The following is a 60,059-nucleotide window of genomic DNA, read 5'->3' as shown; positions in this document are numbered from 1 at the left end:
ATGAACAAGACAATCTCATAATTACTCTTTAAAATGTAGCAAACCCATAAAAATTAAAGAGACACTCCTTTAAATGAAATATTTTTTTCCAATCCCAGTTACATAAGTTATCATGGAAGCAGTAACTTTGTTCCACTCAATCAAAACTTGTGACCCTTTATGAATTGTACACAGCTGCCATCATCAGGAATCTATTTTGAAAGATATTAGTTCGGAATCAGCAGTGTTATAGCGAAATCCTTGAGAATAGGGATTATGCACTAAATTTTATACTTAAGACCTCTTGTATTACAACTAAACTAATGCTAAGATGTAAGTGATGAAATTAATTTTGAAGTATATAAAAGTTTCTTCTCTATTATTCACCTGGACCTTTAACTCCCATCCGTAGGCCTTTAGCTAGGATTTGTTTCCCAGTACTCTATTCTCTGTAATGTTTTAGATGCACTAATGAGATGTTGGTTATCTTCCTGTCTCAGTCGGTGCCATTTTGGATGCACGTAACAATCAAAAAGAAAAGAGAGTTTATTTTATGGCTGTAGAAGTATCTCATGGAAACTGAAGAACCCAAAATCCATCAGGAGATAATTTCTCCATCTTTTCCTATGTCTGAGGCTACCTAGTCTTCCATTTTTTGCTTCTCTCTGCACAATGCTCCATTCTTATCTATGTACAGTAGACCTTTCTCTCCTTTTCTATACGTGGGGAGGACTAGGACTAACTTATATTTATCCCCGTTTCTAGGAACCAACAAAGATTTAATTTCTGAATCTCAATTCCAACTTCCTGGGAGAGAGACTATGAAGCCCAATTTGAGTCAGGTGTTTACCTCTGGTCCAAATCAGTGATAGTCGGGGTACAGTGACATTAAACAAGTGAAAAGAAACCGGCGAAATTAGTTCATAATATATTTTATTTAACCAAATATGTCTAAAATATTATCACTTAAACATATAATCAATGTTGAAAATCATCACATAGTCTACATCACTTTGCCATAACAATTCGGAAATCCAGTATACAATGACGAACTAACCACATTTCAAGGGACTAGTAGCTACCAGTTCTAGAATATGCCATTGATAAAATAATGAATCATCTAAGCACAGTTCTAGAATATGCCATTGGTAAGATAATGAATCATATGTCTGGCAGTAAAAAAGACTTCATAAATGCACAAAAAAATGGTTTCTAAAATTCAGCTTCCGTGGCATATTGGAGGAATGGAGGTGATGGGAAAATACTTCTGTTTAAGTGGTGTACATTCACGCTTCCTTGGGTTACCTCTCATAATGTCCCTGCTTCCTCTCCAAAACCTAATATTAAGGAACTTAAATAACTTTGCAAACCACTAAGTTTTCTTATCAACTTCTAATAGACTCCACCTGTCCAAAAGTAGCATAGTAAATAACAACCCTCTAGTACTTTTATGTTAATCCTATTATATTTAATTCTTTTATTTTATTCTTTTATTCCAGGAGCAACTGCAATTACTAATATTGAAGCTTTTACTGTTTACTCTTACCACCAGGAGAGTTAAGTACTCTCAGGGAAGCTGCCTTGCAGTATTTCCAGTAATACATTATCTCTGTGCATCTTATACAAAGGGGAAACGAAAAAGGAAAGTCATAAAGATAAGCTGGCCTACCTCTACAATTGTAAAATTTACCCAAGGCTCAGACAAAATAAGGATGTTTTTTAACACCTCTCCAAGGAAATCCTATTATTTGTTTATAGTATTCAGGGATTTGATAGATAAACTATATGTAATAAGCAAAATTAAAACTATAATGGGACAGATTTTTCACAGTTAACCCATTGTAGGAATCCATGAACATATCAAAAACTCTATTTGCATCTTCACTGTAAGTGTGTGGGGACAGAGCCCCAGAGAGCAGTTTCCAGGCTCTCAGCCTCATATGGAGGGGTGCTGGCTCCGGTGGTAGATGGCCATCAGCTGTGGCTAGTTGGCCGTCAGCTGTAACCATTGAGCCATTGGCCACTAGTATAACTGCTGCGGCTATGAAGGAAAGAAGAGCAGAGTGGAGGAGAGAGGAGGAGAGTCGTCGGTCGGTTGGCAGAAAAGCGGACAGCAGGTCGCACGTCGTGTGAACCCAGCCTCCAGTGAGACCACAGTGGTATGACTTCCCTACCTATGGCTCCATGGGTGTTCCTTTTGGGCCTGGCCACATCCTGCGTTCTTATGCGGGGAGCGGGAGTAGAGACCCCACAGGCCGCCCCACACGACACCTGTGTTCTTGTGCAGGGAGCTGGAGCAGAGACCCCGCATGACACCCTGCACGACAGTGTGTTTGCTAGATTGGGTTCTCAAGAAGAAAAGTGTTCTGTAAATTCCACACACTGATGAAGAATAGGAAAAGCGATTTGAAGAATGACAAAATCACCACTCCCAAATTCCACACCAGAGTTTTAGGAGTAATTAGATCTGTCATATTGAAGAAGTCAAATCATTTAAGGGCAACTGCTGCTTACGGTCACTGTCATAGCCTCCTGGGACTATTGCTGAGCCATAATATTAAAGTAGAGACTTGCCCTTATGTTTGTGAATCTGTATGATTCTAACCAGGGTTCCTGCTCTGTCCTAACTCCTGATCCATGCAGGCAAGTAAATAAAGAAAATATCAGGTGAGCATGTATATTTACATAAGCCACAAGGCTGTGCAAACAAACTCTTAACTGGTTAAAGGGCATTTTACAAATGGCTCTTATTTCTTATCATTTTTAATGGGCTTTACACATCTAAAATCTCTTCCATATTCTTTGAAAGTCCTTATTCTCCCTAATGCTTTCCGCCAGTGTTTCTCCCCATGTATAATACACCTAGGTCTCTATTGTTTAACTCCTATATCCTTTTTAGCACTAAGTATATAGCTTTTAAAATAATGTGTGTAGGTTTTAAAATAATGAATGTAAATTTTTCCCAGCGTCCATAAACTGCCAATTAACTAACGATTTCTATTATTTCCATTAAGGGGTTAAAATGGATCCTCTTTGGAAATGTATTTTGTGAATATATTTTTCTTTCACTTCGAGGGCTCCACCGTGTATATGATAAGTTGCAATGTTTTTTTAGGCCACATAAGCTTTTCTACTTACAGTTTTGCAGAGATTAATGAAACATGGACTCAATCATTGACTAGAAATTGAATTTCAGTAAGGGAGAAAAAGGTGCTTATTATTAAGCAAGTTAACAAAGAACATCCTCATCATACACTTTTAAAATGCAGTGTTAGCTTGAAAACAAGCCAAGGAAGAAAAACAAACAGAAAATGCTAAACATTAAAAACCAGTACATCTCCTTCTTGAGAATGTTGTTTTTTAATGATAGTTACTAGTCAATTTTGACTTCTTATAAAGGCGTGGAACTTCAGGAAGGCAGGGAAACCAGTTATTGCCAATAATCCACTGCAAAAAAACTGACGACTACATTCACTATAACTGAAGGTCACTGACTATTTTTCTATTTTCTTTGTTCCTAGTTTTCAAATACTGGATGATTGGTGTTGACCTTTAGCTCCTCATGTTCTCTATGTCAGGGCCAAGAACAATTCACAGGTATTATTTGTTTAGCTAACTTCATCATGAAAGTTGCCAAAGAGGATCCAGGATGGAACCCCAATGTAGGGTTGCAGGTCCATAAAAAGGATGAAGTTAAACAGTGTACAGAAATGACCTCATGTGTTTTCACAGCCTCCATGTAAGTAAATAAAAGGACTATACTAGTTCCACTTTTTAGATAAGGAAACTGAAGGAATAGGAAACAAATAAGTATATTCAATGTTTATTGCGCATGGGTAACAGGACAGGCAGAGTGCTGCGTTTCTGAGCATACATATAATTAATGTCAGTCCCCTCCAAGTGTTCACAACCTAGTGGACATGGCTGACTGAAAAAAAACAATACAGACACATAATACAATGGAAGAACAAAGGAGAGGATGACTGCTAATGACTGGAAGGGTTTTTTGGAGATGGAATCTGAGACAAGGGGTAGTGTGTGTTCTACAGACAAAGATGGTAGGATAGATGAGAGGATGGTAAGAGCAACGGCATAGAAAGAATGTAACATGAAAACCTGTTAGATGTTGCATCAGATCTGAGGGCAGGCTAGTGATAGAAGGGGGAGGATGTGTTCAGAGGGTTTGTAGATACCCTTGAAGGTCACCTCTGGAAGCAATGTAGAGAAAAGTACAATGGCAGGGAATTAATTTAGGAGGCTATTGCAATGGTTCGGGAAATAGGTAATGGAGGCTGGAACTGAGCAGAAGTAGGAATGGAAAGAAAGGTAGTGATGGCAGTAGACGCTATGTAATTTGGAAACTGATTGGGCATGCACCCTAAAGGAGGAGGCTGAGATGAAAATGATTCTGACGCATTAATTTGAACCACTGAACACATGACATTTGAGCTACCTTTGGGCCAGATAGAAGGGGATTTCTACCAGGGAGGTGGAAATGTGTGTCTAGAGATCTGGACAGATACTGATTTAGAAATCAACCAGAGGGAAATGATGGTTGGATCCATTTGAGTGGAAGAAATCACCAAGGAATAGAGTATAAAGAGAAAAAAGACAAAAAGAAACCCTTAAAATGCAGGGAAGAGGGGGAGTAAGGGAGGAATCATTGGTGTCAATTGAATGGTCAGTCGGAAAGGGCAGTGCATGATGCAAGGTGATAGAAATCAAGAAAGATAAGTTTCCAGAAAGAGAGCTGGTGCTGCTGAGGGGATGAGTAAGCAATTCCCTGTGGTCATAGAGGTCTCATCCAAGCTTCTACACTCAGCACCTACCTACTGAACTATCAGACAAGAAAAACAATGTGGTGTTTCAAGAGGAACCCACACCTCCTTTTCCCAGTGGTTAACCTGGGACTCAGTCATCAAAACAAATTGCAAGTTCCAATCTCCTTCATTAAACTTTCTCTGCAACTCACACCACTCTCCTGACAGTGAGCATTTTAGATCACTATTATTAATCAAGCACGAGGCCTCCGGCTCCTTCCTTCATCCTCCTACTATGCGGTGGTTACATGCAAGGGCTTTCGAGTCCCAGAGACCGGTTGGATTCTAACGCAGCAGCGTGGCCAGGGCTTTGTTAGCCAACTTCTCTAGCTTCACTTCCCTCGTTTGCAAAAACGGGGGTGGTGATACTTATCTACCAGGGTTGGGAGAATGCAACTAAAACTCTCAGCACACTGCCGTCCAAGGCTCAATTCCTGTTTGCTGTTCTTGTCTTGTAATCTCCCCGAGGGCAGAGGATTCCTCCGACACTCTTCCCCAGGGCGTGTGGCACCAACCCGGGGACGTGTCAGCCTCATCCCGCCTGCTTCCAGGGAGACGTCACCCGCGGCAGGAGGGATGAACAGCCGACCCACGGAGGAAGGGCTGGCCGCAGGGGGGCGGGGAGCGCGGGATCCCAGGCACCGCCCCTGCCCCTCGGAAGACCACACGTCCCAGCGAGCAGCGCGGGACAGTCCGCCGGGCGGAGTCGGCTTGCGGGACCCCCGGGGAGGAAGCGGTGCACTTTGGGACCCGTAGTCTTCAGGTCGCAAGTTCACGGGTCGGAGGGCGGCCGAAGAGAGAAGTCCCTCCCGAGTCCCGCCTATTGTCCACGTCTCACTTCTCCCGGCCAATGCTCTCCCCTGTCTCCGGAGCCTGCCCCTCTCCGTTTCGGTCCCCATTGGTCTTGAGGCCCGCGTCCCGCGCCCTACCCGGAAGTAGCGTCGGGGGCGGTGGTTTCCTAGACTACGACACCGGAAAGCCGGGGGCGGCGCTCCCGGCTGCTGCGGGCGGAGGGCGGTGGCAGCGCTGGCGCTGGGGACCGGCTCGGTGGCTTCGGGAAACAGTTGGGCGACGGCGGCCGCTCGCTTTGCTCCGTCTCCCGCCCTGGGCACGGCTCGCGGCCCTCTTGCCACCGGCGTCCGGCGATGTGTCCCACGGGCCGGGCGTAGCAGCTGCGCGTGCGCGGAACCGCGGGGCCATGAGCACAGCCGGCGGCGGCCGGGGCTGCGGGTCCTCGGTCCCCCCGCGAGCGCCATGGAGCCTGGTGGCAGCGACGGCCGCGCTCTGCCTGGTGTCGGCCACGTCCGTGGGGACGGCGGGGGCGGCGCCCATGAGTCGGGAGGAGAAACAGAAGCTTGGGTAAGGGTGCCTGGCAGTCCAGGGTGGGTTTCCTCGTGAGGCTGACCGCAGGCGAGGTGCCTGTCATTGCGACCTAGGCGTGCAGTGGCCTCTCGTCGCGATGGGACGGCTGTCGCGACGAGCCTGGCGGGGGGGACAGAATCTGGGAAGGTGGGGGCCGCCGCCCGCGTCGCGACCTCGGGGGACTGTCGGGGTGTCGCCCGGCCGTCGGTGACATGTGCAGGCTCCTTGAGGCCAACCGGGGTGTGTCAACACGGCTGCCATGTCAGTGGCCCGTGAAGGGGGCGACAGTCCGTGTCGCTGCGCGGGAGAGCCCTGGGGTTGTCTTTCCTCAGACATATGGTTGGATTTCTCGCACTAGGGAGCTCCCGGCTGGGAAGATGTTACTGATCTTAACAGTAGTTAAGGAAATAATGTTTACACCTGTTACGGAAAAGGGGGTCGTTCATTGGAACTTAAACTTTAAGCGTTTCATCACTTCCTTGCGGTATTTTCTTGCACTGCATTTTCGTAACAGAACAGTAGTAGTTGATGGTGTTTTTTAATGTCTCAATTAAGTATCCACTTTACTCAAAGTCGTGTTACCAGTCCTGAAAGTGTCATAAAATTATCACTTGTATTTGCAATATTTAATTCAGAGTCAATATTCCTATACACTAGGTCCCACAAGTGAGTAAGAAAAAAGAGCGAGTAGAAAATTGGCAGAGGGCATGAAGAGTTAATTCACACAAGAGGAAATGCAAATAGGCAGTAAGCATGAAAAGTAACTCAACCTCATAAATGTGAGAGATGCAGATTAAAGCAGTGAGACAGCTGTTTTTTTTGTTGTTGTTTTTTGCCATCAGATTAATAAATACAAAACATGGATAGAGCACTGACTAATTGAGGTGTGAGAAAAAACTCTGGTGGGAGTAACACTTGCTGTAACTGCTAAAATGGAAATTGTATGTACTCTTTGATTCATCAGTCCCATCTCCAGGAATCTATCCTACAGAAATAAAAGCACTATTAATGTAGAGAGTGGTGGATAAAGAAATGCATTTTGAAAGAATGAAACCGATCCTTGGAGCATCCATATTATGGAATGATATCCAGACATTAAGGAGGATGCAGGTCATTGAAAGGCTATCCAGGATATACAACACAAAAACGCAAGTTGTAGAATGTATAGTACTATCCCATGTTGTTGTTTTTTTAAAGAAACAAAACAGAAAAGAAATTGTCTAAGCTCAGAAAAACGTAGACAGATGATTACTTCCTGGGGTTAGGATGGAAGTTAGGTGGAACCATCAGGTTTTATTTTATGTACTTCCTTATTGCTTAAATTGTTGGCAAGAGTCTTGTATTCGTTTTTAAATAAAATAGCAATAAATGACACTTGATGGAAAAAAGATAAGTTATCAGCTATCAAAACAAAATTACCAGTAAACTCTAGTAAGTGTCTTAACTTTTTGTGAATTGAATGTATCACTGGTAACAGTTTTACTGAATAGCCTACTCTGTGCCAGGCATTTTACATATGTTATCTCTGTAATGCTCCCTGTTTCTTATTGAGGTGGATGTGATCCCCGTTTTGCAGATGAGGAAATTGAGACTCAAGGTTGACTTGTTCAGAGTCACAGAGCTGGTAAATGGTGGAGCCAGTATTCAAACCCAGGTCTGTGTGGCCTCAGAGCCCATGCTCTCTCCACTGTCTTGCCACTTCCCTTAAGACTTGGAAAGAGAAGCTTCAAGTCTGTTAAGGATAGCAAGTATCTTATTTTACCACCACACTCCCCTTTTTCCCTTTCTTATTACAAATTTTTATTTGAAGAAAAGTCATTGGATAACTCGTTTTGGACCAAAGTTAATTTTTAACTGGAAAAGTCCAAACAATTACAATGAAATATTGAGATCACTTACGAAAGCGAGTTTACAGTTATTTAGGCTTGTTAATTTAGATTGACGTACTCTAGTATAAGTGTAGAATGAGAGTCTGCAGCTGTAAACTACGAATACACAATCGCCTGACTGCTTTTGCCTCTGGGAATTTTCAGGAAACTGAACTCTTGATTCATTAGGTTTACCTGTATGACTAAAAAAATAAATAAATAATCATTTATGATTAAAAGAAAATGCCCCACCCTTTTTCTAACCCCCTCCCCCAAAATCAAACTGATCATAAAGGCTGGAATTGTCAGGAATAGTAAGCAGTTACTGAGTTGCTTACAATTTATAGTTTATGGATTTATTTAACAGGTCATATGTAGTCTTCTCCTTCCTGGAGTATGTTTGTGTGTATGTGTGTTGTGTTGTTTTTAAATGTTACAGCAGTTAATGTTATGTTTTCATTAAAAAAAAAAGTGTAAAACAATTCAATTTCCATAGCACATTGGCAGACAATGTAACTTTAGGAGAGCTGACTTAGAGAAATTAGTTTAAAATGAAGAAAGAGATACATAATCGTAAAAGCTATTAAAAAATCATTAAAATATTTTTTCCCTTGCTAATTATTGAGGGATTTGGCCTTATCTAGCAATACCATTTACTTCTGTAGTTTTTCCTATGGCCCTCAAGCCCCCAAATTTGAGTGTTTAATTGAAAGACTCATTACTTGCTCACAACCTTACAGATTTTGACTTAGTAAGTCTGGTGTGGGGATCAGAAATCTCCATTTTAAACAGTTGTCTTGGGAATTTTGAGAAACAAAGTTAGCTAAAACACACAACTCTCTTTCTGAGGATTAGTTTTCTCATTTTAGGGGTGAATGTTATTTATTTAACTTTTGACAGTTTCTGAAAGGAGTTGAAAGTACATCATAAAATCATCAAATGTATCCTCTGAAAATGTAACAATAAATATATTAAACTAGACATTAGTGATTTTCAGTTTAACGGGAAAGGCAGAGGCTTGGTAGAGTATTGTTATTTCATATCAATATACACACCCACCCTCTTTTTTGGTAGAATATATAATATAAGCAATAAATGGTAACCATAGTTATGTCTTTTGGGGCTCTCCAGCCATTATTTCTTCCAAGACAGATATGTTAAATTTTGTTAAGAGGTCATTGTTTTTTAGCATCAGATTTCCTTCTCTCTGCATGGCATGCATCATTCATTAGTTTTCTTAGGAAAAATTATAAGATGAATTTTACATGAGTTGCTAGGAATAGTAAAAGTTTGGCTCAGCTGTGTGGTTCATGAAAGCTTCTCTACTAGCACTGGTGTATTTCCTGAATATGTTTATGTGCCTTTCTAACTAAATTTCGTATTGTTTTGTATTGGTGCATGTTTATGAAAGAGCATTACATTTTTGAAAGACAATAAATAGAATATACTTAACTTTTTTCCATTTCTGCTCTTTTAAAATTAGGAATCAAGTACTGGAAATGTTTGATCATGCTTATGGTAACTACATGGTAAGTAGAAAGCTTATCTTTATATACCATTTATGCATGTGAACTGATTATTATGTAGCGTACTTAACTGGGAATTTTGAATCCTGAGTTAATAGCACTTGTTTTTTAAAGAACTTTTTAAAAAACAGTGCAAACATAGTCTACAGAGTATTCCTGGTAGTGCTTAGAGAACCAGTTTATTAAATAGGTGAGAATAAGTTGAATTAGGTTATGAAGCTTTGTACTTAAACAATTTCCTTTGATGTTATCAACCATGTTTAGTGAGTGCATTATATGGCTTGTTATTGTGGATATAAACATGAATAAGATGTTATCTCTGGCTTTAAGGGGCATTATTTTCTTAAGTAAAAAAGAAAACAAACAAAAATAAAACTATTTACAATAATACTTTATATACCCTATGAAGAAAACCATTGCTGAAAAGAGACAAACTATCACCTAGTCTCTCTCAAAATTGTCCTCACACAGTGGGCTTTGATTTGAATGTATTCTGCTTTCTGACATGCTAACCCGTACTGTTTCAAAATGTCTTCGTGCTCACTTGCGGTGAAATAGCAGTTAACACTTTTTCAAGATGAAAAAGTCGTGGAGCTCTGTTGCACAACATTGAATATACTTAACACTGCTGAACTTAACACTTAAAAATGGTAAAAATGGTAAATTTTGTGTGACGTGTTTTTTTTAACCACAATTACTAAAATCTGATCCCCTCATAGCACAGGTAGCCTCTTGGGAGGCAGCGGTGGAGACGAAGGTCTGTTTCCCGTGGGGGGTTGGGGAGGCTGTAGCTGCCCCCATCTCTCCCTGCTTCTTTTCCTTCAATAAAATGATCTTAAACTGCCAAAAAAATTTTAATTAAAAAAAAAAAAATGAAGTAGCAAGCAAATTTTAGAGTGCAAAAGAAAAATTTATGTAATTTTGTAGAGTTTATAATCAAATCATCCTGATAATTCTTATGACCTTATTTCTACATTTTAAGATGTCAGCGGATTTTCTTTATGATTAATGTCTGTAAATATAGTTGGAAAAAGTTTGACAGAACTCACTTTAGTTGATTCTGCTTTAAAGATATTTCAGCTGATTCTATGAATGCATTTTTCATTATATATTACCCAAATATCTTCATATGTTAACATTATCTTTATAACATAGAAGTATATATACTTTATGCATTTTTGTATTTTTAAACGTGTTTTATATTTAATAATCTTTGTTCCCGTGTATGTTGTACATTTTTAAAGAATTCACATTGAATTCTTAATAAATGCTTTTAGAATATGATGATGATAAAGTTTTGGGGTATTTTTAACCATATTGAAAGCACAGTTTTAAACTCATTTCTTAAGGCCTTAATCATTCCTTTAATATTTCTTTCAAAGTCATTTTCCCCTGGTTATTCAGTTTGGGCAAAGTGTAATATAACAAATCTAGGCTAATGGTTTTGAGGTGGCCAAGTGGACCCAAGCTACACCCTCAGACCTTAGCCATCTCATAAGAGAATGCTTTTGGATCCAAAGTTGAATAAAATGGTTTAATAGCTGCATTAGTTCAATACATGTCACTGTGGGGAGGATCTTCTCTCTGTAAAGCACAGTATCTTTAATAGCTGGTCCCTTATTAGGCAAACAGCAGAAAGTTTTATCAATACACTTTTCCTATTATAGAATGCACTTAATAAATGGGTTTGTGACAGAGCAGGTATTGAGGGCAACCCTCAAAGGACTCCCAATTCCAGTTCCTACATATTGGACCCTAACTGGGTAACTTTCTGTTACAGCTACCCACTTATAAGTCTGAAGGAGAGGGATTTCAGCTCCCAAAACTCGGGACTCCTGGAATTAACACCCCCTTCCCTTTGTTCAGTGGAGCCACACCCATCTGCAGTCGGTGCAGTGTAGATTTTAAGATGCTCAACTGTTTTAAAACATGAGTGACTCTCACAGTGTACTGGTGCTGTGCTCATTTTCTGTGAGGTTTGTAACCCAAGATTTAGTCTAGAATTTAGACTTCCCCTTTTCAAGTTCTCCACTAACATGAAGCAGCTCTAAAATATTAAACAGAAACCAGGTAGGTGCCCTGTATTTGGTATTTGAAGTCAGTTGAAATTTTTTTCTAGTTATTATACTCAGAAGCACTATTAGCTTGCTATAGAGTCAAAGTGTTTGGATTTTGGAGTTAGATAACTTTGAGTTCAAATCCCATCTCAGCTATTTAATAGCTTGGACCCTGCACGATCATTTAACCTCTCTGAGTGGTGCCTTCCTATGTAAAGTGGGGATGATTGCGAAGTGTTATTATAGAGTATAAGATTTTTGAGAACAGGGACCATTTTCTTTAATTTTTAATAAATTCACCTTTTATATGTCCTGGGCTTAACATCATGCCTAGTATGTAAATGATTATTATTTTTTAACTTAGAACTTAATTGAATTTTTGTGAAAATATAATAGTGCTTAATTTTTTTGCATTTGATTATTGTGATGCATCTTTGCCTTTTAAATTCAAAGAAATTATTTAGTAACCATTAAAAATACAAGTTTATGGTGAATTTTGGGATATATCACTCTTTATATTTAATTTACTTTGTTGTCGCCAGTCACCTGCTATGCTGAAATGTAAAATGCCTGGCACCTGGTAGACTTTAATGTTGAAAGCTTTTCATTTTTCACTAGTTCTTTTTAACATTACTCTCCAGTGTAGTCTACAATTAGAGCAGTTCCTTTGAACCTTGGTTCTCTGGAAAACAGTGGTATTTTTCCAAAGACAGGCAATAGAATATGATGAGGAACAAGAACTCTGGAAATGGAGCAGGACGCCCTGAATTGGTTCTGCCACCTACTAGCTGGGTTACAATGGGAAAGTTACCCGATCTTCCCGAGTCAGTTTCCTCACCTCTCTGAAATGGTTTACTTCCCTCACAATGTTGTCTTAAGGATTAAATAAGGTAATATAAGTGGTTAGAACTTGTGTCCAGCAAATAGGAAACACTGTATGAGTTTACCAACACTGCTACCGACTGCTGTTGCAACTGTCATGACTACTGTTAATGTCATCATTCTTTCTCGGCCTGGGATTGAAATTGCCCTCCTAAAATTCATCACAGCTCGTTCCCCAGATTGTACATGGAACTTCCTTAAAGCATACACGTTCCTTCCTGTTCTAGGCATGCACCTTTTCAGGGCATTTTGTTCTATTCTCCAGATTGTTAATACTGTTCTTCAGTAACAAAGCTCTGCCAGCTTTTGGTAGATTATTGGGTCTCTGCCATCTCTTGGTGTTAAATCCAGGAATTTTCTGATTTTATCAATTATGGTCAGAAATATTAACATTATAACTATGTTTGATAGATGTCTCACCCTAATCAGACTGCAGTTTCTCCATAGTGAATTGCACAGATGGCTTTCTCTGTTCCCTAAATAACATGACATTTGATTGTTTTGACAGTTTTGGGGTGACTTTATTTAACCCTAGACTGTAGACACTTTAGGGCTTCTATTAGCACGTTTTTAGTATTTGTGCTGAAGTCAGTTTGCAGATTAAATTAGATGACAAAATGACATGTATTTAGGCCACCAGATGCAGAACCTTTTTGGATCTGAGTTCTGATCCTTGTCTTCCAGTGTTTTTCCTGTCGACTGTTATAAACAAAAGTTGTACTTTGGTAGAGCCCTAAACATTACAAATAAACTGTAAAAGAGTTGGTAAGCACAATTTCCTGAAACTAGTAGAATCATACCTAATAACCTTAACTTCTAAGCTTGATTTTGTGAGAACACAATTCAAAGAGAAACAGATTAATCTTCATCATTCAAACCAAAGGAACTGTTTTAAAGTGTAACTTCTTTGTGGATTTCGAGATTTATGTAAGCTTTCTTGGAATTTTTTCCTGTTTCCTTTTAAACATTTTTTTGTTGTAAAATACACATAACCAAATTCATCATTTTAACCATTTTTAAGTATACAGTTTTGTAACATTAAGTAAATTTACATTGTTGTGCAACAACCATCACCATCCAGAACTTTTTCATATTCCCTGTTTGAAGCTCTGTGCTTAATGTTTTGATAGCTTTGTCATCAAAAAGAATAATTCTGTAAATAAAGTAGTTTAGAAGTGGTACTATTGGCTGAGAGAAGGGAAGATGTAAATTTATGTCTTTTTTTGTGTAGACAGTGTGGGACTACCTTTTGTTAACCATTTTGTTAACCATTTTTCCATTGCCTCTACTTTTAGAAACTGCCAAAATGACATAAGAAATTCTATAGAATTTGCTCATTAATGTTTTATCATCACACTCTGATACTCTATATAGGATTTTAACTCAGTAGAATCAGGTCTTTCTGTTTAATTAGATAATTTACAACAATTTTCCAATTTGAAGTGCTCAATTCTGAGTTTTGACAATTGTATACAGTTGTTTAACTACCCTGCAGTTATGATATAGAACATTTCCCTTACCCCAGAAAGCTTCCTCATCCTCCTTTGCAGTCAGTTCCTTTCCCCATCTCTGACCTCTAGCAACCATTGTGATCTGCTTTTTGTCATTGTAGTTTTCTCTTTTCTAGGATTTCATGTAGAAAAGTTTTTTGATTCGGGTTCTTTCGTTTAGCATGATGCTTTTGAGATTTATCCATGTTTTGGATATATTGTAGTTTATATTTATTGCTCATTAGTATTCAGTTTATTTGATAGAATACAATTTGTTTATCCATTCAACAGTTGATAAATATTTGACTTGTTTCTGGTCTTTGGCTGTTATTACAAAGATTGCTATGAACCTGTCAAAGCAAATTTTTATGAAGACGTACATTTTCATATATTTCCCACCTAGGAATGGGATTGCTGGGTCATATGGGAAGGGTAAGTTTATAAGAAATTGCCAAACTTTTCTGAAGTGGCTGTAACATTTTGCATTTCCCAGCAGCAGCATATAAGAGTTTTAGTTACTTCACATCCTTTCCAACATTTGGTATTTTCAGTCTTTTTAATTTTAGCATTTCTAGAGGATGTGTGGTGGTATTTTGTTGTGATTTTAATTTGATTTTTCCTGATGACCAATCATGTTGAACATCTTTCTGTGCGTGTGTGCGCGCGGGTGTGCATACTATATATATACTATATATGTACTATGTATATACTATATATATTATATATATGCAATATTTATTTTGTATATATATTGTATATACTATATATATATAGAATATATATTGTGTATATGTATACAATTGTATTGTGTATATATGTGTGTGTATATATATATATATATATATATATACACAATATATATAATATATATATATATGAGTGAAGAGTCTGTTTAAATCTCTGGCCCATTTTAAAATCAGGTCATTTGTTATTACTGAGTTGTAAGAGATATATTCTGGATATCAGTCCTTATCACATATATGTTTTGCAGATATTTTCTCTCAGTCTGTGGTTTGCCTTTTAATTTTCTTAACAATGTCATTTGAAGTGCAAATGTTTTAAATTATCACCAAGTCCAATTTACCCTTTTTTCTTTTATGATTCATGTCTTTTATATCCTACCTAAAAAATATTTGCCTAGTCCAGGGTCACAAAGATTTTCTTGTTTTCTTCTAGGTGTTTTATGACTTTAGCTTGTTCATTTTGATCTATCACCCATTTTATGTAAGTTAATGTTTGTGTATGGTGTGAGGTAAAGGTTGATTTATATTTTTTTCTATGTGGATATCCAGTTGTTCCAGCGCTATTTGTTGTAAAGAATTTCCTTTCCCCACTGAATTACTTTGGCACCTGTGTAAAATCAGTTAACCATACATGCATGTATCTGTTTCTAGAGTCTGTTTTTCCCATTGATTTGAATATTTATTTGTACTCCAATATCACACTGTCTTGATTAAGTGTGATACTGAGTCCTGAAATAAGACAATGTAAGTCTTTCAGCTTTGTTCTTTTTCTTAATTGTTTTGGATATTTTAGGGTCTTTGTATTTCCCTGTAAATTTTATAATCATATTGTAAATTTCTACGAAAAAGCCTGTTGAGCTCTTAGTTGGGATTATGTTGAATCTATAGATCAATTTGGGGAAATTGACTTAGCAACATTGAGCCTGTTGAGCCTTCCAGTCCAACATGGGGCCTCTGTCCATTTATTTAAAGCATATAGTTTTCAGTATACAGGTGTTACACATCTTTTGTTAAATTTATTCATGTATCATCTTTTTGATGCTGTTGTAAATTGTAGTTTTTCAAATTTCAATTTCCAATTATCCATTGATGTTATACAGAAATGCAAAATTCTTTTTGTCCATTGACCGTATATTCTGCAACTTACTAAACTCACTTATTATTTCTAGTAGCTTTTTGAGATAGGTTCCTTAGGGTTTTCCACGTGGTCATTTATGTCATCTGCAAACAAAGAGACTTTTCCTTTTCAATCTGTAGGCCTTTTATTTGTTCTTATTGAGTGACTAGGACTTCTAGTATTATGTTGAAAAGACGTTGTGGGATCTTTGCCTTGCTCCTAATCTTAGAGAAAAAGCAGTCGCCTTTCACTTTAAGTGTGATGTTAGCTGTCGGTTTCATAGATGCCCCATATTGGGTTAAGTTCCTTTCTATTTCTGGTTTGCTGAGAACTTTAATTGTTATAAGGTATTGAATTTTGTTAAATGCTTTTTCTGTATCTATAAAAAAAATCTGTTAATAGCAGGACTTTATTTCATTATAACATTATTATTTCATATAACATTTCATAATTTTGATTTATTTTATCATTGATCAAATCCAAATAAATGCAGTCCTAAATATCTGAAAAATGGTTTACTAAGTGAATATAAATAGTGAACAAAGGGAATAGGAAAATCTGACCTGGAATGAAAAGAGAACTGATAAATTGTGCAATTTCAATCATTAATTAGTATATGCTATATCAGTATGTGATCAGTGGTTTATTAAATAATATTTACTTTTTATTTTAGGAAGGAATATTTTATCTGTCTCAAGGAAGGTGCTTAACAATAAGGATCTGGAATAAAACATTTAAAAATGTACATAACTTTATTGGAAATTAAATTAATTTGATAGTTTCAGGAACTCACTTTTATAAATATTGCTTTTGTTTTATTACTGCTTTTAGTAGAATAAAGTCTTTTCCCTTTGCCTAATTTTGGGGATTGGTTTTATAAAAAGTCGGTTTCTGATACTGCTTTGATTTGAGTGTTTTCAGACAGTTCTATCACTTCAGAGCTCTAGTAAATTTAGAAACTGATGTGGAGAGTCTGTTGTGTTTTGTTTTTTTGTTTTTTTAAAGATTTTAGTTAGGAGCATGGAGCTCTAACCGCCTGAGCCACCGGGCCGGCCCCTGTGGTGTTTTGTTTTACTTTATGTTTTTGCTCTTGTTTTTAGAATCTGTAGATCAATTTTTTGATATTCTATTTAATTCATGTTGTTTTTAATGCGTATGTTCTACTTAATTCATATTGAACTCTTCTATCACCTGAGTTTTATTTCTGAGTGATAATTATTAAATGTTTTTCATGACTCTGAGTCACAGCAATAGGAATTACTCATCCCTAGTCCTGGCAATACATTGTAAACAGAAAGTATTACTGTACCTCAAACAGCCAGGATGTTTGCAGCGTAATACGGCTCTTTGCCACGTATGCATTATTCTGGATTTATGCAAACCAACTGTAGTTCGCTTTGTGGTTAAACCAAAGTAAGAGGCTGTGGTTTTGTTTTTATCCTTAATCTTGAAACAGGGGCACAAAGTATTTTTACACCTACCTGGTTCCAAACTCCTTTATTTCATTATTTTGGTTTGCAGTTGCTATTAATATTTTTCTTATTTGGATAAGCTTAGGGTTTGAGTTTCATATTTAATTTCAGACAACAGTGTTTACATCTATGTTTGTGTGCTGCAAAACCCTAAAAATATTATGAAGGTTTTTAAGCTGTGGTTTAAATAACTCTTGATTTTAAAGGAACTCTTTAAATCAAATTGACATTTGAATAATCTCTTACAAAGTATCTCTCAAAATACATCGGCAAATGTAAAAAATACAATTTCCTGAATTCTAAGTGTTTTTTATATGTGTTAAATATGAAACTGTAAAGCAATAAAAATAGTGTGCATTCTGGGAAATCACAGTTCCATTGGAAATAACACCGAAAAAGGAGTTAGAAACTTGACATATAAAAGACAAATATAAAATAATTAGGAATGTATACTAAAATTATGTAATATTAAAATTGTAAAATGTTGAATTCAGAATTTGGTAGCTGCATGTGGATTCTGATTACATCAAACCTTTGTTGCCTGAAATCCTTTCCTTGGGACATGAATCATTACAGAGCATGAACTTTCTTTAATAGCTGAAGGGTTGCAGTCTACAATACTTTTTGTATTCTTTAGCCTACTTTAGTTTTTAGGGGGAGGGTCTTTCCCTTTCTGTTGCCCGCGTGTTTAGTGTTCCTGGCCTCTATTCTATTTTTCTGCTGCTAATGTGCTATGAGTTTGGAATCTAGATAATTGAGTTGTATAGAATTGGACATAGAATCGGGAATATTTTGGCTGAACTTCAAAAATTAAGAATCATGGGCATACAAATATAGGAGGAACAAGTAAGAGTGTCTTCAGTGTGATACTAACTATCACTTTTTAAATATCCATGTCTTTGACCCATTGGGTCTGTTTCTAGGGATTTAATCAATAGCAATACAAGCATATGTAAAAAAGATATATGCATGTAGATATTTATTGCAGCATTGCTGATGTAGTGAAAAATTGAGTTCAACCTACATGTTCATCAATAGAAGAGTAAAAAAATAAATTTTAGCGTATCTGTACTTTGGAATACTTTGAGGAAAAGGTACTGTGAAGTGTATAGGCTCTGGAGTCAGGCAGCCAGGTTTGAATTTTGGATCCATCATTTACTAGTTGCATTACCTTGGTTAGTGTCTTTTGACCTCAATTTTTTCATCTCTAAAATGGAGATAACTGAATCTGTGTCAGAGGGCTGTGTAATAATTAAATGAACTAAAGTGTATAGGACAGTGCATAGAACATAAGTACTCAAATAGCACCAGCTAATATTAAAGTATCACTTTGCAGTTACCAACAATAAAATACATCTGTAAAATTCTAGCATGGAAAAACCCCACCATGATTTAAGTAAACAAATTTTAGAGCAATGAGCACCTGTTTGTACATAAAATTTTAAAATGATATATGTGCATATATTTTAATGTATGTGGCTAAATCTGGAAGGGTAAATGCCAATCTTAACTAGTTACCTCTGGAGAGTGAGGTTGGGTGGCGGGGAAGCAGAGTACAGATTTTTAAAGAAATATTTTCTTATTTTTTTTCCCAAGCATGTATAGCATTTATAACTAAAAATGTTTTGTTTTTTTTTAAATAGACTGTGAGGAAAGTAGAACTTTTTGAGTAATCTTTATTTTCCTTTATTTAAAAAGCCGTGAAAAGGTTATGTTCTCTAAATGATGTGTGCTTTCTCTTACTTTCCGCAGTGACTCACTAAGATTTTCCTTGCAGGAACATGCTTACCCAGCTGATGAACTCATGCCTTTAACCTGCAGAGGTCGTGTCAGAGGCCAGGAGCCAAGTCGGGGCGATGTTGATGATGCCTTGGGAAAGTGAGTGTTAGCACTGGGATGGCAGGGCATCTCCAAGTTCCCGAGTCTAGGCAGATGGAGGCAATTTACAATCGTAGTTCTGGGGATTGGTTCAATTTCTTTCTTTATTTTTTTAATTAAAGTTTGTTGGGGTGACAATTGTTAGTAAAGTTACATAGGTTTCAAGTGTACAATTCTGTAATACATCATCTGTATATCACATTGTGTGTTCACTACCCAGAGTCAGTTCTCCTTCCATCACCATATAGTTGACCCCGTTTACCCTCCTCTACCACCCCTCTCCCTCCCCGTACCCTCTGGTAACCACTAAACTATTGTCTGTGTCTATGTGTTTTTGTTTCTGCATTTGTTTGTGTTGTTCTTTTATTTTCAGTCTCGTATACCACATATCAGTGAAGTCATATGGTTCTTGACTTTTTCTGTCTGACTTATTTCGCTTAGCATGATGCCGTTAAGAAAAGATGAAATAGTACCATTTGCGACAACACAGATGGATCTTGAGATTTTTGTGGTTAAATTTCAAAGGCTGCTATAAGTATTACATTAAGTTCCTTTATTCCCTCTGTTACCTTTTGTAAAAAATTAATCAGTTTACCTTTTAAAATCAGTGAAAAGTTGAGTTGTTTATTAAGATGGATGTACCTTTTAAAATATATAGAGAGCCATTGATATGTTGTAAGGTGTTGATGCTTTAATATTTGCATTTGCTTTAAAAAGAGCTAATGTGGAAGGAGAACTGACTCTGGGTGGTGAACGCACAATGGGATTTATAGATGATGTAATACAGAATTGTACACCTGTAATCTATGTAATTTTACTAAGAATTGTCACCCCAATAAATTTAAAAAAAAAAGAGCTAATGAATATTTCTGTTCATTTTGAAGGATGTGTAAGTAGGCTGAAATAAATATAATGTTAAGGCTTTCAGGTTCTTTCAGTCTTTTATAGGTTACACTGTACTAGAGATGCTTTGAGTATTATTAATAGTTAATAGAAATAGGATATAGATATGTCTGCTAATATATTCGTGGATAAAATACTCAGAATTCTAATGTTTTATTTCTCGTTATACTTGTTTCTTAGATTTTCCCTGACTCTGATTGACTCCTTGGACACTCTTGTGGTAGGTTTGATTCTTCTTGAATTTACTTATTTTATAAATTTCATAATATGCACACTCAAGGATTATGAATATAATCATTACATGGAAAGGCTGAAACAGAAGCCTTCAGAATTTAAAATGTTCTGATCTTTGCTTCTGCATAAATCTTCCACACTATTGAGATAATCATGTCACATGAACGTCAAGTGAAATTATGTAGAATTGTGGAGATAGTCAAATAATTTATAGGTTTGTCTCTTTCCCTCCCTCCTTCCCTCTGTCCTGCCCTCCTCCCTTCCCTCTGTCCTGCCCTCCTCCCTTCCCTGCTTCCCTCCCTCCCTGTTTCCTTCGCTCCCTCCCCTCTCTCCTTTCCCTCCCTCCCTCCCTCCCTCCCTCCCTCCCTCCCTCCTTCCTTCCTTCTCTTTCTGTCACTCACCCTCCCCTTTCTTTCTTAGTCAGAGATTCTCAACTATACCAGCACCTTAGGAGGATTGCCTATGAAGTTTTGAAAAAAAGTCCCGCTCTCCCTAGTTATTTGTCTGGAGTTGGACTGGACATTATTATTTATTCTTCTAAAGCTTCTGTTTGTTTATAAAATGCAGCCATGATTGAGAAGACCTTTTTGTTTAAAAGACCATGATTGTTTAGACCTTTTTAGCTGAGTCAGGGTTTCAAAAGTTGAGACTTAATTTTCATAGATTAAAGGAATGTGTGAACTAGATTATAATGACTATGAGAATGAGAAAGAATACTGTATGCCTTCTTTTTGGCTTAGTGTCCTAGGTGATCTGCTATAATAGGGGAAGAGAAAAAGATAAACGTAATATCCTGGGAGGCACAAATTACCTGGGAAAACTAAATGGTGTTATTTACTTTTAGCTGTAGGCGAGTTACGCACAAGAAGTCTGTCTTGATATGGAGGGAGTGAGGAGCAGTGCTGTATAGTAGGAAAGACCAGAGATGGACCTAAGTCTGTTTTTCATTCTGTCATCTTGGCTTTATCCTTCCATATAGCAAGTTCCCATTATCTCTCTGTAAGCTCTTGGTTGAACATGGACCTCAGGTATCATATGTGTTTTAAAAACATGTTACCAGAAATGAATGAGAAAATGTGGTTCCCAACCGCATCACTTTCCTATATTTAGAAATCCGTTGGTCTCCAAATGAGAAGCCATTAATTATCATAAAGGTCACGTCCTTGAAGTTACACCGATTATACACTTTGCCATTGGTTCTCAGACTGTGATGGATCGCAGGCCAGCAGCAGTAGCATCACCTGACTTTTTTGAAATGTAAATTGTAGGGCCTGATCCCAGATGCACTGAATCAGAAAGTGGGACTGAGGCCCAAGTAGCCTGTTTTTAACAAGCTTCGAGATGATTCTGATGGATGCTAAAGTTTTAGAAGCACTGCATAATGATGCAATACTTTTTAAACTTCACTGTGTAAGTCACCTAGAGATCTTGCTAAAATGTGGACTCGGATCCAGTGGACTGCAGGTGGGGCTCAAGGACCTGTGTTTCCAACAAGCTGCCACTTGGTGGTGCTGGTGATGCTGCTCAGTGGATGTGAGGTGGAGCCTGAGTTCTGGCTCCTTGTGGCTGGAGTAACAAAAAGGAATCACGTAACACTGACGGGTGTGACCTTGGCGAAGGATTTAACTTCTCTGGGCCCCTGTTTTCACCTCAAAAGGGCCTAGACTAGATATCAGAGGTCCCTGTTAACTATATTATTTCTTACTGATCTTTGGTTCAGATAAGTAACCCCTGTTTGTTGAAGCTGTCCTCAAGAAGAGTCAGAAAAAAAGATTGATAACGTCTTACAGACATTTAAAAAACGAGACTTTATAAACTCTTCAGATATCGGTCTTTCGAAGTGGGAATAACCTAAGTAACTTACTGCATATCATCATAATTTTGAAATATACAAATTCATTTTGAATTTTTATTATCTTACATATTTACTGTTTAATTTAAATAGAAGAACCAAAAGAAAAGAAATTAATAGTTTGAAAGTTTTTTCCTACATTTAGAAGGAATGCTATCTTGTACATTTTATCAATACAAATATTAATATTTCTAATTTACTTTGCCATTGTGATTGGTTTTCCACTTTATGATTTATTTATTTGAAAACATTAATAGGATATAGTACTTGTACACACAACCATAAATTTTTATTTTGGTCTTACCGTAAAATGTTATGTAGAATTTCTATTGTCATAGATTGATCTTTAAATTTAAACTGTTGTTCCTAACTCTAGCTACCTAGTTTCTGTTTTTTATAATGAAGTCAGTCACTGAAATTTTAAATTTATCTTTAAATTTATCATTACCATGAAATAGGTAGAAAGATATTGAAACAAATTAAAGATAATGGGGAAAAGGAAGAGACCTGAATTCATTCTTTGTTACTAGCTAAGAGCTTAAGAAACTCATTAATTAATGGAGCTGTTAGATAGAATTTTCTAGCTAATTATGGGCAAAGAGAACTGTCTTCCCATTTTTAGTTTCCTTTGTAACAAACAGCATTGGTACTATTCTTTGGAGTAATTCTTAGGTGATAGACCTAAAAAGAAGACTAAGATTAACAACATGATACTAAAAAGTCAGGTACTCTTAACCTAACCTAAATTAGAATTTTTAGTGAAAGTATCAAATCAAGTGAAAAAGCACTAAAAATATTATCAAACAAAAATATTAAACAGTCAAGTAAAGATAACTACTTTTAATGGATTTAGGATCTAAATCTGATTGTGTGATCTTAATTTGGACTGAAAAATCAAAGCAACCTATGTAGTGACAGTGACCCCTTCGTGGAGTTATTACAAGAATCTACAGAGTTCTTAGCTTAGATTCTAGACCCTCGTGGTAATAGCGACAATAATAGTAATGTATTAAGTACTTATTAAGTCAGGCACTCTACTAAATGTACTTTACATACATTATCCCATTTAAACAACCCTATGAGAATAGTTATTTCCTCTTTGTGTTGATGAAGGAACAGGCTTGGAGTTGGAATTAACTTGACTGGGATTAGCCAGACGGTGAGTGAAGGAACCAAAATTCCAATCAGGCCTTGCTCTTGACCACACGTTGTACGGCCTTCTTAGTCAGAGCCGGGCATCCATGGAGTGAAGACGGCAGGTGGCATAGGGTTTAGGGTTAGTCAGTCGTCCCCTGAAGGATGTGGTTTCTTCTGAGAAGAAGCAACTTTTAAAATGAAGTTTGGTGAGTAGGATGTTTTTTTGTTTTGTTTTGACTTAGAAACCAAATCCCAGTAGTGCTCACCTCACGTAGCCCTAGGTCATGGGTTATAAAGAAACCAGTTAACAGTTCTGATAATGATTGTTTAAAATCCTTGTGACATGTCAGTGTGTCTAAAACTGAAAAACTGAAGTATATAGAAATTCCCTATATTATAATTAGGTACTTTTCTTTTTTTTCAGTTTTAGGTATTATCATATTTTTGTTATATGTCTAAGGGAAATATTTTGTATGTGTCACTTTTTAGAATCTTATGATGTTAACTTGCTTTTAGTAGCACATTCTGGGGATATTTTTCTTTGACTTTGTATAAATAGCTTTATTTTCATAATTTTCTTCTAGGTATTAAATAAAACTAAAGAATTTGAAGATGCGGTGAGAAAAGTTTTAAGAGATGTTAATTTAGATAATGATGTAGTTGTATCAGTCTTTGAAACAAACATCAGAGTTCTTGGGTAAGTATGTAAGACAGGATTGCACTGTGTAACTTGAATGATAGACAAGCTTTGGCTATACTGTTTATTTCTTGATGGTAGCAAAGCAAGGCATTTCTTGTGTTAAAAGATAAAAGTTAGGATGTTATGAACCACAGAGGCTATGGAGTGACCTTGCAGTATGTCAGGCACACACAGCAGCAGGCTTTGGAAATAGTTGCACACTCAGCTATTGTTAAAAAAGGACTCTAGGTTGAACATTTGCGTTTTAGCTTCGTCACAAGTTTTTCACTAGCAGCATCGTTGGCTAACCTTAGCCAGCACCTCTTCAAGCCAAATGAAACAGAATTCATAGGATTACCTCTCAACCACACAGTTTGAAATGCTCTTGAAACATTTAAACATACGGAATTACGGGATTTATTAATTCAAGTTTCAGCGTTATTAAATTTTTATATTTAATGGCTACTGTTGTGTTATTGTAACTCATTTCCTTTTGTCAGACAAAATGAGTCGATTCACTTGAATTTAAATAGTTATGTAGCTTTTAACGGAGTTAATAATCTGTTACATTTAGTGCAGAGAAGGGAGTTGGTTTTTATTTATTTTTTAGTGTTGTACTAAGAGTTAAAGATTTCATGATATTAAATTTAGATTTTGTTAAATATTAACTTTGTCAAATTTGTGAAAATAAGTGGCTTCTAAGATGTTCTTTAAGAAAATTTAAGGCATTTAAGAATTCCAGACACTTTACAACACAGAACATCTGATTTTTTTTTTATTTTTATACTGGCTATGTGATTATAATGGTTTGTCATAAAATGAGTAGGCCATAGTTAAATAAGTTCTTCTGTGGTCTTTCCTTATGTGTGCTAAGTTGCTGATAACAAGATACTGACATGTTTTTAGGTGGCAACCTTTAAGTATCTGTAAAATGTGGATAATGTTTCATTTCTGTGATTGCAGAGGTCTTTTGGGTGGACACTCATTGGCAATCATGCTCAAAGAAAAAGGGGAGTACATGCAGTGGTACAATGATGAACTTCTTCAAATGGCAAAGCAATTGGGTTACAAACTTTTACCAGCTTTCAATACTACCAGTGGCCTTCCTTATCCAAGAGTAAGTAATTCTGAAAAATACGGTAGTCTTTGTATACTTGCTTTGTTAAAAAAAAAAAAAGAATGAATTTTTGTGATGGGAGCCATTGTTTCTCACCGGCTTGAGGCTGGAGAAAAGTGCTTCGTAGCTGTATAACAAATGTATATTGACATTTTGGTTAATTTGCATTTAGTAGTGTGAGAAGTTAGATTAGTTTAAGCCTTTTATGTGTCACTGCATAACAGATTAAATTATGCTGCAGAAGGAAGAAACAGATGCCAGACTCGAATTTGGGCACAGAATTATTTGTGCAGAAGATATATTTGAAGCAGTGAGAATAGGTGTTGACTCTAGAAAAGAGGTTATCGCAAGAATATAGGTCATAGGGGATCAAGGAGGAAGTGGGACGGTGCAAAGGAGAATGTTCAGAGACCACAAAGTAGTGTAGGTTATTAGAAAATCTTAAAAAGAAGAGCTTCAAAAGGAGATGATCTGAAAAACATGAGAATTAGGTGCAAAGAGACCCTTGAAGGATATAATGTGGTAGAATAAAGCGGAAAGATGGATTCCAAATTGATGAAAGTACAGAACCATTTATTTTGAGATTTCTTCTATGTTGGTAAAGAAGCTTGGCCACAGAGTCCTTTGAAGGAGTTTTGTGGGTTTTTTTTTTACCCCCAAGGAATAAATGTTATATTTCAAGCAGAGGGAAAGAAACCATTGACAATAGAAAGAACTCTCTCCTGATTTATTTCATTCATTGTTAACACTATTATCCTCTTCCTCTTATCCAAGTCAGACACCTCAGCCATTACCAAGCTCTGTTAACTTTTTTATTTTCTTACTGCTGCTCTGCTAATTGAAACCAGTACAGTTTAATTCCTAGACTATTGTCAATGCCCTTCTTACTCTTTTCTCTCTGGTTTATCCTTCAGACACTTCAAAAATTAATCTTACTAAAACATAACTTTTATCAAATTACTCCACCCTCATAAATTGAAATCTCCCTATTGTACTAAGTGTCTTTTAACATTCAGAATTCCTTATAGTTTGGCAGTAGGAGTCATTATCTCTTGATAATTAATTGCTAATTGTAATCTTCTGGCTTTATTTAGATTAATTTGAAGTTTGGTATCAGAAAACCAGAAGCTCGGACAGGTACTGAGACCGATACCTGTACAGCGTGTGCAGGTACCTTGATCCTTGAGTTTGCTGCTCTAAGTCGGTTCACAGGAGCAACAATATTTGAGGTTTGCTTTCCATAGTCTTTGATCTCCTGGGTATTGGGCATAACAACGTTTGTATCTTTTCTTCATTCATCAAGTATTAGGATTATCAGTTGGAGGATTACTGCTGTTTCAGTCAACTTTTGTCTAAATCCCATCACAGGTTTTGTCAGAAACATGGAAGTCATCATGAGGTAGATATATTAAATACAACTTTACATTTTTTCACGAACTATAAATGTCTAGGTTTATTTTTAGAAGATTTTTTAGCTATGTTACTTACATGAACTTGATATCACAAATGTCTTGTATGAAACACTATGTCTCTGTGTTTTATTTGTTAGACTTATACATGGTCTATTGCATTTCTGAAATAGAAACACGGAAATTTTTGCACTCAAGTCTTGACTGAGAGACTTATCTGTAAGTTTGTTTACTCCAAGGAAAGTTTTATTCATTATGCAAGAGACTTACTATTCCCCAAGTATTTTGTTGTGGACTAGCTATGTCTTACACTTTTTATTTTATCTAATTGTTTAAGCTTCTCATTGGAGTGCAATAGTAACACAAAATACCCCCTATTTAAACATACGACTTAGGAGAATTTTTAAAAATGCATCCAATGGCGCACATAGAGCAAGCAGAAATAGGGAATATACACCATTAGCGGCATTGGATCTGAGGGTAAATAAAACAAGTCAAATGGTCTTGGTGTGTATCTGTGTTAGGAGTGTCGTCAGGACAGATTTAACATGTTTGGTTTAATTTTTATTCTATACCTTGTTGACTAATATTTTCCCTTTATTAAACAGTGTAGTCACTTTTGCATGTAGTCTGATTGGAATTACAAACTGAGAGAGATACTGATGCATTTGCAGCTGAAGAAAGTGAGGCTCAAAGAGGATGAGATGCGCAGCTAGTGGCTGAATGAGTGGAAGTGGAATTAGAATCCATGCCTTTTGAAGTCAAAACCCGTCCTCTTTCCCCTGGGCTGTTTTGTATCTATGAGTAAATCTGTTGAAAATCATGATTTTTTTAAAACTTCTGAATGTACAGTAATTGACTATGAGAGAAGCAACCTGATGCATTTGATAGAGCATCAGTCTAAGGCAGGGTTGGTAAAACCGCAGTCTCTGGGCCAGATACAGCCACTGCCTGTTTTTATTGAAAACAGCCATGAAGCTCAGGTATTTATTTTGTCTATGGCTGCATTTGTGCTACAGTTGAATATTTGTGACAGTGACTGTGTGACCCATTAATGCCTGAAATATTTGCTATTTGCCTCTTGTCAGAAGAAGTTTGCTGACTATATAAAGAGATCTGAATTCTCATACTAATTGTTTTATAACTCAGTTTTAAACTTTGGTTGACTCTTTGATTTCACTGGCCCTGTTTTCTTACCTTAAGATAGGAGAAATATTGTCTTTATGCAAGTTTCCAGCTTTGAAAATATAGCATGTGATTACAATTATAATCTGCTTTGTTTTAAAAAAATCAGCATAGTTTAAATCAAGAATTAAAACGATGTCACATTCTGCTTTTAAATCTGCAAAGTGACAAATTGATTTGATGATTTTTTTTGTTTTGTAGAAGTACTTCTGCAATGCTAAATAGGCACATACTCTGAAATTAATTTTTGACTTAGAAGCTCTCCTGTGCATGTTCTTCGCTTTTATGTTCTGTAACATCTTTTTCATCCAAAGCCAAGAATTCGATCAGAAGTTATTTTAATGTAGTATCCAGGGGATAAAAATAAATGAGAAAAAAAAAAAGAAAAGAAAATGTTATCATAAGATTAAAAATTTGGTTGGCAAATAAATACTAGTTGTTTTACTTACTCTTCTCTAACAAAGTTGCGTGCTTTTTAAAAAGGGGGATCTAAAATGCCTGTTGGTGTTTCAAGGACAGTACCAGCTTTGAAATTCTCTTCCAATTTTCTAAGTAAGATTATCTAAGGAGATTTTCACTTTGCATTTAAATGATAAAAATTATTTTAACAAGTGCATTTATGTCAGCAATTAATATAATGTAATAATACTATGTGTGTGAATGTGAATCTGTACTACAAAAGTAGATGAACATGGATGGTTTCAAAGTGAGAGCACTGCCACTAAGTAGCATTTTAGTCATTCTTTTTCACTAGACTTGATTGGCTGAAAAAGAGCCAAGGTTTGACTTGTAAGGAAATTTAATATATATTATTAATGGTTATCTAATGAATTTTAGTTAACCCTTCAAATATGTTATGGGCCTTTGATTTTTGTTTCTTTGTTTCCTGTTGGCCAGAAACGTGATATTCTTCAAGTATGCTTTTCCTTTTTTTTAATTATAGGAATATGCAAGAAAAGCTCTTGATTTTCTCTGGGAAAAAAGACAGCGAAGTAGTAATTTAGTGGGTGTGACTATAAATATTCATACTGGCGATTGGGTACGAAAAGGTATGTAAGTCGGGCGTTTTTAAGTGAAGACTTCACATCCTCTGAATGGTTGGGAAATAAAGAATTTTCATTTGTTAATCTGTGGGACAGTATAAAGCATCGTTTCTTCTTCAATGTGCCAGATAATTGCACATTATTTCTAGATGATTTAGTGTTCTGTTTCATACCTTAGCTTGGGTTATAGCATCATAGATAGAGAGTATAGATGAAATACTAGAATTAATTTCTTTGAGAACTAAGGAATCAGAATACCTTAGCCATCTCACATCAAGTTTTAGTTAAGTGGAAACCTATATTTAACAATGTTACCACCCATTCTTATTAAAATTGAGACAGAGCATATAACAATCTTATATGGATTAACAGCATATAGGATTGTATAAAGAATATGATTTTATCTTTATAAGATACTCCTGTAAAACATGCATAGATGAATGGAAATATACTAGAATATTCCTAATGAGATGATCTTGTTTGCATCTTTCTCTGTTTTCCAAAAGGCTTATGATGTTACATACAAAATAAAAAAAATAACTGCCTGTATTTAAATAAATTAAGATAATTATTAATTTGAACATATTAAAGTGAAATTATTGCCTCTTTTCAGTATTGTATACAATTTTTCTAAGTTCTATCTAAATGGTTCCTGAAACTAATCTGAATATTGGGTTCAGAATTCTGCAATTTCTTTTTCTTGTTTTAATCTGCTTTGGAACTCGTGCAATAATTAATCATAATTAGTTTTAAATCAGTTACAATCTTTGGCTTATGACACTCATCATTGGTCCATGCATGACCCATTTTCCTTAGTCATTTTTAATATTTGTAACAAGCACCCACAAGTGGACCGTCCATTACAAAAGGAACTTACTTGACAGCCTGTTACTTCTGCGTATGATCCTTGACTCTCCCTACTTCTGCAGTATGTTTGGACATATTTATACTGTCTGATTATTTCAGTTTGTCTGTTTCTTTTTCATCGTCTTGTTTTTAATTGAACCCTATATTTGCCTTCTAGTAAGACATGAACTTTAGCACGCTCTCCTATCCCTTTGATTCCCCCACCCCTGCTCCAAACCTCATCCCCCCATTTATGTTGATATCATGTAGATATTTAGTTCTTATTCATTATGAACATGTTTTCTCTTTTTTCTTTTGGTCTTATCCCCTCTCTTTTTAAAGATCACAAACTTTATCAAGGTATTGGGTCACTTGTATTTTGTATGTTGCTCACACCATCTCTTAGATTTGTCTCTTATTTAAGTATTTATCCCAAACGGTTTTCAGTAATTTTTAATAGCTTCTGAGGCCTTCTATGCGTAACACTAATTTTACTGTGTTTTCATATTTGAGTGACAGTTTGGCTGTATATAATTTTCTGTTTGAGTTCTTTTCTTTCATGTCTTTGAAAATACAACTCTATTGTCTTCTTACGTCCGGTTAAAAATCTGATGTTATACTGATTTTTATGCCCTTGTATATGATCTACTCTTTCTCTCTGAAAGATTAAGACTATCAAAGGCAAAGAGAAATTTCTAAAAATGTTGTTATAATTTTAGGTGTAGAATTTTCTTTATCTCCTTTTGGTATTCTGTGGGGCCCTTTCTATTTAAAATCTCCATGTTTTTAATTGCTGAAAAATTGATCTTCATTTTTTAGACATTTTATCCTTTTCATTTTTATTTATCCCCATTTTGAAGTTCCTATTATGTAAATCACTTCTATTTCTATCCTCCATATGTCTTAACTTTTATGTTTTCTTTTTTTCTTCTAGAAGATTACTACCATGTTTCCCGGAAAATAAGACTGGGTCTTATATTAATTTTTGCTCCAAAAGATGCATTAGGCCTTATGTTCAGGGGATGTCATCCTGAAAAATCATGCTAGGGCTTATTTTCCAGTTAGGTCTTATTTTCAGGGAAACACTACATATAGTCTTCTAGTTTCCTAATCTGTTCCCCAGCTATATCATTACTGCTTTATGTTCCATCTATTATGTTACTTTCACTGTTACATTTTTTTTATTCCATATATTTCTGCTTGATTTAAAACATTTTTTCATATGTTATTTGCTAATCTCTTCCCTATCTCTTTAGTATGTTTATTAGGCTAATATAAAACTTTGGGTTTGCCTGTTCTAATATTTCTTCTTCTGATAAACTCTTATTCTAATAGTTTCTCTTTTTAAAAAGTCATGCTTCTTAAGTGTTTTCGACCTATAAGTTCATGTTCCCTTGTCACCTACTTTTTGTGAAGGTCAGATCCCAATTCCTATCAACACAGTGATCTTAGGAATGAGTTCTAAGAAGTTTTTAAAAATACAAATGCCTGGACCCCTAGAGATTCTGATTTAATTGCCCTGGAGTTTTCCCTGGGTATAGGGATTTCTGAGATTGTAACTATAATTTAGATTGTAATTCACCAGCCTTAGGAGTTTGAAGGGGAAAAGGTAGGGAAGAGAATGTCCGAAGTTATTTCCCACCTCATTTGTTCAGTTCCTTAATATAGGGCTTCTGTGCCGCCCTGCTTTTAACGCCTGAGGACTCCTGGAGCATAGATCTGAGTTGTAGCAGGTGTGGGAGGAGACAGTGTGTCTTAAGGAAGTCATAGGAGAGAAGCAAGAGCAAAGCTTCAGTAGTTTCCTTTCTGTTTGAGGCTTCCACAGCCATGCCTGGCTGCCTTCCGCTCCAGGCCAAAACCTCCCTCCCCCTGCCATCAGGTATCTTAGTTTTCTTACGGTTATTTTGTCCCTTTGGTCCTCTATGATGATCTTGGAAGAAGAAGCCAACAATTGTTGCCATTTTTAGCAATTAGAACAGGCACCTCCAAACAGCAACAGTCTTGTTTTCATACCTATTATAACTTTAAAGATTGAGTTCTCATCAAAAAAATACATAATTGTACTCTCTAGTGCTTCCTCTGGAGTTCCTCACTGAGAAAACGAGCTTTAAAAAAATTCTTAAAACTAGTATTTCCTGCTGTTAAATAAGGCCTCTGTAACCAATTTTGCAATGTAAGATTTTTTTTTTTTTTAACTATAAACTATTAGCAAAGGAACTGTTATTCATATAGTAGGGGTAATATTTCTGTAAATGTGTAATTTTTTACTTTAATCAGTTTCATGTTTAGACTGATTTTTCATTCTTACTGTGCTAGTACCTTCACTTACACTCTATAAAGAAGTTTTGACTTGTTTAATAAAGAGTCATATTTATATGTATTTTCCACAGATAGTGGAGTTGGAGCAGGCATTGATTCCTATTATGAGTATCTATTGAAAGCCTATGTCTTGCTTGGAGATGACAGTTTTCTGGAAAGATTTAATACAGTAAGTAGATCCAATTTTGTATTAACTTCAGAACCAATTTAATTTGAGTGCCAGATTTTGATAGAAACTCAATTATCTGAGTGACATTCTGAAAAATAGTTATTTCTAAATGTGTAGTAGGTTTTTTTTGTCAGTATTTTCTGATGGTGTTGGAAAGGGACAGGGTAACAGCTACCTACATTCCAGAAATTAGTTTACAGAGTAGTTTTATTTTCATCTCTCATCACAAGTTTTCAGTATCTGCCGGTAAGTAAGAAAATATATAGATACGAGTTTTACCTACTCTTCTTTTATACAAGGAAGATAATTGATTGGAATAAAATAGCTTTCTCCTTTGGATTCCTTTTTTTTTTTAAATCTTGGAAGTGTGGCCTCGTCCATGATCACACTAAGTATGCGAGGCTTTGGAGACTTGGAAAAAGCAGTGAGCATTCATTTTAGTAGCAGGTCTGCAAGTCTTAAGTCTGGATCAGAGCCACAGGCAATGTTTTCGGGGCGTAGGGGAGAATTAATTGAACCTAATTACATCACCTTTGTGCAATTGAATTGCGATGCAATTTCAATTGAAGGAAACTAATATTAATACATAAACATAGCAGCTGTGTCCTTGTATTCTTTTTGAAATAGTTTACCATTTTTTTGCCCATCCATTAGTTCACCCACATTACTATAAGACAGTATGAGATAGTAAAGTATGGGAGTTGTCCTGCCAGGGTTTAAATCCTGGTTGTACCACTGGTTTCATGACTTTGGGCAAATAACTTGACGCTGTTTGCTTCTGTTCTTCATCCTCAAAATGGGTGCACTAGTACTATTTATAGAGATTTTAGGAGGATTGAATGAGCTAATGTATATGGAGTGATTAGAAGAGTTCCTTAACATGTAGCAGGTACTCAATAGTTACTAAGTAATAGATGAGTTAGGAAGAAAAATAGTTAAGAGTCCTAGTAAGTTATCAGTTGCATTATAACAAGATTTTCTTGAGCTGAATGTGGATGGATATTATTTTTGTTGGCTCCTTATCATTCATTGGCTCCACCAGCTCAAACTGTTGTTGTCATAGCAGAGAAATACCTAGAAGAAGAAGATAAAAGAAGGGGAAAAAGAGTTTATAAGAGTGTGAAAGGCCGACATAACAGACCATAACAGTGGCAACAGATTAGATGTATTAGTTTGGGTGGTGGTGAGCAGAATATTATGTTAGCTGAGAAGGGATCAAATTTCCTAGACACAGAGAAAATGAAACTAATTTTATAATTTAGAAGCCTATAACTGTGTTTCAAGAGGACATAAGAGCATCATTGGGCCACGAGAGTGTGCTAGCCATGGGCTAATCACAGAAGATAGCCACGTTTAGATCTACTCCCCTCCGAAGGTCCCATATTAACTGTAATCTTTAATATTCTGCATCAGAGTTAAATAACCCAGGGTTGTATATGTAATGTATTTTAGAAAGATTTCCATCTAAAATCATTGGAAAATGAACATAGTTCATCAAAAATTACTTCATAAATATGTATGTAAATTTAGGATTACTCTCTTCACGGTGCTGTTTAATAAAATGCTTTGTTTAATGAAATCCTTTCCTGAACACATACTGTGATCTCTTAGCACTACGATGCCATCATGCGGTACATCAGCCAGCCGCCTCTCCTACTCGATGTGCATATCCACAAGCCGATGCTGAATGCGCGCACGTGGATGGATGCTTTGCTGGCCTTTTTTCCAGGTTTGCAGGTAAAAAAAACAAAAATGAAAAAACACTACTGCTATTTTCCTAATATTAAAATAAAATGGTTATAATTAAGTGCATTTGTGATCTCTAAAATTGCATTACCAAAACAGTCACATTTCAAAATTGTGGTTATTTACATTTTACTCTTTATATAACAATTACAGATAAAAAAAATCAGCTTATATTTTATTTAAGGTAATTTTGTTGTTGTTTTTGACTTCTAGGTCTTAAAGGGGGATATTAGGCCTGCTATTGAAACTCATGAAATGTTATATCAGGTGATTAAAAAACACAATTTTCTACCAGAGGTAAGCAAACGATCTTTGGAATTCTAATGTACGTATACTATAAATTGCTGATTTAGAGATAGAAATGTTACCTTCAAGGTTGTTTTGTTCTTTATTTACTTTTTCCTGGTTACATCGTTTATTTAATTAATTTTTTGGTTTATGTAGTACTGTATATGTTTTTTCTTCCATGTATTCAGAGAAATCTATGATAATGATGACATTTATTTTATGTAAAAAAAAGTCCCAAATTAGTATTTCTCAACCTTTCTAATCCATGACATTCCATATTGTTTTATTCTAACTTTTACATGTACCTACCAGCTAGGGAGACCTTTTTACTGTTTGTTTTCTAAAGTTTATTTTATGAAAACAGTATACATTGAATATACTCTTGCTGATCACACATGCTCCCTGGAAATTTGGGGAATGCCTCAGGCTGACTGAGGATTAGTCTCCTAGTTTTTGTACATTATATCAATAATAAATATTCTTGCTTGCTTCGTATGGGAAGATTTTAATAGCATACCTTTGGCTTTCCAGAAATGTACCATTAACATTTTCCTAATTCATATATGGCCTTGTTCTGTCCCTAGTTATTCACTATTCTCTGTGAGATATCTAAGTATTCCCCAATTTAGAATGCTTCCTAAAGTGTTTGTTTTAGAAAGTATAGTTTTATTAGTCTTCAGGTGCATAGGACTATGCAGTGTAGAAAGTTCGTATTCACTCAGAGTAAATTGAGGTTCAAGTGAATACATCTTATCACAAATGAAGTTTTATTTGATTCCCATAAAAGTTTTTTTATTTTAATTAAAATGATAGTTTGCTCCGTTATTGAATATATTTCAAGTGAGGCTAGTTTTATTTTTAAATAACGCCTGCCTCATGCCACAGAGGATTTGAGGTTGTTATAACAAATTTTTTTTTAAAAACACGCTAAAATAAACTTATGAGAACTTAGGGACTTAATAATTAGAGGAAAAAAACATGGAGATAAGGAAAAAGAAGAAAACACAATTATGTAGAACTATCAGGACCCATACTCAGTTTCATAGTTTCTTCCTAAGCTTCCTAATAGCCAAAATGATAAATTAAAAAAATAATTCCATTTAATTGATAAAAATAGGAGCCTTAGCAAAAATGAATTGTGATGTCAAGCAATGAAAATTTTCACTTTATAGATGAAAATTGTTATCGATATTTTAATTAATGTTGCTTTTTTATGATTCAATTTATATAATACTATATATTCTAGAACTACTTGTTGTTGTTGTTTTTAATCACATTTTTATGCCTATTTGAATGTTTTTTTTGTCCAGGCATTTACCACAGATTTCAGGGTACACTGGGCTCAACATCCTTTAAGGCCAGAATTTGCAGAAAGTACCTACTTCTTGTATAAAGTAAGCTAATTTACCATTCTTTTTGCTGTTTAGCCCCCATTCTCTGTTGGATATCTACCTTAAAATAGTAATTGGGTTTTCAGTGTCCTTGTTTAATGTTATAATAGTTGGGCATATCACAGTTCTTACTAATCTAGTCCATAAAGTAATTGAAAAATGCCAGAATTCATACCTAAGTTTTACGGCTTTTCAAAATATTTATGAAAACATTTCTTTAAAGAGAAATTTTATATTCTAGAGCTGCTTTCTAAAGCATGTTTCTTGCCTTCCTTCAATCAGGCAGCCTTTTTGGGCATTAGAAATGTAATCTGCAGGCTAAGATATTCAATTGGATGGCTTTCTAATTGTGTGTTTAAGTAATTCCATAAAGCAGATCCATGGCTTATTTTCAGAGCGAGGTTCTATATAACTTGTGGTCCAGTGCCTGTTACAATGCCTGGCATCTAGTAGCTACTCAATAAATATTTGATTAATGAATAGGCATATGGTGATACGTGTTTTATATATATATATACACATATATATATATATATTCTCCTTTTTAATAGGCTACAGGAGACCCTTACTACCTTGAAGTAGGGAAAACACTTATTGAAAATTTAAATAAATATGCTAGAGTGCCTTGCGGATTTGCTGCCATGAAGGATGTTCGTACTGGAAGTCACGAGGACAGGTAAAACGATTCCTAATCCCTTTCCTCAGGGGAACAATGAAACAACGCAAAATGTGACTATGAGTTCAGATTCACATACACTTAATGCTTTTTTTACAAAGGGTATTTGAAAATGCAAACTTAGTTCATTGTGTTTATTTTTAAAACTCTTCTTTAATAGGTTCATTTTAAATTGTTTGAAGTGTGTATTTTTATCGTAGTGCCTGGCATATAGTAGGTTCTCAGATGATTTTTAAATGAGTGAATGATTGTTCAATATCACAACTTTGGTATGAGGAGTATTGGGAATGTTGAGGGTTTTTTTTCTTTGTTAATAGTTTTTTTTTATATTATGTAAAATGTTAGAAATTATCAAGGTGATGATGAGTAATCTGGATTATGATTTGTGTCCAGTCAAGAATTCCTCAAAGACGATATTGTGGTTAATGTGTGTATTCTTATTCTGTTGCTAATTTGGAGGGCTAGGGAAGACCGATGGCAGTTTCTGTTTCTTTGGATACGCGATAGATGTAGATGGCACGAATACTCACAATATAAAAAGCACTCTTTGGTTAATGCAATATTCACTAACATTCACTAGCATTCCACTTATTCTGCGCTGACTTATCTGTCATTATTTTAATTGTCCAGAACATAGCAAGAAATCTCTAAATAAACACTAAAGCTGTGTTTGTTTATTTCGTTAGCAAATGTTCATTCCATAAATATTTACCAAGGCATCTTATGTTCCAGAGTTATGCTGGTTTGGGGAGATTAAAGATATAAAAACATGTCTTTTCTATCATTGACTTGCTGGGGACAGGCAGATAAACAGGTTTTAAAACATTGTGTGTTTTAAAGGGCCAGGAAATGCCAGTTGGGATGTGATAGTCACTGAAAGGTTTCTGGAGGCTCCTGTGTCCTGAAGGATGAGCAAGAACTAGAAAGAACAAAGTGGTAAAAGGAGTGTCAGGCAGAAGAACTAGAGGCACTCATCTTCTCAGAATTGTCCCTTAGTCCTTCGCTCAGTATTTAGATAATAGCTTGTTAGACTTGAAACTTTCTTCCCTGATCACAGCTGATGAGACATGGGTAGGTTTCTGAAAACAGACACAGAGATAACAGCCAGTAATGAAAGCAGATAGCCTGTGTATTTATCTGTAACCTTTATTGACTGCTTCTTACATTCTAGGCACTCTTCTAATTAAGCATTTTCAATGTTTAACTCATTTAATCTTTACAACAATCTTGTGAAATGTAACTTCTATTATAGTCTTCATTTTATAGATAGAGAAACCAAGGCACAGAAAGGTTAGGGAACTTGCCCACGGTGACATAATTAGTAAGGTTAAGTCAGAATTCTAATCAAGGCAGATTGGCTTTTGACCACAATGCTATACTGGCAACTCATTCAAGGTACAGTAATTAATCACTTACTATATGCCAGGCACTCACTACACTTAGCTATGAGGATGGAAAGGTAAATTAGAATCACTGTAGTCAGTGAAGAAAATTAGTGTGTAAGCAAATATTCACCAGCCATGTGATATGTGCTGTAGTGGCAAGAAGGGTAGCAAGTTGAGGAATTACAGAGGAAGACATTTACTCTGTTTTGAGTCCCAATTTTCTAAATTTAACATCTTTCCCCCCCCCACTGAATATTCTTTATATGATGTTGTTTCTGGACCTCTACCGCTGCCTTTCCCCATTATAATTGTATTCTAGTATATAGAGTGTCTCTTAAAATATCGTGTCCAGAATTAGCCAACTCAAAATGTGCCTGGCACAGCGGCCCTGTTACCATCTGGATTCAGGCAGAGATCACTCACTTCCTGTGGGGCTGATGGGCTCACACTCGAGCCAGTGGAGGATCACTGCTTCTTCGATTCAGTCATGGCAGCACTGTGCCTCTCAGTTGCATTTAGCCCAACAGAAGGCTGAGAACCAATCTTCATCGTACTGTGTTATTAGATGTGCTTTAGATTTTTTAGCAGCCTTATTATGTTCAACTCACAGTGAACTTGTGGCCAGTTGACCTCAGATACTTAACTATGGCCTGGTGACAAATGGGTGTGCTCCACCCTGCTCTTGAGCAACTGATTTACGTTTTCAGTGTAAACTTTATACTTAGTGTAGAACTTTATACTTACCCCAAAATAAAACATTTGTGTGTAGGAAAAATAATGACAGCTCTGTTTTTGAGTTCACATGTATGCCAGGTGCTATGCTAAATAATTGACACTTGGTATCTCAATTAGTTTTTACACCAAGTTAGGGGTGTAATTGTTATGTCTTTACAGAAGAATAAACTGAAGGTCACACTCCTTGTACAGTATCCCCACGGTCACATAGTATCCCCCGCTAGTCAGCAGAAGGTCTTTTCTATTTCCAAAGCCCATGTTCTTTACCACTATGTTCTGTTAGTTCTCCAGTTCATTTTTCAGTAATGCTGTTTCAACTTACATTCGATTTAGTAAATGCTTATTGAGAGCTTACCGTGCGCCAGGAATTGGGCATGGCCAGAGGTATGAAACTGCAACCCATCCAGTAAACTACAAGTTACTTATTACTGCCAAAAACTGGGATACTTTGGGAGATAATAATTTAATTTTGTTACTATTACTCCATCTAACAGCTCTGCTCTTTTTCTGCCAGTTTTAATTAAAGCTTTTTAAAAAATGTTTACTGAAACATTATAACATTGAATCGTTTATAAAGTCGCATACATTTTTATCCCCTTCATTTCTCCATATTCCCTTCTTGATAGGTATTTAAATATTTACAAAGTTATCGTTATCCTTCTGATTTTGGGTCATACTTTTTTCATGCAACTTTTTGTAAATGATTTCCTTTACCTTGAAAGCCTTCTTACTCATCACTTAAATGGCCACATAATAAACGCCATCAAAATTGTATTACTTCATCCAGTTCAGTTAACATTAATTGAAGATTATATGGTTCTCGGTACTAAAATTTATCTGCATTACCTCCCTGCTGTTGGTTCTCTATAGAAAAAATGGAAAACTCTCCCTCATTGGAAGACCAATAGGAAAATCTTGTCTGCAGTACTGATAAGATTTAGTGTACCTGTGTGGTAGGCAGCCGCTCTGGTCTTTTTCATTTCTTTGGAAAATATTTGGAGTCAAGGCTGTTACCACCAGGGCATAGATATAGTCTATAGTTCTGTGGACGTCTAAATTGAAGTCGATAGGTCTATTGACCTTGACTCTGTGGCTTTCAGATAGTTGGCATTTGGACATTTTTATGTTCTTAGATTTATTTGTGACCTTTTATTTTAGAATGGATTCCTTCTTCTTGGCTGAAATGTTTAAATATCTTTACCTGTTATTTGCGGATAAAGAAGACATTATTTTTGACATAGAAGATTATATCTTCACAACCGAAGCTCACCTGTTACCTCTTTGGCTGTCTACTACAAATCAAAGCATCTCGAGGAAGAACACAGTAGGTTATGTTTTTGAATGAAATATCTTACTCTCTTTTTTATTTCTCTGTGTTTGTTTTACTTTTCCAGGTGAAAAGTAATCCATGACTAGAATTCCATAAATGTAGTGTGGTAGAAGGAAAAGTACACTTGATGTTTTCTTTTAGTGCATCCTATATACACTTACATTTTATTTAATGTTTCCTTTGAGCAAACTATAATGTTCAGTAAAATAATTGTTTTTATTCACATGACATTCTTGTATATTGTAGACTTCAGAATACACAGAACTGGATGACAGTAATTTTGATTGGACTTGTCCAAATACCCAGATTCTCTTCCCTAATGACCCATTGTATGCGCAGAGCATTCGTGAACCCTTGAAAAATGTGGTGGATAAGAGCTGTCCTAGAGGGATCATCAGAGTGTAAGATGTCTTATTTTATATTTGTTGATATCAAAGTAATATTATATCAAAATTAACATTAGTAAATGACAGAGACCATAAGGAGCATAACAGTCAAGAAGACATTCACTTAAGACCAAAATTACTGATGTATATAGTTATCACTGATTAAAATAAAAATTATTAGTAAAGTTAGATGGCAAAGTTTATTTTGCAATAGTGTCTTTTTCATTATGGAAATTTTCTATTTATCTTTTGTTTAATAAGCTAAGGAATAATAGTGAGTGAGTGGACAGCATATAATAGCGTTCAATTTGTGTAGCTTATTTTTATACAGAATAGTTTCATCAAATGCTTCCACATGTCTTGCCATATGTAGGAAATATTTTTTCTCATACCTATAGTTTTTGTGTAGTACAAACATAGTTTCTCTTTTATTTGATTTTACTTTTTGATGAGGTACTTAGTCTTCGTTGTTTAAATAAAATTTTTGCATTAATGAATTCATTTCTTCCAAATAGTTACATTAGAAAGGCCATTACTAGGAAATAAAAATAACAATTTTAAGTTAATGTTACCATTCACTAATACAACTATTGTTTTACTTTTAAAATACTGGGAGAAAACCCTATTTTTTGAGAAAGAAAACAGTAGTAACAGATTCCAAAACCAAGCAACCTATTCTGTTCTTTCAAATGGTGATAATTCTGCTGAGTAATGCTACCTTCTATATAATATACATGCTTTTATAATTGTAAAATATATTTGAAAGCCATACCACTTATTAATAATCTAAGTAACCTGTAGGCAAATACCTGTTTCCAGTTATTCCATTTTCACTAGTTCTAAAACTAGCAATTTTGCAAATATCTATCATTATTTTTATTTGCTTTATGTTTTTCCCCAGTTCAGATTTGTAGTTTTTTAAGCCTTGCCTATGATTACTTTTAGCAGAGAGGAGAGTTTCAGGAGTGGAGCTAAACCCCCTCTGAGAGCCAGAGATTTCATGGCCACTAACCCTGAGCATTTAGAAATCTTGAAGAAGATGGGGGTGAGTTTGATTCACCTCAAAGATGGGAGAGTCCAGTTGGTTCAACATGCAATCCAAGTAAGACATTGCTATACTCATTAGATACCTTCTCTACCCTTTTTGGTCTCATTAGCTTTAATAAGATAATGGCATTTGGCTTTTAAGAAACTTTGGGTGGTTTAAAGTTAGAGAATCAGAATTTTAGGGCTTGGAAATATCTTGTAAAGCCATCTAATTCAACCTCTTTATAGTATAAATCAATTAAATCACAAATTGGTTAGGTTGGATGATTTGCTTAAGGTAATAAAGTCAAATGTAGGACTCAGATCTAAGTTTTTTGTTTCTCAATCCATTGTCTTTCCACTATTTTTATTTAGACCCTAATCTTAAAAGCTGATAATTAGTTTTAATATTTCTATCTCTATATTTTACATTATTTTAGAGCTATAGAATCCAAGTATTTTATTCTCTATAGAAATCAAAATTTGCACGTATTTGTCAATGCCTAGGAAAGATAACATGCCTCTTGGGGAAATTTTTATTAATTTTTGCTTTAAAGAAGTTTTCATAACGTGAGGTCTTTACATTACTCACCTTAGTAATACATTAAGTCTGAGAAGACTACATAGTTTGCTAAATAATTTCAACCTAGAACCGTAATCGGGTATCCCTCAATCTCAAATGGAACCTTCACACAACCTCACCTTCCCCTCAGATTTCTGTCTCATCTCTATCCTTGCCTTTTCTGTCCTTACTCAAAGAGTATTCGACCTGCTTCCTTATGTTTCACTTGCCCTCACTCCTCAGTAGTGGGAGTGGCATCTGCAATGACTTTGCTTTCACTTAGGCCACCAATGACGTAATTGCCATCCGATGGCCTCTTAATCCTTATATGATCAAACTTTTCTGTAACGGGTTGACTGACCTTTTTAAAAACATACTGCTTTTTTGGCTTCCAGGGCATTCCAGGAGCATGTATTTTCCCGCCTTACCTGTTCATTGCCTTGTAAATGCCTTTGTCCTTTCTTGGCACAAACACTCAGTGTAGGCACTGCCAAAGAATCTGATCTTTCTCGTCTCACGATCCTCTTCTTCAGCAGTCTCATCTGTTTCTGCAAGCAGCTGTCATCTTGGTACACCTGATTTCTTAGAGATGCATGTGTAACCCTGATTCCTAACTTGACTCTTAAACCCAACTTTGATCTGTCATATATTTCTGCATCTCAATCTCAAGTCTGTCCAAACCTGAATTATCTCTTCCTGCCCCTACCTCTGTGCCTCTTTCCTTCTTTTTGTTCCCCCTTTTAGTAAACCCTGTTGTTCTCTGTTACCAAACTAGAAATCTTAGGATAGGCTTGAATATCTGTCTCATAACTCCTTTCTATCCTCCTCTATCTTCTAACTCCTATCAAGTCCCATTGACTTTTCCTATAAAGTGTCAGGAATCCATCTTTTTTCTGCTACAGTCAGTCAGGCATTCTTCAGCTTTTCCGCTGTTAAGACTCAATTCAAATGTCATTGTCAATATTTCCCAGACCCACCCTGGCAAAATTGGTCATTCCCGTCCACTTTCCCACTTGAAAAATTTTACTATAGCTAGTTTTACATGTCTCTCTCCTCTAGATACAAACTTTTTAAAGTAAAAGACTATCTCCTCAGTGCCTAGTCAAGTGCTGGGATATAATAGGTGCCTAATAATTATGTTTTGAACTTAGTCTGGTTGTTGGTTCATAATTTCAAAGAAGGGAAGTACGGATCACGTATGAGGTTTATTTCTTAAAAGGGGAGACAGTGGAGAAAATAAGCAAAGACTATTATTTGATCATTGGGTGGTGGTCCAATTATCAATTTGTATCAAGAATGGTTTGTAGAACAATGAAAGAAAGAGGTATTGATAAGAATTGTAATTTTCAGAAAATATTTCCCGAAGTAATATTTTTTAGAACAAATCAGGCCATAAATATTTGGTAGGGACCAAAACTGAATGAAGAAAATTTAGAGTAAACGACTAGAGTGCAGTACTATTTAAAAAATGAAAAAGTTAAATGTTGCCAGAAAGGGAGGATAAAATGATCTGCTTCTTTCCCAGGCTGCTAGTTCAATTGACGCTGAAGATGGGTTGAGGTTCATGCAGGAGATGATTGAATTGTCGAGTCAGCAGCAAAAAGAACAGCAGCTCCCTCCACGAGCTGTACAGATTGTGTCCCACCCGTTTTTTGGCAGGGTCGTACTGACGGCTGGGCCAGCGCAGTTTGGGCTAGATCTGTCTAAGCATAAAGAGGTGTGTACACTTATAATGTGCTTATGGAAATTGAATTAAAAATACTGTTTAAGTATTATCTAATTTCTTAGTCTCTTCTAATTTAGTTTTAATTTTATTTTTAAAAACCTAAATATTCCGTGTTCCAGAATAAAATAAATTTAAAAGCATATCTTGCAAATTTTGAGTCATAATTTACATATATATGTATAGGTGTATATATGTATATATATATGTGTGTATATACATGTGTGTGTGTATATATATATATATAAAATGCTTACAGAATTTTACTTAAAATATTGTTCAGGTACTGTCCAATTCTTGGTCTGTTCTCTCATTTAGTATCTTTAATTTATCTAAAAATAGTTTTCAGAATTTTTAAGAACTACTAGAACCTTTCTTTGAACAAGAATCTAGCTCAGAGGCTTAATGTAGAGAAGAACTAAAAGCAGAAGTGCTCAGGTGGCTGTGGAGAGCATCAGAGGCTGAGGCTCCACTGAGCAAGCTCGGAAGACCACTAAGTTAGTTCATTGTCTTCGTTTTAATATAGGAAACGAAGAGCTACATAGCTGAATGGTTCACAAGTTCATCTAAATTTATTGGTTGCAGAGCTGGGACCAGAACCCAAGTAACCTGATAATTAGAAGGCAAAGCGCTTTGAACTCTATTACCCCTAATTTAGACGTTTTCTAGTGTGTATTATAAAGCTATGTCGGTTTATAGATTGATTCATCCATTCAGCAACTCTTTATTGAGTCCCTGCTATATTCTAGGCACTATTTTAGGTGTTTGCTGTATGTCAAGTTTACAAAACCCGTGAAGATCCACACCCTCATGAAGTTTACATTCTAGAGGAATATTAAAATCTTTACACTAAATCTTTCAAATCAATTCTCTGGTGGATTTAATTTTTCTAGGAAGAAGAACTACTTGCAGATTCGTGTAGACTAAACTTATTTTTTCCACTCTTTCAAAAGTGTTTCTGGTTACCAGTGATGGTTTTAAAATGGTTCCCAGCTGTTGTAAGTGTGGGTGTGGGTATGTAGTGAATCTGCCTTACTACCATTGTGTCTTTGAGCAAATTATGTAACCTGAGTCCCAGTTTCCCCCTCTGTAAAATGGAAATATTATCTGTGTTGTTTCATTCAGGCTCATTATAAAGATCAGGTTTAGTAATTTACATAAAAATATTTCATAAACTGCAAAGTACGATAGAAATATTGGTTGTGTACTGTGATATGCAAAATGTTCAAAACAAAAGTTTATGCTAAATATATATGGGATATGTTGTCATTAGCAAAGAAATGAGGTCTACCTAAAGCTCCAGGTACTGAATTTTATTTAATGACTAGATAGTGATTTGAGAAGATAAAAGAATATTTAAGTTACTTTTATTTCTGACAGACAAGGGGATTTGTTGCAAGCAGTAGACCATACAATGGTTGTTCAGAGCTTACCAACCCTGAGGCAGTGATGGGAAAAATTGCTTTGATACAAAGAGGACAGTGCATGTTCGCAGAAAAGGCACGCAACATCCAGAATGCTGGAGCCATTGGTGGCATTGTCATTGGTAAGTCACCCTCCACCTCATTCTGTTGACTCAGAGGAGGTAATTTTTAGGATTTTTTCCTTTTGTTTTCTGAAATTGTAGCAAAGATTTTGGTATTTTTTTCTTCACTAGATGGCATAATGGACAGGTAATCTAATGACTCTTAATTTCTGTGTATCTCCTGTCTTTTTTGAAAGGCTAGATTTGGGTTTCTGTATATTAATGCCAGTAAAAGTTCTTGGGTCAGGTGTGAAGGTGGGGTAAGGGTGAGTGGTAAAAACAACCAACGTTATGGATAAGAAAATGTTTTCGTAAGATCCAAAGCCTTGCTAAGGGCAAGAATTACATCCTGCCACCTGCAGTGGGAGCCATTGAAAATATCCATTCCGCCACCAAGCTGCAGGTTTTGGAGTCAGACACAGGAGAGAGGGTTCCTGGCTCTGCCACAAAACTGTGGTGTCAACTTGGCCCAGCTTCACTTTCTTTATCTGTTTATTCAGTAGAACAGTTTTTGAGCTCCAGTGAAAATGTTAATATCTTTTAGATGGTTAGAAAGTTTGAAGCTAATATGTATAAAATTTCTTAGCATAATGGCTGACATATCATAGGTATAAGTACTAGTTGCTAGCAAATATTTTCTCTTTAGGTCTTTTCCCCCTGAAATTATGAACTTCAAATCATATCCTCCAGGTATTTTAAGCTGTGTATTTTGCTTTTGTGTTTGCATAGAAAAACAGGCCATAACTATCAAGAAAAAGAATCAGCTTTTCTACGCTTTAAGTAAATAGGCATTTACATTAAAAAAGAACTGGGAATTCTGTGGTCACATCCTAGTTGTGAAGTTAGTTCTTTTGCATAATTTCTCTCACAGGGGAAATCCATTTTGAATTTTTTATTTCTAATTAGGATAGATTTCCTTTTTTGAATTCAGGGTAAATAAAAGTTAAGACATTTAAGATACTATAATTTACTTCAGTGAAAAATTATTATTCCTTTTGCTTATCTCCCATATGGGCACTCCAATGTTGATTTAATGAATGCATAAATTTCATTAGTTAAGTAAGTATCAGGAAAATTTCTGCTTAATAACTTAAATCAGTTATTGGCCTGCAGGCCAAGTCCAGCTCACTGCCTGGTTTTGTAAAAGTTTATTGTAACACAGCCTTGCCACCGTGTTTACGCTTTCAAGCTACAGGGGTGGAGTTGAGTGATTTCAGCAGAGAATCGGAAAACCCAAAATATTCACTATCTGGCCAAATATAGGAAAGTATGCTAATGCCTGACTTAAGTCATTTCTTTATCCTTGGCTATATGCACCCTGAGATTATTTTTATTAAAAAATTTAATAGCTTAATATCACTATCATTTTGAACATGTCTTACTGAGATTTTAAAAATATAAAATATTAAAAATGAAGTCTGGAACATATGTGGAATATTTTAGTTTCCCTAATTTTTGGTGAAGTCTAATGCTCTTAGTATTCTATATTCTGCAAGGCTTGTCAAGTCAAACGTTTTCTATTTGTTACAGAATCCTATACTGAGTTCTGTGGGTAAATAAATTAAGAGGCAATGATCCTTATTCTCAGAAAATTTAATTTTTTTTTTTTTTGAAAATTTAATTTTTAAGGGGAAACTTTCTTGTGTTGTAACTTCTTCCCCCTAAGTTATTTCATATCTGATGAGGCATTTTGTTTGATTTTAATTGTATATAATTGAGCAAATTGGGACTTAGTTGTTTTTTATTGCAAGTACTAGAAGACAAATTATCTTAGAAATCATTTGGCTACAAAAGACAATTTATGTAAGCTGGTTTAAGAAGGCAAGTTTGTGTACTACTTGGCAATGGAATTATTTTTATTGAACCCAAGAGTAAGAAATACAACTGAGCATTCTAAGGAAGTAGAAGTGGGAACTAAGAGTCATCAGGAACCATGATAGCTAGTGTTTTTCACATCTCTGTCTATCTCTGGAACCTCCTGGAGACACAGAGAACAGAACTCTGCATGTCTCTGCAGTTGTGCTTCATTCTCCAGTTTCCTGCCAACCTGCTCCCTCTTTGCTCATTAGTTCCAAAATGGCATTTCCCATTGCTACCTGAAATAGTCTTTCTGTGTGCAACCTCCAGGTCCCCCAGAAAGACTGGGGGTCGGGTAGTCCTCTTTTGTCTAGTCAGTTATGCCAAGGGGCTGAGTCCTATGTGGTATTCTCTACTTAGCAGGGCCTATCGGTGCAAGCTCTCTGACAAGGGACAGGCAGATTCTCCAGGGAGACTGGCATGTGAGACTAGGGGTGGACGTAATTGGCGTCACCAGTAAAACAGTAGTTAGCAGTCCTGCTACTGTTATTAACCAGTATAAAATAGCAATAGTGCTTCATTCAACTTATAGAGGAAGAACCACTATAGTCGTAAGTATTCTTTGTGAATAGTATATAAAACAGAACTGTCAATTTGTAGTTTTGTAAGAGAATATAATGCCATTAGAGGAAATCTTAAACAATAAAATTTCATTCATAGTTCTCTTTATCATCCAAGTCTGAAGTTTTCCATTTCTAGGCTTTTTCATAGCACATGAAATTTTTAGTCATAATCATAGAATTTTCTGATCTATTTTTTCATGTAATAATATTTTGCTTTTTCTGTGTGTTTCATCAGGTAGTACATTATAATTGTAATAGGTTACAGTTGTTCACAATTATAAATATTACTTCCATAAACCACTTTGGGCATAGATCATTTTGCTTCTTTTGAATTATTTCCTCAGGGTAAATTTCTAGGAGTAGAATCAGTGGGCCCAAAAAGTATGTTTGTTCTTATGGTTCTTTATGCATAAAATTAATGCTGCCACAGGTTAAAAACAGTAAAGATGGGTAGGTAGACCTTCTTAACAGTCACCTGTTTTTATGTTTGCCCTATTCATTTTCCGGCTAGATGACAATGAGGGGAGCAGCAGTGATACTGCCCCTCTGTTCCAGATGGCAGGTGATGGGAAGGACACAGATGACATCAAGATCCCAATGCTTTTCTTATTCAGCAAAGAAGGAAGTATCATACTGGATGCTATCCGGGAGTATGAGGAGGTAGAAGTGCTCCTTTCTGACAAAGCGAAAGATCGAGGTAAGGGTAAAAATCATCGGGTTTTTTATGCAGGCTAGCATTCATTTTGCTAGTTTGATAACAGAAGTGATTTATAAAAAACTGATGTTTGGTTCACTGGTAAAATCCGTAGAATTTTTAGAAGATGGTTTCAAAATAGATTTTTCATTTGGAAATAAGAGCAGCGAAACATTTATTTGGCTGTGCTGACTTAGGATGTTTTTAGAATTATATTGTAATGTGTAATTTATGATTTTTGCTATATTTCTGCCCAGTGATAAAAATGCAAGAGATTACATCTAGAGAGTCATTTTAACATCCACAAATGTTCACCATTCAATTTCACTGAATCTGCGTCTTACATTTCTTTCATAAGGAGTAAAATGAGATGGTATAGAATGGTACTGTGTGCAACGTAATAGTAATTGGGCTTCACCAGGCCACCTATAATCAAGTGATCACTGTCCTGAAGGCAGTAGAAACCTAGCAGCTTCTCTCCACTAAGATCTATTTATAAGTTAACAAGACTTGCAAATGGCTGGTGTCTGAAGAACAAGGTAGCATGCATGCCGTATTAATTTATGAGAGTGTATTGTATAGTTCTCTCTAGGCCAAAATGTTTGTTAGTAATTTGGAAGCTCTTTGAAACCCCAATTACTGTATAAATGCAAGGTCTTACTAGTATTCTTTTATAGTTTCACACCCAGGAATAGGGGAGAAAAGAGGGAAAGTGAACCATCAGACATAGGCTGTGATCTCACTCACGCTAATGATCTTTCTTATCCACTGGAGACACCTATAGGCTATACTCCTCCCATCCTTCTTAAATGGATCAAGTTGTATAATTTGTATAGGGTTGTTGAATCCCCTGGGACGTTTGTTTGACAGCTATGTAGGAAACTGACTCAATTCGCTATAACTTCCAAATGGAGCAGTAAAAAAAAAAAAAGTTTAGCAGTTATCTAGTGCTAGCCAAATCAGTATTTTATCTTGTCTTCTTGTATTGCATTTTTCTTATTTGAGGTTCTTTCACATGTCAGCTATTTAAGAGCAATGAGGTGGGTAGGATATATGTATGAAAGGATGTTATAGATGGAAACAGAATAAAAAGGATTTCTAGTCTTCTTTAATCCTCCTATGTACCTGATGTTTTTTCTGAGCCCTTTTTCTAAACTCAGATCTTCTTTCCTTTATATATGCATTTAGGCACATCAAATGCAGGCAAATTATTATTCCATGTAACTCGTTAATGCCTTTGCTTTTTCCCCCCCTATTTTGTGCTACCATTGGAATTTCAGCAGCAATAATAAAAGGTAAAATGATTCCAAGCTACCTTATTAATAGTAGTAAGTATCTTGCATTAATACATAAATTATATGTATGTGTGTATACATATACACATACATAACACATATGCACACACGTGTACACATGTATATAATTTTTTTCAGTGGATACCACAATAATATCTGATTTAATGTAATTAGATTATTTTCATGTCTAGTCAGCTGTCCCATAATAATTCTTTACTGATCCTGTCATAACAAATCCTATAAATTAAATATCCCATATATTATAATATGAATTCACTAGTCTGTGTCCATGCAAGTCACTAACAGACATTATTGTTTTGGCACGTATTACTTTTGGTCACTTTTTATTTGAATACAATGTAAAATATTTATAATACCGACTTGTTTTAAAAACTCATGTTTGTAGGGGTGCATGGGGTTAGAGCTGTGAAATCATGTTAAAGCGTGCCGTCCCAGAGATAGGATATAAGAAAAGATAAATTATAGCACTACAAAAAAATTATGTGAACGTTATTCCCTTAAGAATCTTGCAGTAAAGGGGCCTTATTTAAACCATGTACATTTTAAAATTAGCATAGTCTATAAATTTATTGAACTGATTCTGTTATAGAGTGATCTTTCGACAAGTTTTTAAAAAACTCCCGTTTTTGTGTGGTTCTTTTCAAGAACTATACAGCTTTATTAACTAAATCAGCAACAAGTTATAATTGCTAATATTTATCAATGTAACAAAAATAAATGATAATGGTTTTATTAAATCGGCTGCTTTATTCACTTAAGAAAATAGCCTACGAAGTGAATGGCAGTGGTTGTCATTAATTTATCTTGTGCTCTTACTGCGTTCATTCGTGTTTCTCTTCTGCATCAGAATCAGCTGATGTACTTGTTAAAAGTGTAGATTCCTGAGTCCTACTACAGAATCTTGAATCAGACTCTTAAGGTGAGGGAATCAGAATATGAAATTTTAAACAAGCATCCCAGGTTATTGTACTCAGCTACGCTTTGAGGAACACTGAAAAAGACCAAGAAGGCACCCCTTTTTTTTAATCTCCCACCTACCGTGTTTCCCTGAAAATAAGACCTAACCAGGAAAGTAGGCCCTAGCATGATTTTTCAGGATGACATCCCCTACACATAAGCCCTAATGCGTCTTTTAGAGCAAAAATTAATGAGACCCGGTCTTATTTTCGGGAAACACTGTATGTATCTGGACATACTATACCACCAGGGTACTAGGATTATATTAAGTACACCAAATAGAGCATCATTAAAATCTAAGCATTACAATGTCCACCAGATTGCCCTTTCTAAAATCTCATTCCATAAATACATATTTCCCTTATAAAATCACATAGTTTTGCTCGAGCAGTTCTTCCCACATGTTAATACAGAATATAGAAACCCCAGAACAAGCCCCCACTCCCACCTTCTTATTCTGATAAGGCCCAGTCATTAATATAGAAATATCAGCAGTAGTCCTATCTGCTAGCAAAAGTGTTCAGATATCTTATTACAATAGCCCCTCCTTTATGTGAAATTTCACTTTCCACAGTTTCAGTTACCCATGGTCAAGCACGGTCCAAAAATATTAAATGGAAAATTCCAGAAATAATTCGTGTTTTAAATTGCATGCCTTTCTGAATGTGAATTATCCGGCATATCCACACTACGTACACTACTGCCCATTAGTCACTTAGTACGTAGCCAGATCAGTTACCAGGTGTTTTGAGAGAGAGAGACTACATTCACATAACTTTTATTACAGTATATTGTTATAATTGTTCTATTATTGTTGTTGTTAATCTCTTACTGTGCCTAATTTATAAATTAAAGTTTATCATAGGTCTGTATGTTTGCGAACAACATGGTGTGTGTGTGTGTGTGTGTGTGTGTGTGTGTGTGTGTGTGTATATATATATATATATATATATATATATATATATATATATATACACACACAGGGTTCAGTACTATCTGCGGTTTCAGGCATCCACTAGGGGTCTTGGAACACATCCCCACAGATAGGAGGGGACTATTGTACACATTCTTCTTCAAAAGTACCGTATTTCCCCGAAAATAAGACCTCACTGGACAATCAGCTGGAATGTGTCTTTTGGAGCAAAAATTAGTATAAAACCTGGTCTATTTTACTATAAGACTGGGTCTTATATAATATAATATGTGATATATAATATATAATAATATAATATATGATTTATAATATATAATAATATAGTATATATAACATATATATGATATATAATATAAGACCCGGTCTTATATTAATTTTTGCTCTAAAAGACACAGTAGAGCTGATTGGCTAGGTCTTATTTTGGGGGAAACACGGTAAAGAATTAGTAATTTATCAACTGGAAATGGTGCTTCTTCCAGTCATACCATCACACTTCTAAAACCAGCCACACTTCTAAAAGTTAAGTAAAATTTTTCTTACCATGTTTCTCATGTGTCCTGTCTTTCTAAAATGTCAAGTTTATAAAGGTACTCAATAATTCCAACCCTGCGCCCACGAACGAAAAGATACTGTGTCATTACCTTTAGATCCAAATTGAAATAGTTTATAATCAATTTCCTTCTCTCAAGATTATTTCTCAAGGGAAAAAAAAATCAGCCTTTTAAAGTTTCAATACGTTACCATGCTTGCTGTTTGCAGTGTGTGTCTACAGTGCCTTAAGAGCATAGACGGATGTTTTCAGGGCTACTCCTCTATTTGTGTCTGTCCAATGAAGAGGCAGACCGAGAAAATGGGGGAAAGAAAAGAAAGGTCCCCTGGTTTGAGCTGGTCAAGATTTAAGCCTGGCGGTGTTAGTTATTTTTCCTAAGATTATCCCCCACTGAAGTTGATTGGGGTAAATGTGTCCTAAAGTGGAACTTTAAAACTTAGATTGCTTTTGGAAGGGATTTGATTCTGGGGAGAAAAATCTAGTATGGTGCAGACAACCTCTTTGCTGGGAAAGGAACACCCAAATCATTCTTGTTGGCAGAATTGATACTTACCTACCCTCCCTTCTCCAACCTTGGCATGTTTTCTGGTGCAATTTTGCATTTACAAAATCACTTCCCTCTTTCTGGGAATGCTTTCTCCATCCCTATCCCCACAGCCATGGCCTTTTTCTTCTTTGAGGACATTTAGCCTCAAAGTTTAAATGCCATCTTCTTCATGAAATTTCTCTTATTCTCAGGTAAAATTGGAGGGCGTCTGTTTAATATAGTTCTATTTTGACATTTGTATTGCCTTGTACTTTACCTGTTTCTCATCTCTGTATTCCAGTACAGTAAATGCTGGTTGTAGAGATGAATGAATAATTATAGAGCATCCAGTCTTTAAGTCTTTGCGCAAGTTTCCCTGGTCCTTTTTTTATTAAAACTTAATTATTTCCTTTTCTTTGTATTTTGAGATTTTCTGTATGCTTTTTTTGCTCCCTGTGTTTCTGATACACCGTTCCTGAATTTAACGATGTAGTCAGTGGTTTTGCTTTTAGAACTATGATGCTCTATACCAGTGGTGTCCAAACTGTGGCCCGCGGGCCAGCTGCAGCCTGCGATCCATTTTTTATTGGCCCGCAGCAAATTCCAAAAATATGTTTAGTTTACTTAAATAAACCAGGTGAGGTAATACGTACTTGACCTCGAGTGAGTGGCCCGGCTGTTTGTGTATTTTACCGCATATGGCCCTTGGTGAAAAACGTTGAAAAAAGTTTGGACACCCCTGCTCTATACTGATGACAGCAGGCACCTTAGAATGAAGGTTTGTATTACAGCAGAGTGGCAGACACTCCCTCCTTCCTTTGTGTATTTCTCCAGCTGCCATTTTTACTTTACTGATTGCTGCTGCTTTGGCTATCAGATATTCTTATATATTTGATCTGTTTCTGAACTTGCTCTTCTTTTGCACTAATCTCTTTATTCCTGTGCCAACAATAAAAGTTTGCTGTTTTGAATAGATTTTAATATATGAGAAGGCAACTCTCACTAATTCTTTTCAGAATTTCTTGATTTCTCTTTAATGTATATTTTTCCATAGGAATTTAAAAATCTGTTCCCAAAAGTAAACAAAAAGAAGTAGCAATGGGATTTATTTCGGAATTGTATAATTGCATGCTTTACTTATAAAATGGGAAAATTTTAAATGTTAAGACTTTCCCTCCAGGAATATACACTTGTAAATTTAATCAGATCTTGTTTTATGTTTTCATTAAGATTTTATAGTATTAAGCAATACAGGGCTTGGATCTTTCATAATACATTTAAATTCTGTGTTTCGTAGCTTTTGATTATGAAAAGGGTGCTTAATTTTATTTCTAACCAGTTACTGCTACTATAGAGGGGTTATTGCTATTTGCCTATTTATCTTATTTTTATTCCTTATCAAATTCATTTAATAGTGTTTTTAAAAATTAAAGAGTTGCATTGAGTTTAAGTATATAATACAACCTGAAAATACAATTTGTTCTTTCCTTTTCCTGTATTTACACTGACTGTTATCCTATTGTGTTAGCTAGATTTCCAAAACAATATTGTATAATATGTAACCCTACGGTAATTTTTTGCCAAAAGCACAATCTTTATTACTAGGTGAAATAGCCCTACACCTTTTCCTAGCTAATACAACGTGGAAAGAAACTTGAAGGGTTTTTCTTTGGTTTCTTTGTTTTGGTTCTCCCTTGAATTTAGGGTAGCCTAGCATAAATGAACTCCAGCCAGCCAGCTCCCTTTTTCTTCTTTGGGCGGTTCCCTAATTGTCTCGTTAAAATGTCCCTTTTTCACAGCTTAGAGAATGTGTGGGCACGCCTCACCTTCGTCCCTCTTCCCCCAACACACACCCGAGGAACTGGAACTTCCCCAGTCAGGTTCTCCCACCTCATCGGGGTGTATACACACACCCACCAATACCTTCCTGCGCGCCTGTTGTTTCCTTTCGTTTTTCTGGTTTTAGAATAGTTCCATCTTCCCTTCTTTGACTAACAAACTCTACTTACCTTTTAAGTCTCAGCCCAGGTATCACTTTCTGAAGGAAACCCTCAAATCTCCTTAACATGTGTCACAGAGGTCTCCATTTATTTTGTGTGATTCTTTGTAAATGTCGTTTTCCCTGACGGGCTGTAAGATCCGTCAGGGCAGGTCTGGTGTGTGTATCTGCCTAGTTTTCTCCCTAGCACCTTACAGAGTGCCTGCGCCACAGCGGACACTCAGGAGATATTTGCAGATGGACTGCAGAGACCCAGGAGCATGCAGCATGTGGGCGTCAATGCTATTTAGGCACTTCCTTGTAGGAACCCTAAATAAAATGCCTCTCGTGGTTTCATTGTATATTCATTATAAGAGGTTTAACCTGCTGTTGCGCCTTCCAGTGGATTTTGGAATGATTATAGTTTATAATTCATAGACCAACAATAATGAAATAGAATTTTGTAAGTAATCTTAGTTCTTGGCTTTATGAAAATATTTTACTTAATCTCATTAATAGCCTTAAATCGTCCAAAATTTTGTATTACCTGCATTTTCATGGCTTACTGAGTGGGAATTTTACTTTCCAAAAGAATGTTATCTTAAGATATAGCAATGATACGAGTATGTGCTATTTAAAATTTATTCTATTTAATATGGTCTTATGTGCAAGGTCTCCTAAATTTAGATATTTAATAAATTTTTGATATATGATGTGAATTTATATGTAGTTTCATAGTATTGTTTAGTATAGTTCTTGGCATTTACTAATATCCATTGAAGGCAGTCTCATCAGTTATTAGTCATTCTTTTCAATTTGGAAGAACATTTATTTTCTAATGTCCCATTTTGCAAAATGAATATACAGGAAAATGTGATTGCGTTATTATAAGGCAATCTTTTACCCTTCATTGTTACTGTTCACTGTTCTGCATTAACATGATTTTCTTTAACTTCTACTTCTTCATTTTATTGCAAAAACCAGTATGCTTTTGAAAGTGAGATCAATTTTTTAAAGGAAAAAGGAGCATGAAGTTTGTCTCTTTCATACACAGATCCAGAGATGGAAAATGAAGAACAGCCATCCTCCGAAAATGACTCTCAGAATCAGAGTGTGGACCCGGTTATATCAGGTTCTCAGGAGGTGGAGTTAGTTGATCAAGAGTCTTCTGAGGAACGCTCGCCAGATTCCCAACCAGAATCGTTATCTCCAGCAGACACGGACAGTGCTGCAAGCGTCTCTCCTTCCGAACAGAATTCTAATCCCATGGAAAACCATGAGCCCCCCAGCCTTGATGGTGAATGTACAGATTTAGATAACCAAGTGCAAGAACAGTCAGAAACTGAGGACGAGCCCACTCCCAACGTGAGCTGGGGCAAAAAGGTACAGCCCATGGACTCCATATTAGCAGACTGGAATGAAGATATAGAAGCATTTGAAATGATGGAGAAGGATGAACTATGACTCACTGAAGCACCTCCTGGTAGGTATTTAAAAAGAAGAGGTAAACTGTGGTTAATGGACTCCCTCACACCAAGCGGACTCTCCGGTGGGAGGCGGTAAGCGTGGTGATGAGCGACCACGTTCTGACGGGGATGGTGGCTGGCGTAGGGATCCAGAGCGCGCCTGGCAGGATTGACCTCGTTTCAGACTGTCCCACCCAACAGGGAAGCTCACAGTTCCCCCCTCAGATGAGAACATCGCACTACCCGGCAGCACCTCAGGCCAGGAAAAGCTTGCTGGACGTGCCTAGGAAGCAGATTTCTGCGGTCTCTGGATAGACAAGAAACAGATTCAGTTAATAGTGGGGTGGGGAATAGGCATTTGTATCGCTTTCTAATTAAAGGAAGCTCAGCTGTCTTGGTTTTGGGGTTAGAGGCCCTTTTGGGAAACACGAGTGCTGTGGGCATTCTGGTTGTGCTGCCTTCACAGAAACACTCGAAGTGACCTGAGTGGTTATGAAGCAGACGCGTTCATGGGGAAAAGTGTCTTTGCTCATCACTTCCCCTGCTTTGCTGTGTAATAGATGATCAAGATGACTTGACTCTTCCTCTTAACAATGTCCTTTTCATTTAAACCAAAGCCGAAGCCAGTGTACTTTCCTCAGTGAGTTCTCTATATAAATACTAATCATTGGGACCAAGGAAAAAGGTCAGATAATATATCTTGGATATTGGTTACTTAATATGTTTGGAAAATGGAGTAAGGGAGAAACTAGAATATAGTTGCAATATGAACTTGCCATTGGGCCTTCCATAGGGAAAGCTGTGACTACTCTGAAATGGAACATAATGTTATATCCTTGTAGGGTAAATTATCGTTTTTTTCCAGTTCATTTTCCTTAGAGGTGATTACCTCTAGCCATCAGCCTTACTCCATGCCATGGTTAGTGTGCAGTTTGAGCCACAAGGCCCATATCGCCAATAACTGAATACATTTTCTTCCATTTTTCTATCTTAGGGAGCCTTGATAAAACTGGTAGTGATCTAAAAATCCTGGGGTAGCTACTATTTTTTTTTTCTCCTTCAAAACTATGGTTTCTAAAGTTGTGCTTCAGGAGTCTGTCACATTTTCTGTCGAAGCATGGTTTTTAAGTTTGCTTTTGCTTTTTTTTAAACAAATATTCCTTCTGATACGCACTTGAAAATTAGTCTATGGTAACCTGTGTAAAAAACTTACACAGTAGCAACTAACATATAGACATATAGATGGATGAGAATTTTTTCCCTTTTTTTTTTTCTTTTTTGTGGCAGTCTGGTGCTGGCCACACTTAAGTTTTAAAAAAACTTTGTGTTTATTGACATTTGTAGATAGCCCTGTAGTTGAAATCATGGCTTTACTCATTTTATTTATTTTTAAAAACCTGAATCAGTCTAAAGGAATATTTGTGAGACTTAATTTCCTTTCTCTTTACTATGACATTATATAATAACCTTCTCGTAAAACAGTTTTGAAGTACTGATGAACCTAAACTGTATATGGAGCTGTTAAAAGAACAGCAGTGCTGTATTGTAGTTATGTATATTCATGTACAGTATGTCTTAGATCCCAGGTAAACATATTTTATAAGGGGATTAATAGCTGCTTTAAAAAAATTCCAGCTAAACTTAATTGGGTCAGTAAGTAATAAATCTAATAGAGAATTCACTTTGGGGGTTGGGGGGGGAAGTACAAAAATCTTCATTGGGTCTTAATTAAACCTGACACCCAAATGGATATTTTTAGTCACTGCATGTGAAATTTGGTGTAAGAATATTGAACTATAATACACAGAGTATACGAAAGGATAGACATAGTGCTTTGTTCACCTTAATTGCAAAGCTGCCAAAATAGCTGAAGCTTAATTACTTGACTTGCCTTGATTTATAGGACTGGGGCTTGGAGAAAGGAGCAGATGTTCCTCTAAGATTTTGATTACAGAAGCCTTATATTCAGTGATTTGATTTTGTATTTGTAGCTCAGAGCCATTGTAGTCTAAATCTAACTTTTCTAAGTTATCAAAACAACAATTTTTTTCCACCAAAGATCTTGTGGCATACAGTGGAAAAGCCAGCTTACTGTCACTCTCCCTTCCTTTGGCCGTTAGGGGGAGTTGTTGCTATTCATTGAGGTCTAGAAGCAAATTATTCACTGGTTTAGAAAAGTGAATCCTAAAAAAAATTTATACTTAACACCCAGAAGGAATGAAACTTGATTTTTCCCATTTAAGGAAAGAAGGTGTAACATTCAGCTTCAGAACTCCAACATTGCAATTGACTCTACATTTCTTATTTGACATACTGCCATAAAGTTGTTTTTGAGTTCATTAAAAAATTCCAACAGCATTAGGTTTTTTTATGTTTTGTTTTTTTAATTCCCTTTTATATACATTTGATTTACTTCCTAAAGATTCAGGGGATCCTATGAGACCCTGAATTTTAGAAACATCTGGTCTACCTCAGTAAAAATGTTGACTGCATAGAAACAGAGCTGAAGTGGTCACCACAGCCATAAAATTGTTTGAATAAGAAGGATTTATACAATGTTTACAAACCTGGAATCAAGTAAGGATTTTATCTGAAAGTTAAAAGTTAAATATTAGAGCAAATATTTAATTCAGGTATTTTCAAGTTTTAAAACTTAACTTGTTTACCTACTAAAAATAGCTGTAGTTTTTCTGCTTATGAAAGTCCATTGAAATGATATACCCTAATTTGCAATACTTTTACCATAAAGTTTTAGATGTGAAAGAATTGTAATTTACTAGATATGTTTGGGATGGGATATTTTCTTAGGTAGGTTTCTGTGTGTGTTTTTTGTTTCTCTGTTTAACCTTAATAGGCTTCCAACAAGAATAGTTGCTTCAGAACAAATAATTTTTTGATATTATACTTTTCCCTTTCTTCACAGTATTAGAGAGTAAAATGAAAAATTGTGCACGCTCTGACTTTAATTTCTCTAATATAATTACTCTCTTAAGAATTATTTTTAATTCTAATTCCATCACACAACGCTTTTTATAGTAAAACCAGCATTTGTTCTCTCACCAAACCCCATGCCAAATTCATCATAATGAAAGCTCAGCATCAGTAATTCAAATAGTGCTTATAGTTTTCGGTGGTGGGGGGAGTGTTAGTAACTATTCCAACCAGTCGTTTTATGCACAAGGCTTCAGTCAGAACATAGAAAAAAAAACATTCTGTGAATGAAATATTGTATGTTCAGATTTTATAAAAGACATTTTTAAAAGCCCAATTTACAGCCGTATATTTTCTTATGATGTAATTTATGAAAAAGATGTCTGTACTAACAGGTGCTGTAACACTACTGTTGTTGGATTTTATTGTTTGGTGATAAATGTATACAATATTTCTAAGGGAAACTATGTACTGTGATGTAAAAGTCTGGGCAAAATGTATATAATCCTTGTATATAATTGTGTATTTGATTATAATTACTGATTGTAAAGATTTAATAAAATATGTAAATATTCTGGTCTAGTTTTAATTCGAAATTTTAGCATCAGTTTGCGTATCTTCATACTTTGATATCCTTTAAAATGTTTTCTCCACTCTGTCTTCCCTTTAATTTTCATTTTACCCCAGTTTACTTGGGAGAACATCTTAGGGTGTAGAAACACAAACATACATTCAGCAGTTCCGCACTCAGCTAGTGTCAGCGCCCCTCAGAGTGGAGTCAGAGTTAGTGATTCCCAGTGTCCGTACTGGTAACATGGTTATGTTTTGAGTTTACTTGTATTTAATAAAATCAGTTGTCCTTCTGATATTATCATCAAAAGAAACACTAACTTCTGTTAGTTCCAGTGAGGCCATTATCTCTTAGCAGCCACTTTCAGACACTGTGATACTATGCTTTTCATTTCTACTGTTGCAGGGTTTCAGAGCTCAGCTATCTTGAAACATCTATTATTAATCACTGTTATTCATTGATAATTGCTTTCTTTAAAGATGAGCAAACTGAGATCTGGACACATTGTAAGCGTCTTACTCAAAGACCCACCTTTGGTGACTGGGCAATGGAATGGAAACCCTGTTCTATTTCCAGAGCCCTTGCTGCTTCCATTGTGCCACCCTGTCCCTTCCCGTCTCAGTCCTTCTCACCTCTCCTCCCACCCACACTTCAGTTTCCTCTAACCTTCTGCTCAGCCGCTACCTTCCCACCTGGGATTGACATTTAGAGATGGTAGTATCCAGCAGATTCTCTGAGCATTAATTCCAGTCAAGCACAGTGCACCACCATTTCAGGAAGCGTGAAAGGATCCAGTAGTATCTCTTGGAAGATTTCAAAAGGAAGGTTGCTTTTCTGAGTAAAGCAAACTTAAGGG

The 60,059-nt window shown here is 35.9% G+C and overlaps 1 protein-coding gene across 4 annotated transcripts; it reads left to right on the top strand.

Moving 5' to 3' along the window:
• The first annotated feature begins 5,761 nt into the window (after window positions 1–5,761).
• EDEM3 (ER degradation enhancing alpha-mannosidase like protein 3) lies at window positions 5,762–59,206 on the top strand. Of its 4 annotated transcripts, none has more exons than XM_074322440.1 (21): window positions 5,762–6,158; window positions 9,513–9,558; window positions 19,094–19,194; window positions 20,278–20,317; window positions 23,905–24,017; window positions 24,963–25,116; window positions 26,211–26,345; window positions 28,654–28,759; window positions 31,990–32,087; window positions 33,699–33,824; window positions 34,047–34,130; window positions 35,432–35,515; window positions 36,064–36,188; window positions 39,467–39,632; window positions 39,885–40,039; window positions 40,970–41,126; window positions 43,138–43,329; window positions 44,716–44,881; window positions 47,792–47,977; window positions 49,255–49,302; window positions 55,290–55,835. In XM_074322440.1, the coding sequence occupies exons 1-21, from the start codon at window positions 5,998–6,000 to the stop codon at window positions 55,697–55,699; spliced, it is 2,853 nt and encodes a 950-aa protein (XP_074178541.1). In that variant the 5' UTR covers window positions 5,762–5,997; the 3' UTR covers window positions 55,700–55,835. The 4 variants fall into 4 exon arrangements, with proteins under 4 accessions (XP_074178541.1, XP_074178542.1, XP_019593635.2 ...); XM_074322441.1 differs by having other exon boundaries at window positions 5,763–6,158; window positions 40,973–41,126; XM_019738076.2 differs by lacking the exon at window positions 49,255–49,302 and having other exon boundaries at window positions 5,763–6,158; window positions 40,973–41,126; window positions 55,290–59,206.
• Window positions 59,207–60,059: the final 853 nt, after the last annotated feature.

Source organism: Rhinolophus sinicus, linkage group LG17, assembly GCF_036562045.2.
Source record: "Rhinolophus sinicus isolate RSC01 linkage group LG17, ASM3656204v1, whole genome shotgun sequence".
Taxonomy (NCBI): domain Eukaryota; kingdom Metazoa; phylum Chordata; class Mammalia; order Chiroptera; family Rhinolophidae; genus Rhinolophus; species Rhinolophus sinicus.
This window is presented reverse-complemented; position numbering and strand designations above follow the sequence as displayed.

Bases quoted from the DNA above. Each gene is read 5' to 3' on its own strand.
- EDEM3 (XM_074322440.1), top strand. From the start codon at position 5,998: ATGAGCACAGCCGGCGGCGGCCGGGGCTGCGGGTCCTCGGTCCCCCCG. The intron at 24,018-24,962 runs GTAAGTATGTAA...CTGTGATTGCAG, and splicing joins ACAAACATCAGAGTTCTTGG to AGGTCTTTTGGGTGGACACT. The intron at 43,330-44,715 runs GTGTGTACACTT...TATTTCTGACAG, and splicing joins ATCTGTCTAAGCATAAAGAG to ACAAGGGGATTTGTTGCAAG.